The 72089-nt window shown below is 38.0% G+C and overlaps 1 protein-coding gene and 1 pseudogene across 1 annotated transcript; one reads left to right on the plus strand and one right to left on the minus strand.

Annotated features, from left to right (window-relative positions):
- The first annotated feature begins 21728 nt into the window (after positions 1 to 21728).
- Positions 21729 to 31384, plus strand: LOC126068522 (putative olfactory receptor 14L1). The gene is made up of 4 exons (XM_049871193.1): positions 21729 to 22157; positions 30450 to 30555; positions 30794 to 30889; positions 31017 to 31384. The coding sequence occupies exons 1-4, from the start codon at positions 21729 to 21731 to the stop codon at positions 31382 to 31384; spliced, it is 999 nt and encodes a 332-aa protein (XP_049727150.1).
- Positions 31385 to 34204: 2820 nt separating this feature from the next.
- Positions 34205 to 35614, minus strand: LOC126070716 (cyclin-I-like; annotated as a pseudogene).
- Between the last annotated feature and the right edge of the window lie 36475 nt (positions 35615 to 72089).

A 72089-nucleotide genomic window follows, 5' to 3' on the forward strand; every position in this document is an offset into this window, starting at 1 on the left:
TAAGGTTTAATTTGTATTGAATACGCATGTCCGTATTTGTGTGTTTTGTTAAGTCTAACAAATGTTACTGTGAAATAAATTTCTGATTCTTCTTTCCTGTAGTTGTTTAATTCAAAAGATAAATGAAATTTGCTGAAGGATAGCTGCTTTTGTATTCTAACAACTGAATTGCAGTGATAGCACTCACCACATTTTATTTCTCCATTCTTAAATCCACAAACACTTAAGCTCTTCCAAAACCCAATTTACTATGTGATTTTGTTTCAAAAATATTTTTGCCTGCTAATATTCCCATCAGCCCGCAACCAACAACACACAAGCTCCAGAGGATAAGCTAGATAACTGGGATCTTCTAAAAATTAAACACTTATGCTCATCAAAAGACTTCACCAAACGAGTAAAAAGAGGACCTACAGACTGGGAAAAATTTTTTGGCTATTACAAATCAGACAAAGGTCTAATCTCTGAAATCTACAAGAAAAGCCAACATGTCTACCACAAAAAGACAAATAATCCAATTAAAAAATGGGCAAAGGAAATGAACACACACTTCACCAAAGAAGACATTCAGGTGGCTAACAGGCTTATGAGGAAATGCTCGGGGTCACTAGCCATTAAAAAAAGAAATGCAAATCAAAACCACAATGAGATACCATCTCACCCCAGGATTACTGGCACAAATAAAAAAAACAGGAAAAAAGAAATTTTGAAGAGGCTATGGGGAGATCAGAACTCTTATGCCCTGCTGGTTGGAATGCAAAATGATACAACCATTTTGGAAAACAATATGGCACTTCCTTAGTAGTAAGCTAAAAATAGAAATACTGTATGATCCACCAATCCCACTCCTAGGAATATATCCTAGAGAAAGAAGAGTTGTCACATGAATAGACATGTTCATTGCAGCATTTTTCACAATAGCAAAAAGATGGAAACAACCTAGATGTCCATCAACAGATGAATGGATAAACTAACTGTGGTACATGCACACAATGGAGTATTATGCAACAATAAAGAACAATGATGAATCTGTGAAGCGTCTCATAACATGTTGAGTCTGGAAGGCATTACACTGAGTGAAATAAGTCAATTGCAAAAGGACAAATACCATATGAGACCACTACTATAAAAACTCATGAAAAGGTTTGCCCACAAAAAGAAATAATCTTTGATAGTTATGAGGGAGGGAAGGGGTGAGGATGGAAAAACACTAAATAGACAATAGATAAGTGGTAACTTTGGTGAAGGGTAAGACAGCACACAATACCGGGGAAACCAGCACAACCTGTACAAGGCAAGGTCATGGAAGCTCCACAGAAACATCCTAATTCCCTGAGGGACCGAATTGCTGGGCCGAGGGCTGTGGGGACAATGGTTTTGGGGAACATCTAGTTCAATTGGTATAACATGGTTTATAAAGAATATGTTCTACATTATACTTTGGTAAGTAGCATCTGGGATCTTAAAAGTCTGTGAGTGGTCATCTAGGATATTCCATTGGTCTCACCTCTTCAGGAGCAAGGAAGAGTAAAGAAAATTAAAGATACAAGGGAAAGATAGTGCAAATGACTAATGGACCAGAAATACCACAGACTGAGTCCGGTACAACTAGACAGTGCCCAGCTACCACCACTGACTGCTCTGACAGGGATCACTCTAGAAGGTCCCAGACAGAGCTAGAGCAAAACGCAGAACAAAATTCTAACTCACAAAGACAGACCAGACTTACTGGCCTGAAGGTGCCTGGAGAAACCCTAAGAGTATGGCCCTGGACATCCTTTTAGCCCAGTAATGAATTCATTGCTGAGGCTCACCCTTCAGCTAAAGTTTAGACAGGCCCATAAAACAAAATGAGACTAAAGGGGCCCACAAGCCCAGAGGCAAAGACTAGAAGGCAGGAGGGAACAGGAAAGCTGGTAATAGGGAACCCAAGGTTGAGATGGGAGAGTGTTGACATGTCGTGGGGTTGTTAACCAAAATCACAAAACAATATGTATACTAACTGTTTAATGAGATGCCAGTTTGTTCTGTAAACCTCCATCCAAAGTACAATAAAAAAAAGAAAAAAGTGATAAATAGATCAGTGGATTTAAATCTAACAGAATATGGAAAGAATATTAATGTGGTTTTAGATTCCAAATTGCAATGTCTCCTCACCAAAAAATAAATAAATAAAAATAATCTGAAAGTAATCTATTAAAATACTCCTTCCCTTTTCAAAACATGTGTCTGTGTGAGATCACATTTTCTTCATATATTTGAATCAAAACAAAACACCTATTGTAACTGAACAAATGAAGAAGCAGTTAGGATGATCAAGCTCTCTTCTGTTAAGGCAGACATTAGAGAGATTTGTAATATTGTAGAACAATGTCTCTCACCTCAATAATTTTATTTTGGCTTGTGGAAATAACATGCTTTCATAAAAAATGTGTCATTGTATTAATATATAAAGAGTTTATTATTATTGACAAGTTAAATTATTTTTATGATCAGGCATGGAATTGAAAATTCATGAATTTCCAACCACGTAGAAAACATTTTTGAATACTTCTTTTTTGTTAAGTGTAACAACAAAAAATCTGGTCATTTCATTGATAAGAAACATTATACAGATCTAACTAATATCAAGGTTATAGCCAAAGAATCCTTAGCAGTCAGGAGTTAAGGTCAGTTGGCCTCTCAGGAGACCCAAACCATCAGTTGCCCAGGGCTCATCAGAGGTATGAACTATATGTGTACAAGGAATTCAGAAGCTGACATGTTGATATGACTAAAAAAAAAATTGTGAATCTCCCAGAGAGGTGACTTCTTCAATTTTACTTTGTGAAGAAAGAGGCAGGATCCTGAATTTTTCAAGTCTGTCTGAATTGTGGAAAATAAATATTCTCGTTAACAACAACAACAAAAAAACCTGTTGCCCTGGAGACAATTCCGACTCATAGTGACCCTATAGGACAGAGTAGAACTGCCATGTAGAGTTTCCAAGGAACACCTGGTGGATTCAAACTGCCGACTTTTTGGTTAGCAGCTGTAGCTCTTAACCACTAAGTCACCAGGATAAATGTGTTACCTCATTCTCAGGTATCCTTTTTTTTTTTTTTTAAATAATTTTTATTGTGTCTTAAATGAAAGTTTACAAATCAAGTCAGTCTCTCACACAAAAACTTACATACACCTTGCTACATACTCCCAATTACTCAGTCTGCTCCCTCCCTTCACTCTCTCTTTTCATATCCATTTCACCAGCTTCTAACCCCCTCCACCCTCTCATCTCCTCTAAGCAGGAGATATCAACATAGTCTCAAGTGTCCACCTGATCCAAGAAGCTCACTTCTCACCAGCATCCCTCTCCAACCCACTGACTAAAAACTGACTAAAAAAAAACATGCTTTAAAATGTTTCACTGTTCCCCTAGTTGTCTTAGTATATTGAAGTCATTTAAAAATATTTGCTTATCTTTTTTAATTTTCATTTAAATTCTGATTTCTTTTTCTAATGCTGAGTCGTCCTGAGGTCAACTGGCATAACAAAGTTTATTAAGAAAACGTGCTGCATCCCACTTTGGTGAGTGGCGTCTGAGGTCTTAAAAGCTAGCAAGTGGCCATCTAAGATGCATCAGTTGGTACCAACCCACCTGGAGCAAAGGAGAATAAAGAACACCAAAGACATGAGGAAAATATGAGCTGAAGAGACAGAAAAGGCCACATAAACCAGAGACTCCATCAGCCTGAAACCAGGAGAACCAGATGGTGCCCAGCTACCACCAATGACTGCCCTGACAGGGAACACAACAGAGAGTCCCTGACAGAGCAGGAGAAAAGTGGGGTGCAGAACTCAAATTCTAGGAAAAAGACCATACTTAATGGTCTGACTGAGACTGCAGGAACCCTGGAAGACATGGCCCCTGCATTCCCTGTTAGCCCAAAACTAAAACCATCCCCAAAGCCAACTCTTCAGACAAAGATCAGACTGGACTATAAGACATAAAATCATACTCGTGAGGAGCGTGCGTCTTAGCTCAAGTAGGTACTTGAGACTAAATTGGCAGCTCCTGTCTGGAAGCAAGATGAGAAGGCAGAAAGGGACAGGAGCTGGTTGAATGGACATGGGAAATCTGGGGTGGAAATGAGAAGCGTGCTGTTACATTATAGAGAGAGCAACTAGGGCCACATACAATGTGTGTGTAAATTTTTGTATGAGAAAATAACTTGAGCTGTAAACTTTCACTTAAAGCACAATAAAAAAAGGAAAAAAAGAATACAATGAAGTGTTTTATTCATTCATTTATCAATACAATATTTATTCATTTTGACTAGGGGTTGGTATAAAAGCAAGTTCTTTTTAAAATTTCACTAGCTATTTAGCTTAACTAGTAAAGAATGCCCACCTTGAGCGTTGTGCTCTTTTAAGATCTATCTATATGAGATCGAACTGACAACAGCAACTCTAAGAATTAGATAGGAAACTTAAGGAGCAATGAGTTTATGTTAATGGGGGAGGAACAACTCAGAAAAAGAGGGTTAGAATGGTTGCACAACTAGAAGAATATAGTCAGTGTCACTGAGCTGTACGTGTAGAAATTGTTGAATTGGTGTGTGTTCTGCTGTGTATATTCTCAACAGCAATAACAAAAACAAAATAAATTATAAAAAAAAATTTTGTTTTTCTTTACAATTCTTTTGATGATGTCTTGATAAGATAAAAATGTGTACATTTTAATCTTATCACATATATATTATATATTTGTTACCAACATAATTTTTATCTTGGACTACAAGTCAATTGAAGATTTTAAGCTGGTATACATGAAGATGCTTGCATTTTAAATTAAAAAATAAATTCTTCTTGAACAGATGAGCACATGGTCAGAACGCGATGTAATATCAGTCATCTGATCGCCAGAGAAGCTCAGTTCCTACTGCTGAAATCTCTAGCAAATTTAAAACATAATTTCTCTGATAATCAATATTTTTATTATCAAGTATTGGGAATAATATTGCAGAAGGTGATCCAAAGCAAATAGACACTTATGAAGTTTACATGGTGAGGTGGTCATAAGTGATATTGGGATTTTATTCCCACTTACATGGATTTTTTTTTTTTGTTAGATGGATTAGTATCAGCTTGGTTGGAAAGAATTTTCTTCTTCTGCTCGTCCACCACATTCAGGACTGGATTCATGTAATATGTTATCCTATCACAAATAAATGAGAATAAAACAAATGTACTTCCTGTCTTGAGTTAGATTAACCACTTAAGATAGAGGTGACATACCCTACCATACAGGAATTTGCAAAATTGAGAGGAGCAGAAACAAGCACTCTTAGAGAAAAGCATACATGTTAAGAAGAAAGATAATAAAGGGTAGAAAATGGAAATTTCCACATGCTGACCCTTTGAAAAATATGGATATTATGGTGCTTCTGACTCAAGTAGGTGAAAGATTATATTTAGCAGGAAGTTTTTAATTCCCCATGTCCTACTTGTAATTCCCTTTAAATATTATAATTCTTTAATAAAACTTGATATATCCCATCGTCCTTCATCCTCTACACAGAGGCGATGCTTAATAAGAAGGGAAATTTATTCCTTGGGCAGGTAAATGTATATTTTCCATTCTATGACTCATGTCTTAACTTCAAAGGTAATACAATCAATCCTGATCATGAAGGCAAAATAAATAACAAAAATATTATTGAAGCATTCTTATTTTTAGAAATCAGCTCTGTAAAAAATGTGAATTTAAGGGGTCAGATATGAGAGAAAATTGTACCAATTAAGTATGTACACATATGTTCATATATATGTATTTTAAAAGCAATTCAATGGAAATGATTACATAAAATTCTGTAGGTAAAAATTAAAAAAAATTTAACTCATGGTTATTTAGTTCATTAAGTGTGCCTTTAATGTAATATTATGAAGTACAGAATATAGAAATTAAATTTAACCATGCTACATTTTTTATTCTCAAAATCTTAAGTGCCGCCGTGTTGGTTCTGATTCATAGCAACACTATGTACAACACAATGAAACAGTGCCCAGTCCTGTGCCGTCTAACTATCACTGTTATGTTTGAGCCCGTTGTTGCAGCCACTGTGTCAATCCATCCTGGTGAGGGTCTTCCTTTTTTTTTTTTTTTTACTGTCCCCCTACTTCACCAAGCATGCTGTCCTTCTCCAGGGACTCTTACATGTCCAAAGTACATGAGGCAGAGTTCACCATCCTGATTTCTAAGAACCATTCTGGCTGTACTTCTTCCAAGACAGATTTGTTCATCCTTCTGGCAGTCCGTGGTATATTCAGTATTCTCCACCAACACCACAATTCAAAGGCATCAGTTCTTCCTCAATCGGAATTCCTTATTCATTGTTCACCTTCAGCATGAATATGAGGTGACTGAAATTACCATGGCTTGCGTCAGACACACCTTAGTCCTCAAAGTGACATCTTTGCTCTTCAACACTTCAAAGAGGTCTTTTGAAGCAGATTTGTCCAATGCAACACTTTGTTTGATTTCTTTTTTTTTCAAATAATTTTTATTGTGCCTTAAATGAAAGTTTACGAATCAAGTCAATCTCTCACACAAAAACCCATATACACCTTGCTACACACTCCCAATTACTCTCCCCCTAATGAGACACCTCGCTCTCTCCCTCCACTCTCTCTTTTCGTGTCCTTTTTGCCAGCTTCTAACCCCCTCCACCCTCTGACCTCCCCTCCAGGCAGAAGATGCCAACATAGTCTCAAGTGTCCACCTGATCCAAGAAGCTCATTCCTCACCAGCATCCCTCTCCAACCCATTGTCCAGTCCAATCCATGCCTGAAGAGTTGGCTTCGGGTTCCTGTCCCGGGCCAACAGAAGGCCTGGGGGTCATGACCACCAGGGGTCCCTCTAGTCTCAGTCAGACCATTAAGTCTGGTCTTACAAGAATTTGGGGTCTGCATCCCACTGCTCTCCTGCTCCCTCAGGGGTTCCCTGTTGTGTTCCCTGTCAGGGCCTTCATCAGTTGTAGCCGGGCACCATCTAGTTCTTCTGGTCTCAGGATGATATAGTCTCTGGTTCATGTAGCCCTTACTGTCTCTTGGGCTCGTAATTACCTTGTGTCCTTGGTGTTCCTCATTCTCCTTTGCTCCAGGTGGGTTGAGACTCATTGATGCATCTTAGATGGCTGCTTGTTAGCGTTTAAGACCCCAGACACCACTCTTCAAATTGGGATGCAGAATATTTTCTTAATAGATTTTATTATGCCACTTGACTTAGATGGCCCCTGAAACCATGGCCCCCAGGCCCCTGCCCCTGCTACACTGGCCTTTGAAGCATTCAATTTATTCAGGAAACTTCTTTGCTTTTGCCTTAGTCCAATTGTACTGACCTCCCTTGTATTGTGTGCTGTCTTTCCCTTCACCGAAAGTAGTTCTTATTTTATCTCATTAGTGGATACCCCTCTCTCACCCTCCCTCCCTCCCCCCTTTCATAACCACAAAAGAATGTTTTCTTCTCAGTTTAAACTATTTCTCAAGTTCTTAAAATAGTGGTCTTATACAATATTTGTCCTTTTGCAACTGACTAATTTCAGTCAGCATAATGCCTCCCAGGTTCCTCCATGTTATGAAATGTTTCACAGATTCCTCACTGTTCATTATCGATGCGTAGTATTCTATTGTGTGAAAATACCACAATTTATTTAACCATTCATCCATTGACAGGCACCTTGGTTGCTTTCATCTTTTTGCTGTTGTAAACAGTGCTGCAGTAAACATGGGTGTGCATATATCTGTTCGTGTAAAGGCTCTTATTTCTCTAGGGTATATTCTAAGGAGTAGGATTGCTGGATCCTATGGTAGTTCTATTTCTAGCTTTTCAAGGAAGTGCCAAATCGATTTCCAAAGTGGTTGTACCATTTGACATTCCCACCAGCAGCGTGTGAGTGTTCCAGTCTCTCCACAGCCTCCCCAACATTTATTCTTTTGTGTTTTTTGGATTAATGCCAGCCTTGTTGGAGTGAGAAGAAATCTCATTGTAGTTTTGATCTGCATTTCTCTAATGGCTAATGATTGTGAACATCTTCTCATATCTTTGTTAGCTACCTGAATGTCTTCTTTAGTGAGGTGTCTATTCATATCTTTTGCCCATTTTTTAATTGGGTTATTTGTCTTTTTGCAGTTGAGTTTTTGCACTATTATCTAGATTTTAGAGATCAGGCGCTGATCAGAAATGTCATAGCTAAAAACTTTTTCCCAGTCTGTAGGTAGTCTTTTTACTCTCTTGGTGAAGTCTTTGGATGAGCATAAGTGTTTGATTTTTAGGAGCTCCCAGTTATCTAGTTTTTCTTCTACATCCTTTATAATGTTTTCTATACTGTTTATGCCATGTATTAGGGCTCCTAACGTTGTCCCTATTTTTTCTTCCATGATCTTTATCATTTTAGATTTTATATTCAGGTCTTTGATCCATTTTGAGCTCGTTTTTGTACATGGAGTGAGGTATGGGTCTTGTTTCATTTTTTTGCAGATGGATATCAAGTTATGCCAGCACCATTTGTTAAGAAGACTATCTTTTCCCCGTTTAACTGTTTCGGGGCCTTTGTCAAATATCAGCTGCTCATATGTGGATGGATTTATGTCTGGATTCTCAATTCTGTTCCATTGGTCCATGTATCTGTTGTTGTACCAGTACCAGGCTGTTTTGACTACTGTGGCAGTATAATAGGTTCTAAAATCAGATAAAGTAAGGCCTCCCACTTTGTTCTTCTTTCTCAGTAATGCCTTATTTATCCGGGGCCTCTTTCCCTTCCGTATGAAATTGGTGATTTGTTTCTCCATCTCGTTAAAGAATGTCGTTAGGATTTGAATCGGAATTGCATTAAATGTATAGATCGCTTTTAGTAGAGTAGACATTTTTAAAATGTTAAGTCAGCCTATCCATGAGCAAGGTATGTTCTTCCATCTATGTAAGTCTCTTTTGGTTTCTTGCAGAAGTGTACTGCAGTTTTCTTTGTATAAGTCTTTTACATCCCTGGTAAGATTTATTTGTAAGTATTTTATCTTCTTGGGGGCTACAGTAAATGGCATTGATTTGGTGATTTCCTCTTCAATGTTCTTTTTGTTGGTGTAGAGGAATCCACCTGATTTTTGTATGTTTATCTTGTATCCCGATACTCTGCTGAGCTCTTCTATTAGTTTCAGTAGTTTTCTCATTTCTTCAGTTGCTTTATCTGTGTGTTCCTTGGCTTGTTCTGCATATTGCCTCATTTCCTTCCCGATGTCTTGAATGGTTCTGTATATTAAATTTTTGTATTCCGCATCTGGTAATTCCAGAAATGCACTTTAATCTAGAAGATCCCTGGATTCTTTCTTTTGAGAGCTTGATGAGGTGATCCTGGTCTGTTTCTTTATGTGACTTGATATTGACTGTTTTCTCCAAGCCATCTATAAGTTATTGTATTAGTTTATGCTTGCTTACTGTGTCATAGCTGCTTGCTTTGTTTTGTTTTGGTATACCCCAATGTGTTGCTTGAGTGCGCTAGCTTGATTATTTTCACCTTTGGAGCTCTGGAGTCCTGTCCCAAGCTGGGTAGAGCTGTTATATCAGTCTAGGAGTCCATTCAGTTTTCTTGTATGAATTCAGCTCAGGCTTCCAGGTAGCTGATCATCAAGTGTGTGGTACAGGCTCTGTCCTACAGTCTTAGAGGGGCAGGGGTGATTGGCGTATATACCCGTATCTGATTGCAGCTGGGCATCTCGCTCTGAACAAGGCAGGGGGCTGAGAACCAACCCCCAAGTGTCTCTGAGGAAAACTTGTCTCTGTTCCCTACAGCATGCTGGTGGGTGGGCTCTGCACAGGGACCATGGGCACCCAAAGATTTTTTTGTAAGGACTGGCAGGTACCAGTTATCCTTGGGCCCCTGTCACAGGTAGCTGGGCAACCCGAGTGGAGCCACCAGTGCTTAGGTCCCTGTTGTGGGTAGGTGAGGACCTTGTTTAATAGGCAAAGCACTATGAAACGTCAAACACCCACCTCTCCACTGTACCACTGAAATGGATGGAGTTTGCGAACAAGGGCCTATTCTCCCTAAATAGGCCCACACAGGTCCATGCAGAAGGGAAAGGTGCTCAAGGTCCATGGACGGTTTATGCCTGGATAGAAGCTGCTTCTGTTCTGAGCTCCCCCAGTTAATGGAGCTAGCAAATTATCTTTTCCCCCCAGTTGCAAATTTTTTCCTTCCCCAAGGCCGGGAGGACGGCTCCAGCTGCTCATCAGGGTTTATCTCAGGCCCAGGGATTCAGCCGCTGAAGCCGGCTTGGGGGTGGGGGGGCCTGGTAAAATACACGCAAGCACTTAGCTTTTGCCGAGAGCGCCCTTCTGCTCAGGTTCCGGGGATGTGAGAGGGTTGTGTTGCTGCTGCTTCTCCCTGAGGAAACTGAGGCCGATCGCTGGGACCAGCCCGTTGCTGCAGCTCCGGGAATGGTGCCTGAGGGCTCCCTGCGATTCAGGTCCAGCAAGTCCTCTCCGCTTCTGAGCGGTCTCTTCCTTCCCCTGCCCTCAGTTCATTGTCTAAGCTTTCCTTTGATGCTCAGGGCTCCCAGCTTGTCACAAATACACTCGTTTCACTTGTTTTTTTCGGGTCTTTGTTGTAAAGAGGGCTTGCCTGAAGCGTCTGTCTATTCTGCCATCTTGGCTCCGCCCTCTTTGTTTGATTTCTTGACCCCTGCTGCCAGGGGCTTTGCTTGTGGATCCAAGTAAAATGAATTTCTTGACAATTTTAATCTTTTCTCCATTTATCGTGATGCTGCTTAATGGTTCATTTGTGAAAACTTCTGTTTTCTTTACGTTGAAATTCAATCCATACTGAAGGCTATAGTCTTTGATCTTCATTATAGTGTTTCAGGTCCTCTTCACTTTCTGCAAGCCAGGTTGTGTCATCTGCAAATCACATGTTCTTAATGAGTCTTCCTGTCATCCTGATGTTGCATTTTTCTTCATAAAGTCCAGCTTCTCAGATTACTTGCTGAGCATACAGATTAAATAAGTATGATGAGAGGATACAGCCCTGATGCACACCTTTTCTGACTTCAAACCATACAGTATCCCCTTCTTTTATTCAAACCATTGCTTCTTGGACTATGTACAGGTTCCTCATGAGCACAATTAAGTGTCCTGAGTTTCCCACTTTTTGCAATGTTATCCATAATTTGTCATGATCCACAAAGTCAAATGCCTTTGCACAGGCAATATAACACAGGTAAACATCTTTCTGGCATTCTCTGCTTTCAGCCGAGACCCATCTGACATCAGCAATTACATCCCTCATTCCATTTCCTCATCTCAATCCAGCTTGAACTTCTGGCAGCTCCCTGTAGATATACTGCTGTAACCATTTTTGATTGATCTTCATCAAAATTTTACTTGTGTGTGATAGTAATGATGTTGCTCGATAATTTCCACATTCTGTTGGGCCACCTTTCTTTGGAATGGGCATAAATATGGTTCCTTTCCAGTCGATTGGCCAGGAAGCTTTCTTCCAAATTTTTTGACATTGAAGAGTGAGCACTTCCAGCGCTGCATCTGTTTATTGAAATATCTCAATTGGTATTCCGTGAATTCCTGGAGCCTTGTTTTTTGCCAGTCCCTTCAGCGCACCTTGAACTTCTTCCTTCAGTACCATCGGTTCTTGATCATATGCTACCTTCTGAAATGGTTGAACATCAACCATTTCTTTTTGATACAGTAACTCTGTGTATTCCTTCCATCTTCTTTTGATGCTTCCTGCATCATTCAATATTTTGCCAATAGAATTCTTCAATATTGCAACTTGAGGCTTCTGTTTCTGATATCACATATAATATATTCTAATATAATTTCAAAAACAGAATTAGTTTAAAGATACACATTTATTGATGAAGTTTAATGAGTTGTTTTGCTACAATGACATCACAGAAGAAGATCAAGCCTCATGAATCAGTCACAGAAATATATCAACCACCAGAATTTCTCAACTCCTGGGAGGATATGACTTTTACCAAGGAGAGTGTCAGAATTTACAACTTACTTTGAAGAACTTCTTATTTTAAAATAATAATAGTTCAAAAACAAGTCAAAGAATTAAAATTATTGTCCAAAAAACTCCATTCCTTCTCCACTATTTCAAGTAATATGCTCAAATCTGAAGAAGAATTCGTAACTCCTTATTTAAACAAGACTCTGGAGGTTGTTGTCATTGTTGTTTTTAGGTGCCATCAGGTCATTTCCAGCTCATAGTGACCCTATGTACAACATAACAAAACACTGTCTAGTCCTGCTCCACTCTCACGATTGTTGCTATGTTTGAGCCCATTGTTGCAGCCACTTTGTCAATCCATCTCATTGAGGGTCTTCTTTTTCACTGACCCTCTACCAAGCATGATATCTTTCTCCAGAGATTAGTCCCTGGAGACAACACGTCCAAAATATGTGAGACCAAGTCTTGTAATCTTCCTTTCTAAGAAGAACTCTGGCTGCACGTCTTCCAAGCCAGACTTGTCCATTCTTCCGGCAGTCCGGGAGTCTTCACCAGCACCGTAATTCAAAGGCATGAATTCTCCTTCCAAGCCAGACTTGTCCATTCTTCCGGCAGTCCGGTAGTCTTCTCCAGCACCGTAATTCAAAGGCACGAATTCTCCTTCAGCCTTCCCGACTCACTGTGCAGCTTTTGCACGCATATGAGGTTAGTAAAAACACCATTGCTTGGGTCAGGTGAACCTTAGTCCCCAAGGTGACATCTTTGCTTTTTTAAGACTTTAAAGAGTCTTTTACAGCAGATTTGCCAAATGTAATATGCATCACTTGATTTCCTGACTACTGCTGCCATGTACTTTGATTGTGAATCCAAGTGAAATGAAATCCTTAACCTTGCAGGCCATGGTCAGGAGAAATTACTTTCTCTGACATTCAGTGAAAAGCTGACACAAGCACCTACAGGGGAAGACAAAATTTACTACAACCTAGTTAAAAGCTTAATTAGTAATTTTTTAAGAGATATGGTTCTGAATTTAGTGGGTTGTTGTCGTTAGGTGCCGTCCAGTCAGTTCTGACCCGTAGCGACCACAGAACGAAACACTGCCGGGTCCTGCACCATGCTCACAATCATTACGCTTGAGCCCACGGCCAATCCATCTCATTGAGGCTCTTCCTTTTTTCCACTGACCCTGTACTTTGCCAAGCATGATGTCCTTCTCCAGGACTGATCCCTCCTGACAACAAGTCCAAAGTATGTAAGACAAAGTCCCGCCTTTCTTGCTTTTAAGGAGCATTCTAGTTGTACTTCTTCCAAAACAGATTTGTTTATTCTTTTGGCATATTCAAGTTCCTGGTATATTTAGTGGGACAAAGACCATCTTTCATTGGATAAAGTTAGGTTCTTTACCCCCATATATCCCCTTTTTATTTCTGTAAGGTTGGTAATAACATCTACACTTTATAGTCTTAGTTATTGTGTCTATGTTTTCTTGGAAACTTGGTTGTGCAGTGGTTAAGCACTTGACTGCTGACCAAAAGGTCATGAGTTGGAACCCACCAGCCCGCTCCGTGGGAGAAAGATGTGGCAGTCTGCTTCTATAAAGATTACAGCCTTGGAAACTCTGTGGGGCAGTTATACCCTGTTCTATAGGGTCACTGAGTTGAGATCAACTTGACAGAATTTTTTTTTTTCTTAGATGTTATCTTAGTCAGCCTAGCTAATGGTTTGCCAATCTCATTGATGTTTGTTAAAGAACCAGATTTGGGGTTTATTGATTCTTTATATTGTTTTTCTATTCTTCATCTCTTTTCCAATTTTTATTAATTTCTTCCTTCTATTATCTTTGAGATCCATTTGTTCTTCTTTTAGTTCCTTAAGGCTTAAATTTAGGCTGATTTGAGACCTTCCCTCTTTTTTAATGTTATTTAAGCTATACATTTTCCTGTAAACATTGCTATCACTCCATTCTATAAGTTTTTGGTACACTGTATTTTCATTGTTTGTCTTGAAATATTTTTTAATTTCCCTTTTGATTTCTTCTTTGATGAATTAGTTGTTCAAGAAAGTGTCGTTTAATTTCTTTGTGTTTGCCAATTGGTTTTCTTTTTTAAAATTTTTTTATGTTATCAATTTCCAGCTTCATTTCCTTGTGGTTGAAGAAGATACTTTGCATGATTTTTATCCTTTTTAAATTAATTGATATTTGTTTTATGCTCTGACAAATGGTCTATCCTGAAGAAGATCAACGTGAACTTGAGAAGAATGTGTATTCTGTATACGTCTGATGGGTCTAGTTGGTTTATAGTGTTGTTCAAGTCCTCTATTTCTTTACTGATCTTCAGGCTAGATGTTTTATTAAAATTTAGTACTGAAGTCTCCAAATCTTATTGGAAAACTGGCTATTTCTCCCCCCATCTGTGCCAATGTTTGCTTCATATATTCTGAGACTTTGTTTTCTGATGCCTATATGTTTCTATCTGTTATATCTTCTTGAATTGTCCCATTTTTCAATTTAAGTCCCTTTCTTGTCACTTGTAACAGTTTTTTACTTAAATCTATTTTGTCTGATATTGATGTTGTCAATTCAGACATTTCTCATTTCTATTTGCCTTGAGTAACTTTTCCTATTTATGCACTTTCAAACTATTTGTGTTTTTGAGCCTCAGGTGAGTCAGTGAATCTCTTATAAGCAGCATAACCCAAGAAGTTGAATCTTGTTTTTTTTTTTTTTTTTTTTTTTTTAATTCTGCCAACTTCTGTCTTTTTATTGGTGAATTTAACCTCATTAAATTCCCCATAAGTGTGTCAGTTTGTTCTACTGTGGTAGCTTGTGTGTTGCTGTGATACTGTAAGCTATTATACCCATATATTAAATACCATCAGTGTCACCCATGGTGAAAAGGCTTCAGCAGAGCTTTAAGATGAAGACAAACTAGGAAAAAGGACCTGGTGGCATAATTGTCAAAAAATTGGCTAGGGAAAACCTTATGAATAACAGCAAACCACTGTCTGGTATAATGTCAGAAGATGAGCTCCTTAGAGTGGAAGGCACTCAAAATACAATGGGGGAAGAGCTACCTCCACAAGATAGAGTCAACCTTAATGACATGGATGGAGTAAAGCTTTTGGGACCTTCTTTTGCTGAGGTGGCACCTCTCAAAATGAGAAGAAACAGCTGCAAACATCCATTAATGATCAGAATGTGGAGTGTACAAGCTGTGAATCAAGGAAAATTGGAAAACTAAACCCATCACCTTCTAATTGATTCCAACTCATAGCACCTTTTTAGGATGGAGTAGAATGGCCCCATAGGGTTTCCAAGTTGCAGCTGGTGAATTCAAACTGCTGACATTTTGGTTAGAGGCAACCACTGAGCCAAATGGAATGTGTAAAGATTGATATCCTAGGCATTAGTGAACTGAAATGGCTGGTATTGGCTATTTAGAATCAGACAATCATATAGTCTACTATACCAGGAATGAAAACTTGAAGAGGAATGGTGTTGCATTCTTCATCAAAAAGAAGATTTCAGGATCTATCCTGAAGTACAACACCGTCAGTGATAGGATAATATCCATATGCCTGCAAGGAAGACTAGTTAATATGACTATTATTCAAATTTATATGCCAACTACTAAAGGCAAAAATGAAGAAATTGAAGATTTATACCAATTCAGCAGTCTGAAATTGATCAAACATAAAATCAAGAGGCATTGATAATTACTGGTGATTGGAATGTGAAAGTTGGAAACAAAGAAGAAAGATGGGTAGTTGGAAAACATGGCCTTGGTGATAGAAATGATGCTGGAGATCACATGATAGAATTTTGCAAGACCAACAACTTCTTTGTTGCAAATACCTTTTTTCACAACATAAATGAGGACTATACACCTGGATCTAGCCAGATAGAATATACAGGAATCAAGTTGACTACATCTGTGGAAAGATGTGATGGAAAATCTCAACGTCTTTAGTCCAGAAAAGGCCAGGGACCGTCTGCAGAATGGGCCATCAATTGCTCATATGCAAGTTCATGTTGAAGCTGAAGAAAATTAGAAAAAGTCCATAAGAGACAAAAGAAGACCTTGAGTATATCCCACCTGAATTTAGAGACCATCTCAAGAATAGTTTTCATGCATTAACCACTAATGACCTGAGACCAGACCGGTTGTGGAATGACATCAAGGATATCATACCTGAAGAAGGCAAAGGTCATTAAAAAGACAGGAAAGAAAGAAAAGACCAAAATGGATGTCAGAAGAGACTCTGAAAGTTGCACTTGAACATAGAGTAGCTAAAACAAAAGAAATAAATGATGAGGTAAAATTGCTGAACAGAAAATTTCAAAGAGCGGCTTGAGGAGACAAATTGAAGTATTATAATGAAATGAGCAAGCCCAGAGTTAGGAAACCAAAAGCAAAGAACATTCTCAGCGTTTCTCAAGCTGAAAGAACTGATGAAAAAATTCAAGCCTCAAGTTCCAATATTGAAGGATTCTACTGGGAAAATATTGAATAAAGCAAGGAGCATCAAAAAGAATTGGTCTATGTTCAAACATTTCACGAGGTAGCATATGGTCGAAAACCAATGGTGCTGAAGGAAGAAGTCCAAGTGGCACTGAAAATAATAGTGAAAAACAAGGCACCAGGAATTGATGGAATACCAGCTGAGAAATTTCAACAAACAGACTCAGCACTGGACATGTTCACTTGTCTATATCAAGAAATTTGAAAGACAACTACCTGGCCAACTGACCCTATCTGTGTCCATTCCAAAGAAAGGTGAACCAACAGAAGGAGGAAATTATCGAACAATGTCATTAATATCACACGCAAGTAAAAATTTTCTGAATATCAATCAAAAGTGATGGTAGCAGTAGATCAACAGGGAACTGCCAGAAGTTCAAACCAGATTCAGAGGAGGATGTAGAACAAGGGATATCATTGCTGATGTCAGACGGATCTTGCCTGAAAGAGGAGAATCCCAGAAAGTTGGTTACCTGTGTTATATTCACTATGCAAAGGTATTTGACTGTGTGGATCATGAAGAATTATGGAAGACATTGCAAAGAATGGAAATTCCAGAACACATAATTGTGCTCATGAGGAACCTGTATATTGACCAAGAGGCAGTCGTTGGAACAGAAAAGGGGATATTGTGTGGTTTGAAATCAAAAAAGGTGTGCATCAGGGCTGTATTCTTTCACCATACTTAATCTGTATGCTGAGCAAATAATTGGAGAAGCTGAACTGCATAAAGAAGAATGCAGTGTCAGGATTGGAAGAAGACTCATTAACAACCTGTGGTTTGAGATGACACTATCTTGCCTGCAGAAAGTGAAGAGGACTTGATGCACTTACTGAAGAGTATCAAAGACTATAACCTTCAGTATGGATTGAACCTCAACATAAAGAAAACAAAAATTCTCACAACTGGACCAATAAACAACATCATGACAAATGGAGAAAAGATTAAAGTTATCAAGAATTTCACTTTCCTTGGATCCACAATCAATGCCCATGGGAACAGCGGTCAGGAAATCAAATGACGTGTTGTATTGGGCAAATATGCAGCAAAAGACCTCTTTAAAGTGTTGAATAGCAAAGATGTCACTCGAGGACTAAGGTGTGTCTGACACAAGCCGTGGGATTTTTAATTGCCTCAATATGCATGTGAAAACTGGACAATGAATGAGGAAGATTGAAGAAGACTTCATGCCTTTGGATTATTGTGTTGACAAAGAGTACTGCATACACCATGGGCTGCCAGTGTTTCTCTCTGAGCACTTTAAACATATTGTTCCGCTTCCTTCTGGTCCTCATAGTTTCTGATGAGAAACTGGCTGTTAACCTCATGGAAAAGTCCTTGTATGTAACAAACCATTCTCTGTTGATGACTTCAAAGTTCCTTCTTTGTCCTGAGTTGGATTATAATGTGTCTTGATGTGGATCCCTTTGAGTTTATCCTTAGAATTTGTTTAGCTTCTCAGATATGTATATTTATTTCCTTCACCAATTTTGTGAAGTTTTGGCCATTATTTTTTTTCAATTTTTTTTTGCCCCCTTCTCTCTTCTCCTTGTGGAATACCATAATGTATATTTTGTAGGCTTGATGATGTCCCATAGGTCTCTTAGGCTCTGTTTATTTTGCTTCATTCTTTTTATTTATTTTTTATTTGTCTCTTTTTCTTTGTGTTTTTAATTGTCCAATATTAAAAATTACTGATTATTTATTATGTATTTTTACAAGTAAGGCTATAGACAAATTCTAGATTAAAAACCTAGTATTTAACATATACTTAAAAAAATTATTGTAGATAACGGTTTCGTATTAAAAAAACTTGAGCTGTTTCACCTAGTGAAATAATTAACTCGGTATCTGTGATCAATGGATTTTTATGTTTCTTGTGTATATCCTAGCTTGATCCTTAACTGCTTTGTTGTACATCCCCCCTCAACCATGAGCATCATAAACAGACAAAACAAAACAAAATTTTCCCATTAATTAATTTTATGTGGTTAATCTCTTGTCTGTATTCCCCAGACCTCCAAGTTGCAATTACTCTCTTTGTCTCTTTTGTTCCAACTCTTTGTCTCCTGGGTGTCCTTGAATCTATTTAAGGTAGGTATCTCAGCTTCTGAGTTGCAACCTTTAAGCCTTGGATTTTATCTCTTCCTTAGAGAAGCTTTGAGGTGTCGTTTCTCTCAGTGAGAGGTGACTTATGTTCTCCCAGTTCCTGTTGCTATACAAGCATGTTATTTCTATAACATTACATTGCCTGATAGAAAATACTTATCCACAAACATGATCAATGAAGATTGAATAGTTCTAGTCACAAGCAAAAGTGAAAAAGCTGCAATAAGGAAACAGACTTTTACTTATCAGCTTTTCCGAGATTCATACACAATCATCACGTAAGTACCACCTATTGGCACTTTTTGAGGGGCTCGTATACTCCTTATCTATAGAAGAAAAAAGTGTTTCTTTTTTTTTCTAACATATTATTAAATTAATTGACCAGGTATGGTCTATGGATATGTAGATACTGAATTTCAAACTTAGATTTATTTTAGGTTTGGATAATCACAAAATAAATTGATACATTATTGCAAATTCTGATTATTTTGTCTAAGATACATTCAAGAGAAGACTATCTCAGAGTGGAAAGAAACGACAGTTCGGAGCATAAAGAAACAGACCCATACACACAAACAGGTGAGTAGATGTAGGAATGTGTTCATAAAAAAAAGCTGTTTCATCCAATTGTACTCAATTCACTGAAATATAATAGAAATATTGAAACACTTTCTCTTGTACAAAGAGTACAGCTCTAAACATCTCTAATAATTTTTCAGCAAAGTTAGTTAAAATCAGAATATATTTTCTTATTTCTTAAAGGATCTTCTGATTTTTGGTAACCTTGAGTATACATGCTTAAAACACTTCTCCAAATAAATTGCTATAAATAAATTCTGGTAATATTTTGCATTTCTCTTGAGAAAATTAACATCTACATTTTAAATTAATGTTACATTTTCAAAATGTATTCTAGTAAGAGTAGCTATGTTTTGTTTAAACTGTTGTGTTAATTCTGCATAACTGGATGAGAAATAACTCTTGAGCTCTCTTCAATCTTGATATCAACAATTATTAGAGGCAGTGTTTGTCAAAAGTATTATAAAGATGAAATATTGGGGCTCTCTTGTTATTAATTTGGCCCATGTCCTGCTCCTGAACAAAGTATTTTTTGAGAATTCTGTCAGTTACACAATTTTCTTTTATAAAAGAAAATATATGCTAAATTTATTCACAGCTATTACTCTGACATTAAGGAAAATGTGAATTTTAAAGTATTATTTTAATTAGAAGGTTGTGCTTTATCCACAGCATAAAATTGAACATGCTAAGGATTTTAGCAGTGAATTATTTTGGTGATTAGGTGATTGGAATGTGGTAACCGAGATACACAGTTTTTATTTAGAGCTGCAATAGCAATTCACCTTACCACCAAGATAAGTAGCATCCAAAGACTGAAATGTGTTAAGAGCATTTTATTTCTAGCACCATCTATGTCAAGGAGGGCAAAATTCCAGTGGATTAAACATGCTGGGAGCATCTGATGCAAGAGCAGCTAGCTCACACTCCATTTTTACAAATGCTACAACATCCAGCCATTGTTTATCAAGCCTTTAGATCAGTTACAGAGTTTTCTAGGGTAAACGATAGTTAACTGTGACATGTGATAGGTTTTGAACTCATGAAACCATTCTCAGTTGGGGGAAAAAGAGATTGATTAAATCTCAGAACGCCAAGGCAGAAGTGCAGGCATAGAACAGAAACAAAATTGGGAAACGAGGCTATAAAATAAAGAATACTGGTCAAGGTCACGTTTAAGACAATAGTAAGAGCAAATGCACATTTGTTTTTAGCCCTGGACCTTTGAGTTACGATTCTTGTCATTTCTCTGGTTTAAAATGCAAACTTTGCTTTAGATTAGGATATTGGTAAAATTATAGATGTTGGTAAAGCTGTATGTGCCTGCATAATGTTATGCAGATACTGGCTGCGGTAAGCAATTTGCCTGGGAAGCAAACATCCTGAAATAATGAGATAAAAGTAACATGTACTCCATGGTTAATATTTATTAAAAAACAAAAAACACAACATTATGGTAAAAAAAAAAATTTTTTTTATGGTAATGTGTCTCTAAATTGGGAGAATGTTCCCTTGCTCTGTCCCCTCAGTCATTGTTGATTAAATGTACAAGCTGCACACAAACACAAACTTTTCTCTATTGAGAAGGGCAGTAAGCATTGCGAATCACAGATTAGCACCAGAAAATGACCTGATCATATTATTCTATTATTTAACATACAGGACACTTTGCCTACTACTTGCCAAAAACACTATGCTGTGCACTTTGGGGAGAATAGCCAGATCAATGTCATGTTAAGCACATTCTACTCCCATCTTTGACATTTATTGACATTGGCAATAATGTTGGGGTTTTCACCAATCTAGCCTATTTTCCTGAGCTCTTAAACTGGAGCTATCACAGCACCTGATGGCCTCGTTGACTATACAGATTAAAATCAAAAGTATGCACCATCTTCAACAAAATCACCCTCACTATTTGCCAACATCATCTCATTAATAAGATAATTGAGAGACTTCTAAGGTCTTAACACACATTAACTAACTAAGCCATCAGACCATTTCTCAGAAAAAGTATGAAACTTAGGTACAGAGAGGTTAGATAACTTGTCATGTACCTACAGCCATAAGTTACACTGAGGATGCACACCCAGGAATTCTGGATCCAGAAGCTTTGCCTTTAACCACTACATCTAACTTTGCCTGGTGTACAGTAAAAACTAAATATATGTTATTATTTTAATTATGTTTACTCGTTCAGTAGCTATTCACATGCCATGCATTCCTGCCTCTGACAAATATTGTGTACGATTCTGTATCTTCCCTTGATAAGGTCACAGAGGCAATATTTATACCATAGACACTATCAGGCACTATTATCAATCTCTCTCCCACCCCCCACTTTGGAGCTGATCAATTGTTAAACATTTATCAGTACATAACTATAAATCAATGTATCTCTGCCACCAGAAATGTGAAATGCTAATGTTCCTCCTTATAAGTAAATCTCCAGCAGTCTCACTTCTACATGTTTGATTACATACACGGATTGCACTTGGTGAACATGCCAAGATGGAGATGATCAGTCATACAGCCGTCACTGAGTTTCTTCTTCTGGTATTCTCCACGGACCCGGGGATGCAAAACCGACATGGTGTCCTGTTCCTAATGGCTTATTTGGCAGCTCTGACAGGAAATGGGCTCATCATCTTCCTCATTACTTGTCATCCTCAGTTTCACACTCCCATGTATTTCTTCCTGAAGAACTTGTCATTCATAGATTTCTGCTACATCTCCATCACTGCTCCTAACTTTGTTGTTAACTCTGATGCACAGGAGCTCAATATCCTTCCTTGGGTGTGTTTTGCAGATTTTTTTTTCATAGTTTTTGCCTGCTCTGAATTAGCCATTCTCACCGTGATGTCCTATGACCACTATGTGGCCATCTGCCGTCCACTGCTCTCTGAGGTCATTATGAGCAGTGGGGCCTGTGGACAAATGGTGGGGGCTTCATACATCAGTGGGGTGGTCTCTGGAGCAATGCACACTGCAGCAACATTCTCTATAACTCAGTTCTAATAAAATCCATCAGTTTTTCTGTGATAGTCCACAAATCATTTTGATTTCAGTTTCCAAACTGAATATAGGAGAAAGTAGAACCATTGCATTTATCTTCAGTGCCTCACTAGTTTGCTTTGTGTTTTTTGTTTATTCCTATGTTCACATCTTCTCCATTGTCTGAAGGACCTCCTCTTCAGAGGGTAGGAACAAAGCCCTTTCCACTTGCACCCCTCGCCTGGTTGCTGTAACCTTGTTTATTCTAACTGCTTCCTTGGACTACCTGAAGCCACCATCTAACTTGAGATCAGATCTTGATCTCATTTTGTCTGTGTTTTACACTGTGCTGCCTCCAACATTGAACCCCATGATATACAGTCTTAGAAACAAGGAAGTGAAAGCAGCTTTGGGGAATGTGTTGGGCATAAAAATTAACCATGTTTGGAAGGTTTAAGGGAAAGGTCATTTTTCTTCTGTTCCAAGACACATTTTCAAATTTTAATATTTATAAACTGTAAATGTGTTTAAAATTGATGTAGTCTTTAGAAGAATTGGCATTAGTGACATAGTTGTCTTATAAAATGGATTCCAAAGGTGTGGAAAACATAAAACCAGAGATATCATTGGACACCTCTTTAACTTCTGCTGATCACATGCTTGTGGGCAGGGCTGGATGAGCTAGTGAATGAAGCATATTTAGCAATCTTAAGACATATGGTTCAAAAGGCTAACTTTTCAAGTTGAAAAGGTTGCTTAAGAGGCTAGTAACAATATCTTTAAGAAAAATCACAAATTATTATAAAAATGTTGCCTTATCAATTCTCTTGATTTAAAAAGTACAATTAATAGCTTAACTTGGGTATCCACAATCCAGATTGATTCTGCAAAAATCACAACTAACATTAAATTAGAAATAAATTCACGAATTTCACCACTTATACTTCCTAGATGATGACTAACCTCATCACGTGACAGGCAGAGGCACCTTAAGGGGACGTGTGTTGGGAAATCCTCAGCCTTGGTACTCATACTCCCTACAATTGCACCTAGACCCAGTATACCCCTCGAATCTTTATAATGGATATATTAACTTTTCCCTTCCCCTCTTAGGCTAATACTATATAACTAGATATTGTAGGATGTGTGTGGGTGAAGGGTTTCTGTCTTCTAATGTGCTCTTCCCGACATCAACCTGCTGGCCCAACGGTACCCCTTTACAGGAGTCTGTGCTGTTACGCTGATCTCAGATAATGTTAACAATGCATTTTCTTGTAAGAACCACGTGTCACTAAAGCTGTGGATTACTATGCACTGCTGAAGAATTGTGCTTTCAAAGAAAAAATAAAACTCCATTTCAACTAGCTATGATTATGTGCTTAAGTTCTGGGCAATGTGAGTGTGGTGAAGTGTTACGAAACTTAAGGGAAGTGTACTTACAAATCATGGGCCAGGTCATGGGCAATGTTCTGCTACTTGGAAAGTGGCTGTGGTGTGGAGATATTTGGGAGCGTCTAAGTGAGTTCAACACCCCAGATATGTGCTTACTATGACCCACCATCCACAGGTCTCCAACACAAATCTATATCTACATTCATCAATAAAAAAGTATATACATGGGTGGCACAAATGTTTAAGTGCTTCACTATGACCCAAAAAGATGGAGGTTCAAATCCACTCAAAGACACATTGGAAAACAGGTCTGGTGATCTGCTTCTGAAAGGTGACAGCCTTGAAAACTCTATGTAGCAGTTCTATTCTTTGCTCATGGGATCACTGTGAGGCAAAATTGACTCAACAGCAATTAACAGCATTTTATATTGCACATACTCTAACACAAGATTATTAAAAGCAACTAACAATGAGATAAATTGTGAATTTTTTTATGCATTGAACTAGTATGTATCAGTGAGGTTGACCAAAATACTGATGCACACAATCTTAATAATTACCAATAACAGGACATAGACAAAAGGTTATAGCATGATTCTATTTGTACAAAATATAAAAGCGGGCATCCAAACTGATAATTTGAAGTTATTATATGTGTTACCCATGTAGGATTAGCCACTGGAAAAGACCAAAAGGATATTCTTAGAATGCTGGTAGCATTTTTTCTTCATTTGAGTGCTGGTTACATAGGTGTGCTTGTTGTTGTTAGGTGCTCACCAATCTGTTCCAACTCAGAGCGACCTTCTGTACAACAGAAGGAAACATTGCCTGGTCCTGAGCCATCCTCACAATCGTTGTTATGCTTAAGCCTATTGTTGCAGTCACTGTGAAAGTCTTTCTCTTTTTTTGATGATCCTCTACTTTACCAAACATGATGTCCTACTCCGGAGACTGGGCCCTCCGGTGGTAACATGTCCAAAGTATGTGAAATGGAGTCTTGCCATCCCTATTCCAAGGAACATCCTGGTGTTTTGCTAAGCACACATAGGTGTGCTAGCTTGCCAAAAAAAAAAAAAAAAATCCAACTGAACATCAAAGACTTGTTTAAATTCCTCATATTGTTATATTCTGATACAAAGAAAAAACTGTGTGTATGACTCAGAAAATCAAATCTCAATGAAAATGAGAGCAAAAATAGAATATAATGCCAGTATTATTATATACCGTTTCTCATAAGGTTTACCTAAGTTATGATTAAAGAGAAATTTTCAGGTATAAATGAAAATATTAGAAATTATAAAAGGTTATTGTTGTTAGGTGCCATCCAGTTGGCTCTGACTCATGGTGACCCTCTGTACAACAGAATGAAACACTGACTGGTCCTACGCTATCCTCACAATCATTACTATGTTTTAGCCCATTGTTGTAGCCACTGTGTTAATCCATCTGGTCAAGGATCTTCCTATTTTTCATCACCCTCTACCTCACCAAGCATGATGTCCTTCTCCAGGGACTGGTCCCTCCTGATAACATGTTCAAAGTATGTGAAATAAGGTCTCGCCATCCTCACTTCCAAGGAGGATTCTAACTGTACTTATTTCTAAGACTGATTTGTTAGTTCTTCCAGGAGGACATATTATATTCAATATTCTTCACCAACACCGTAATTCAAAGACACCAATTCTTCTTTGGTATTCTTTATTTTTTGTCCAGCTTTCACATGAATATGAGATAATCGAAAATATCTTAGCATGGATCAAGCACACTTTATTACTCAAAGTGAGATCTTTGCTTTTTAAAACTTTAAAGAGGTCTTTTGCTCAATGCACTACATTGTCTGATTTCTTGACTGCTGCTTCCAGGGGCTTTAATTGTGGATCTAAGTAAAATGAAATCCTTTACAATGTCAATATTTTCTGTTTATCATGATGTTGCTTTTTCATCCAGTTGTGGAGATTTTTGTTTTCATTATGTTGAGGTGGAATCTGTACTGAAGGCTGTAGTCTTTGATCTTCACCAGTAAATGCTTCAAGTCCTCTGCACGTTCAGCAAGCAAGTTTGTATCATCTGCATATCACAGGTTGTTAGTGAGCCTTCCTCCAATCTTGATACGCTACTCTTCTTCACAGCGGCCAGCTTCTCCAATTATTTGCTCAGCATACAATTTGAATAAGTATGGTGAAAGAATAAAACCCTGATGAACACCTTTCCTGACTTTACACCATGCAGTATCCCCTTGTTCTGATGAATAACTGCCTCTTGGTCTACTTGAAGATTCCTCATGAGCACAACTAAGTGTTCTGGAATTCCATCCTTAGCAGTGTTATCGATAATCTGTTATGACGCACACAGCCGAATGCCTTTGCATAGTCAATAAAACACAAGTAAATGCTTTCTTTTTCTGCTTTCACCATGAGTCGGAATCGACCCAACGGCAGTGGGTTTTGGGTCTTTCTGCTTTCAGCAAGATCCATCTGAAAACAGCAATGATATCTGTTGTTCCACATGCTTTTCTGAATCTGGTTTGAATTTCTGGCAGTTCCTGTCAATGTACTGCTGTAACACATTTGAATTGTCTTCAGCAAGTGTTACCTGAGTGTGGTATGAATGGAAACCCTGGTGGTGTAATGGTTAAGAGCTTGGATGCTAACCAAAAGGTTGGCAGATAGAATCTACCAGGTGCTCCTTGGAAACTCTTTGGGGCAGTTCTACTCTGTCCTATAGGGTCACTATGAGACAGAATCGACTCAACAGCAACGAGTTTTGGTGGTATGAATGTTATTGTTCAATAATTTCCACATTCTATTAGATCACCTTCCTTTGGAATGTGCACATATGTAGATCTCTCCCAAACAGTTTGCAGGTAGCTGTCTTTCCATTTTCTTGGCATAGACAAGTGAGCACCTGAAGCGTTGGGCCCATTTGTTGAAACATCTCAATTGGTATTCTGTCAATTCCAGGAGTCTTGCTTTTTGCCAATGCATTCAGCACAGCTTGGACTTCTTCCTTCAATACCATCGATTCTTGATCATATTCTACCTCCTGAAATGGTTGAACATGGACAATCTCTTTTGGTACTGTGACTCTATGTATTCCTTCCATCTTCTTTTGAGGTTTCCTGCAATGTTCAATATTTTGCCCATAGAATCCTTCAATATTGCAACTCCAGGCTCTAAGTTTTTCTTAGAAAAGTAATGTATCAGTATGGTACAATAAGAAAAATAATTTATTCTAGGATCAAATTAATGGACCTAGCAGAAACAGTTTGGTGATCTTTCAAAATATTGCTATACTGGTTGATATATCTAAACAGAAGATCCTTCTATAAAAGGTTAACATTTTTAAGTGAAACATAAAAATAATGATTATTCATGTAATTTCCTCAGGGTAATGTTAATTTTTATAATAAAACCCAGGAAGTATGCCCTCTAAAGGCAGATATTAGTTTGATGACACTCTTTAGGTTATTCCACATATGATAAATATTCAAATATATGTATATATGATTACAAGTAAGGTTGTAGTGAAATTTTAGGTTAAAAACCTAGCATTTAACTTTTACTCATAAAAATTATTGTTCTAGAAAACAGATTATGTAGAAAACAAGTTTTGGCTACTTCATGTAGTGAAATGATTAACTAAATATCTGAGATTAATGGATTTTTATGTCTCTTGTATATATCCTAGCTTGACCCTTAACTGCTTTGTTGAAACTCCCTGTCTCTCCACTATGAGCATCATAAAAGAAAAACTTTCCCATTGACTAGTCCTGTGGGCTTGATCTCTTGCCTGTATTTCCCAGATCTCCAAATTGCAATTACCCTCTTTGTCTCACTTGTCCCAACTCTTTCTCTCTTGGGTGTCCTTGAAACTATTTAGGGTAGATTTCTCAGCATCCGAGTTGCAACCTTTAAGCCTGGGATTTTATCTCTTCCTTAGGGAAGCTTTGAGATATCATTTCTCTCAGTGAGAGGGGAATTACGCTCTCCCAGTTCCTGTTGCTATATGAGCATGTTACTTCTATTACATTGCATGATAGGAAATGCTCATGGATGAAGACAATCAATGAAGACTGGAGAGTTCTAGTCACATGTTAAAGTGAAAAAGCTGTAATAAGGAAATAGACTAACAGTCTCTATTATATTCCAGCTTTTCAGAGATTAATATAAGCCATCATGTAAGTACAACCTATTAAATTGTACTTACAAGCATGATCTATAGATACATAGATACTGAATTCCAAACCTAGGTTTGTTTTAGGTTTATATAATCTCAAAAGAAATTGATATAGTACTGAAAATCCTGATTTTTTTGTCTAAGATACAATCAAGAGTAGACAATCTCAGAGTAAAAAGAAATGACATTTTGGAGCATAAGGAAGCATATGCACACACAAAGGGACTGGTAGAATTAAGATTATGTTATAGAAAAGTTGTTTTGTCAAATTACACTGAATTCCCTGAAATAGTAATAAAATTATTGAAATACTTTTCTTGTACAAACAGTAGAGTTCTAAACATATCTAATTTTTTTTTCAGTAAAGTTATGCAAAATCAAAATATATTTTCTTATTTCTTAAAGGATCTTCTGATTTTTGGTAACATTGCATATCCACGCTTAAAACACTTCTCCAAATAAATTCTGATAATATTTTGCATTTCGCCTGAGAAAATTAACATCTACATCTACATTTTAAATTAGTGTTACATTTTCAATATGTATTCTAATAAGAGTAGCTGTTTTTTATTTAAATTGTTCTGCTAGTTCTGTATAACTGGATGAGAAATCGTTCTTGAGCTCTCTCCAATCTTGATATCAACAAATCTTTTTTTTTTTTTTCTTAGAGGCAATGTTAAAACATTACAGAGAAGACAATTTAGGGCTTTCTTTTATTATTCCTTCAGCCAATGTCCCTCTGCTGAACAAAATATTTTTTGAGAATTCTAGCATTTATAAAATCTTCTCTTATAAAGAAAATATATGCTAAATTTCTTCACAATTGTAACCATGTTATGACATTAAGAAACATGTGCATTTTAAAGCATTATCATAATTAAAAGTTTGTGCTTTATCCACAACATAAGACAGACAATGCTAAGGATTTTAGCACTGAATTACTTTGATGTTTAGGTGAATTGGAATGTGGTAGCCGAGATATGGTATTTTCATTTAGAGATGATATAGCAATTAACCCTACCACCAAGATAAATACTGTCCAAAAAACAAAATATGTCACCAGAATTTCATTCCTAGCCCCATCTATGGCAAATAGTACCAAACCCCAGTGGATTAAACACTCTGGGAATACCTGATGCAAGAAAAAATAGACCACACTCCCTTTTGGCAAATGCTACTACACTGAGCCATTGTTTATGAGCCTTTATATCAGTTACAAGATTTTCTAAGGTTAGAAATATTTGACACTGTGAAGTGTGATATAAATATATGAAGTCATTCCAGTTAGTGGAAAGAGATTCATTAAATCCCTGAATTTCAAGGCAGAAGTGCAGGCCTGAGACATGAAAAAAGTGGGAAACCGAGGCTTTAAATAAGGAATACTGGACAGGGTCAAGGTTAAGAACACAGTAAAAACAAATGTACATTGATTTTAGTCCTGAACTTTTGAGTTAGAATTTTTGTTATTCTTCTGGTTTAAGACACAAAATTTCCTTTAGGAAAGGATATTGGTAAAACTGTAGAGGCTGCCCAATGTTATACAGGTACTGGCTGAGGTGGGCAAATTGGAGAAGAAAGTTCTGAGAAAAATAGGCTAAAAATAACATGTAATCCATGGTTAATGTTTATTAAAAAAAAAAACTCACACAATTAACATTATGGCAATTTGTCTCTAAATTGGAACAATGCTCTCTTGTTCTGTCCCTGCACTCACCAAGGATTAAGTGTACATGCTGCACACAAACACATTTTTCTCTAGTGAGAATGGCAGTAACTATTGAGAATCATGTGTTAGCAACAAAAAATGACTTGATTATTTTTTTATTATTTAGCATGCATGAGGCTTTGTGTACTACTTGCCAAAAACACAATATGTTGTGTACTTTGGGGAGAAGAGCCAGGCACTGACAAATTAAAAACATTCCAGTCCCATCTTTGACATTTGTTGACATTGGCAATAATGTGTGGGGAAAACAATTAGGCGATCTCTGCCTTATTACCCTGGGCTCTTAAACTGGAGCTGTCAGAGCACCTGATGACCTCCCTGTCTGTACAGATTAAAATCAATAGTGTGCACCATCTTCAACAAATCAACATCACCATTTGCCAACATCTTCTCATTAATATAATAGGATAAGTGGGAAACTTATAAGGTCTTAGTATACATTAACTAATTAAGTCATCAGAATACTCCTCAGACAAAAGTATGAATATCAGGTACAGAGAAGTTAAACAACTAGTCAGAGAACCGTAAGCAGCCAGTTAAAATGAGGAATTCTGTATTCAGAAAACTTTACTTTAACCACTACATTTCTCTTCACCTTTTGTACAGGAAATACTAAATAAATATTAACTATTAATTTAATTCCATTTACTTATTCAGTAGCTATTGAGATACAATGAATTTGTAACTATGACAAATATTGCGTACGTGTGTCTTCTCTTCCTCTTGATGTGGTCACAGTGCCAACGCTTACGCCACAGGAATTGGCAAACACTGCTATCAGCTCCCCCCTTTCCTTTGGAGCTAGTCAATCGTTAAACATTTATGGGCTCCTAACTGTAATAAAAATCAATGATTTCTGCCGCTTGGAATGTGAAATGCTAATGCTCCTCCTTATAAGTAAATCTCCAGCAGTCTCACTTCTACATGTTTGATTACATACACAGATTGCACTTTGTGAACATGCCCAGGTGGAGATGATCAGTCACACAGCCGTCACTGAGTTTCTTCTTCTGGGATTCTCCACGGACCCAGGGATGCAAAACCTACATGGTATCCTGTTCCTAATGGCTTACTTGGCAGCTCTGATAGGAAATGGGCTCATCATCTTCCTCATTACTTGTCATCCTCAGTTTCACACTCCCATGTACTTCTTCCTGAAGAACTTGTCATTCACAGACATCTGCTACATCTCTGTCACTGTTCCTAACTTTGTTGTTAACTCTCTGATGCACAGGAGCTCAATATCCTTCCTTGGGTGTGTTTTGCAGGTGTTTTTTTTTTTTTGCAGTTTTTGTCTGTGCTGCATTAGCCATTCTCACAGTGATGTCCTATGACCGCTATGTGGCCATCTGCCGTCCACTGCACTATGAGGTCATCATGAGCAGTAGGGCCTGTGGATCAGTGGGGTGGTCTCTGCAGCAATGCACACTGAGGCAACATTCTCTATAATTTTCATTCTAATAAAATCCATCAGTTTTTCTGTGATATTCCGCAAATTATTTTGATTTCAGATTCCAAACTGAACTTGGGAGAAATTGGCATCATTGCACTTATTTTCAGTGCCTCACTAGTTTGCTTTGTGTTTATTGCTTATTCCTATGTTCACATCTTCCCCATTGTCCGAAGGATCTCCTCTTCAGAGGGTAGGAACAAAGCCCTTTCCACTTGCACCCCTCACCTGGTTGTTGTGACCCTTTTTATTCTAACCGCTTCCTTGGACCACCTGAAGCCACCCTCTAACTTGCGGTCAATTGAGTTGTCTGTGTTTTACACTGTGCTGCCTCCAACATTGAACCCCATCATCTACAGTCATAGAAACAAGGAAATGAAAGTAGCTCTGGGGAAAGTGTTGGGTATGGAAGTATTTAAATCAAATTAACCATCTTTGGAAGGTTTAGAGAGAGGTCATTTTTCTTCAGTTCCAAGACACATTTTCAAATTTTGATGTTTATAAACTGGAGAAGTGTCTTTTGATAATGCAACATTTTGTGAAATAATTTGTAATTTTTTAAAAGGTGTTATTACTAACCCCTTAAGCAACCTTTTCAATTAGGAAAGTTAGCCTTTTTTTAATCATATGTCTTAATATTGCTAAATATATTTTGTTCACTAGCCTATCAGATCCTACCCACAAGCATCTGGTTAGTAGAGATTAAACGTGTATCCGTTATCTCTGGTTTTATGTTTTCCATGCCTTTGAAATTTTGTAATGATAACTATGTCACTAAGGCCAATTCTGCTAAAAACTACACCGATTTTAAGACACATCTAAAAAAAAAAAACCAAAAAAACGCAGTGCCGTCGAGTCGATTCTGATTCATAGCGACCCTATAGGGCACTGGGGTTTTTTTGGTTTTTTTGCATGTGTCTTAAAATCGGTGTAGTTTTTAGCAGAATTGGCCTTAGTGACATAGTTATCATTACAAAATTTCAAAGGCATGGAAAACATAAGACCAGAGATATCATCGGATACCCGCTTAATCTCTACTAACCAGATGCTTGTGGGTAGGATCGGATAGGCTAGTGAACAAAATACATTTAGCAGTATTAAGACATATGATTAAAAAAGGCTAACTTTCCTAATTGAAAAGGTTGCTAAAGGGGTTAGTAATAATATCTTAAAAAAATTACAAATTATTTCACAAAATGTTGCATCATCAATTATTTTGATTAAAAAAGTACAATTAATTGTTTTAACTTGGGCATCCACAATCCAGAGAGATTCTGCAAAAAAACGCACTAAGATTAAATTAGAAATCATTTCACGAATTTCACCACTTATCCTTCCTAGGTGATGACTTACCTTATTGCATGACAGGCGGAGGCACCTTAAGGGCATGTGTGTTGTGAAATCCTCAGCCTTGCTACTCATACTCCCACAATGCCACCCAGATCCAGAGTCCCCCTTGTATCTTTATAATGGATATATTAGGTTTCCCCTTCCCCTCTTAGTCTAATACTATATAACTAGATATTGCCAGGTGTGTGTAGGTGAAGGGTTTCTGTCTTCTACCAGCTGGCCCAACTGTACCGCTTTACAGAACCACTGTAGAGTTTACCGGAGTCTGTGCTGTTATGCTGATGCCAGATGATGTTAAAAATACTTTTTCTTGTAAGAACCCTGTGTCACTAATGCTGTGGATTACTGTGCACTGTTGAAGAATTTTGTTTTCAGAGAAAACAATAAAATTCCATTTTAACTAGATATGATTATGTGATTAAGTTCTGGGCAATGTGAGTGTGGTGAAGTGTTATGAAACTTAATGGAAATGGACTTAGAAGTCATGAACCTGGTCCTGGACAATATCTACTAACTGGAAAGTGGCTGTGGTGTGGAGATATCTGGGAGCATGTAAATGAGTACAACACCCCAGATTTCTGCTTACTGTGACCCACCATCCACAGGTCTCCAACAGAAATCTATATATACATTCATCAATAGGTAAGTGCATATATTGGTGACACAAAAGTTTAAGTGCTTGACTTGACTACTATTCAAAAGTTTAAAGGTTCAAAATCACTCAAAGGCACCTTGGAAAACAGGTCTGGTAATCCGTTTCTGAAGGTTGATGGCCTTGAAAATCATATGTAGCAGTTGTATTCTACACTCATGGGGTCACTGTGAGGCCAGGTACACCCAAGAGCAACTAATAAATCAACAACATTTTACACTATACATACAAAAACTGATGCAAGATTTTAAAAAAGCAATTAAAGAGTGAGATAAATTGAGTGCTTTTTTTTTTTTTTAAGGACAACTTTTTATTGCTACCAGAGGCTTTTATTGTCAGTCAATACATGGTTGTGACGGTAATACCTTCTTCAGACTGCACAGAGAGCTTGGGATCCAGAAGTCATTAAGAGAAATATAGGTAGATTGAAGAGGCAGGGGGTGTAACTTTTATCAAGGAAACCCTAGTGATATAAAACTTGGGTACTGAAATCGGTTATTACATGTTACAGACTCAAATCACAGAACTGCCCCGACATCTAAACAGTCTTTCCCATTTATTATAAATGAGTGAAAATTCTGGTCAGTTACAAAATCTAATTTTAGTTGTTTACATAAGTCTTTCTTTGGTGAGTGTCTGGATATATTAACTTTATCACAAATTATTTTATGCAAATGTCAAAAATGTTTTCAACAAATCTGTGTTCCAATTACATGCCACTTAAAAGTTTCACTTTATGATAAACAAAAATAAAAGCAATAATTTTGTTTTTAGACTCCAGAAGTTGAAATGAGACAAACATTAAAAATCAACATGGTGAAGACTTTTCTGTTACCCTCTGATTCACACAGGGCAATTGTGAAGTAACTTTTCAGACTAATCTGAATTTGAATTGTGGATTAAACATGAGTCATTTGTTTCACTAAATTGCTAAAATAATAATAATAATAATTTGGGGTGTTTCCTATTTAGTAGAGGCCAGGGTATAGATTAACATGTGTAAAATTTATTACGTATTCAATGAAGAAGCAAGCAAAAAAAGAAAATTAACAGGATGCCAGGGACAGGGCTTGCTAATTATGAATTTTGGAACTTTAAAAAACATTCAAGTGTGGATTTTTGACATAGGGCAAGTTACACTACATTTCAGCAGAGAAAACAGAGGAACTGACAAACACTATAAAGAAATTTTTAGCTTCTTCCCCCCCCCTTAATTTTGGATCCTTTTATATAGTAAACATGTTTTTTTTTTTTTTTTTCTGGCTCACTTCAGTTCAGTCTGATAAGGTATGTATCCCTTATATATCCTCTCCTGGTTTTGCATGTTCTCATTCCCAGAGTAGTCTACCTTAGTTTTGCACCTGAAGGTAACACTTGTTCAAACTACCTGACAGAAACAGGCTGCAAAGGTGGACAAGGGGAAGAATGTCCCTCTTGCCTTGACAAATCAGTGCCACACACAGAACCCACATTTCCGAAGCATTGTCTTCATTATAGAGCCGTTTGATTCCATCGTAGAAGTCATCCACTTCCATTTCCTCTACCTTTCGTTTAGCAGAGGTATGCTTACACCCACTGGCAGCTGGGAGATGATGGCAGAAGGCTGCTGTACCTCTTACTGGCACTTCTGGTTTGCTGTTGTCCTTGGAGAAATCTTGGCCTGGGACAGAGGAGGAATGTAATCTGAACACTCTTTTGTCCCAGTTCACTAGGGTGTGCTTGAGGGGACAGTAGACATAAACAGAATTTAGAGGCAGGGAAGACTGCAAAGTAGAAAGGTGATGTGCCACAAGCTCCCGACAGTGGATCAACTGGGAGCTATCCATCTGTGCTTTCTGAAGCAGTTCAACTGTAAGAGGAAACCAATCAGAAATGAGTTTCTCCATTTCCAAACTAACCACCGGCCAGAGCAAGCATGGAGCCTTTGAAGTGCAGAAGTTGGCTACAGGCCATACAATGGAGGAGCTGCTTGAGGACTGCCAAATGCTGAGACGGGCTGAGTGTGGGCAAACTGAAGAGTAATTGAGGCCTAGCTGACACTGCAATGGCACGGAAAATGTGGAGAAAATCCAATGGCGTGGCTGTGTGAAGATCCCAATTCAATTTATCCAGAATAATTCTCTCCATTCTCAGAATTTCAGATGAAGAACAGCCACAGAAACTGTCTCTTGCCAACACCTTCAATACTGGAATTCTCTCATCCTCCTCAACAGTCTTGGCAGCTAAGAAAAAACAGCTGATTGCAATACAACTCAAATATTTTGGGTGGGCCTTTACAGTAGCTAAAAACCTGTCCAAAAGACTGCTAGCCAAAGCAAATGTTTCTGGGTAAAGGTTGAATTGGTACTTGAGTTTGACCAGCCACTGAATCACTTCATCTCTCTGGGATGGAGAAACATTCTGATTTGTAGGCATTTTGCACACATTCACCTTCCACATCTGGGCTTCCCTAGATATTGCCTTTTCCGACAGGAAAGACAATCTCTGGTTTTCCAAAGGTCCTGGAAACTTCATGATATCCTTTGGATCTGTCTGTCACCCAGTATGATGTAGCTACCTTCTCCTCTTCTTCCTCCTCCTCCTCCCGGGCAGAGCTGTAGGCCTCACAGTGGTGACGCGGGCTCATCCGCGGGCCCGTTACCACCTCATTTTCCTATGCGCGCAGCTGCGGGGCGCACGGGACGAGGGCGGTCCGACTGAGGAAGGAGAAGAGGGGGACTGGGCCTGGGGGCGCAGGCGCGGGGGCTCGAGCGGGACGGGTCGCACGGCTGCGGCTTGTGGGTCTGGTCGGTCAGCGAATTAGTTCCATGATGACCCGAAACCTGTGGCCGCCGCAGCCACCGCCTGTCCCGCTCCTCCAACCGCCGCCGCCACTTGTGCCCCGGTGGGGAGGGGGCTCCCTGTCGCCAAAGGGCGGCGGGGGCCGGGGAGAGGCGGAGGGGGAGACCGGCTCTGCCCCTGACCGGGGGATGCGCCTGCAAGGGGAAATGGTGAAAGGGGCGGAGGGGGGAAACAGAAGAAAAAGAAAAGGAAAGGGGGGAAAATAACAAAAAGCGAGACAGAGGCGCTGCCGCGTCAGCTCGAGGGAAAGGCAGGGGAGCAAGTGCGTATTTTTTTTTTTCTCACTCATTGAGACAGAGTAAAATAATACTGATGCAGACAATCTTAATAATTCCCAATTAACAGCCACACACAAAAGCTTACAGCATATTCCATTTATAGAAAATACAAAAGCAGGCATCCAAACTGATAATTTTTTTTTTTACTTTTTCTCCTTTAATATTATTTAATTCTCAGAAATGTTATTGATATAGGTTCAGAAATACTAATTATCACAATTTTGTAGCTAAAACGCAAGAAAATTTGTCAAAGTCAGTGACTCTAAAAAGAGGAGCAGCAATGAAAACAACGGCATGTGCTTCTACCACGGACAGGTGAAGCCACATAATGAGAATCATCACTGTAACTGGGTATGAGGGTTCTGGCCGAAGTGCATTAGAAGGTCAAGAAATTAAATTAGCATTGTTTTAGCCACGTAGATATATTGATACATGTAAGCTGGGCTTAAACAAAATTTTCTTGTGTGTGTTGGAAACTAACTACAGGGTATTTTTATAAAAAAAATAATTTCTGCTAAAACGGCACAAAAGTTTTATAGACAGTCATTTGATGTCGTCCTATCTGACAGTGTCACCCACGGTGGTCCATACCACACATACCCTTAGTCACAGCACTGGCCATTGTGGAAAATAGTGTGGCAGTTCCTCAAAAAACTAAAATCAGAACTACCACTTTGTTGGTTGTTAGGTGTCCTTGAATCGGTTCCCACTCGTAGTGACCCTGTGCACAACAGAACGAAATACTGCTTGGCCCTGCACAATCCTCACAACTGTTGCTGTGTTTGAGCCCATTGTTGGAGTCGCCGTGTCAATTCACCTCCCCAAGGGTTCAAACTGATAATTTGAAGTCATTATATTTGTTACTCAGGTGTGATTACTGATTGGAAAAGACAAAAAGAATATTCTTAGAATGTTGGTAATATTTTTTTCTTCATCTGAGTGCTGGTTACATAGGTGTGCTTATTGTCTTTTTGCTAGGTGCCATTGAGTTGGTTTTGACTCATAGCAATCAGAGTCAAATGTTGCTGGGTCCTGAGCTATCCTCACAATCATTGTTATGCTTGAGTTCCTTGTTGCAGCCACTGTGTGTCAATACATCTTGTTAAGGGTCTTCCTCTTTCTTGCTGACCCTCTGCCAACCATGATGTCCTTCTCCAGAGGCTGGTCCCTCCTGATAACATGTCCAAAGTATATGAAAACGAAGTCTTGCCATCCCTGCTTCCGTGGTACATTCTGCTGTGTGGCTAAAACTCATAGGTGTCTTAATTTGCAAAAAAATCCAACTGTACATTAAAGACTTGTTTAAATTCCTCATATTGTTATATTTTGATACAAAGCAAAAGCCATGTGTGTGTCAGAAAATCAAATCTCAATGAAAATGAGAACAAAATTAAATGGAATATAATGCAAATATTATATATTGTTTCTCATAAGGTTTACCTAAGTTACAATTAAAGACAAAATGTCAGGTTTAAATGGAAATATTAGAAATTAATAAAAGGTTATTGTTGCTGTAGTTAGGTGCCATCAAGTTGGTTCCGATTCACAGTGACCCTCTGTGTGACAGAACAAAGTGCTGACTGGTCCTATACTACCCTCACAATTATTGCTATGTTTGAGCCCATTGTTGCAGCCACTGTGTCAATCCATCTGGTCAGGGGTCTTCCTCTTTTTCATGACCCTCTACTTTACCAAGCATGATGTCCTTCTCTAGGGACTGGTCCCTCCTGACAACATGTCCAAAGTCCCTGAGATGAAGTCTGCCATCCTGGCTTCCGAGGGGCACTCTGACTGCACTTCTGTCAAAGACAGGTTTGTTAGTTCTTTTGGCAGGCCACAGTATATCAAATATTCTTCCCCAAATCATTATTCAAAGACACCAATTTGTCTTTGGTATTCTTTATTCATTGCCCAGGTTTCACATGGATATGAGATAATTGAAAATATCCTAGCATGATCCAACACACCTTAGTGCTCAAAGTGACATCTTTGCTTTTAAAAACTTTAAGGAGGTCTTTTGCCACAGATTTGCCCAACACACTACCTTGTCTGATTTCCTGACTGCTGCTTCCAGGAGCTTTGATTGGGGATCTAAGTAAAATGAAATCCTTTACAACTTCAATATTTTCTCTGTTTATCATGATGTTGCTTTTTCATCCAGTTGTGGGGGTTTTTGTTTTCATTATGTGGAGGTGGAATCCGTACTGAAGGCTGTAGTCTTTGATCTCCATCAGTAAATGCTTTAAGTCCACTTCACTTTCAGCAAGCAAAGTTTGAGTAGTTTACATATCGCAGGTTGTTAGTCTTCCTCCAATCTTGATGCCATATTCTTCATCATAGAGTCCAGCATCTCTGATTATTTGCTGAGTGTACAGATTGAATAAATATGGTGAAAGAATACAACCCTGATGCACACCTTTTCGATTTTAAACCATGCAGTACCCCTTCGTTCTGATGAACAAACTTACAGATTTCTCATGAGCACAATTAAGTGCTCTGAAATTCCCATTCTTTGCAGCATTATTGATAATTTGTTATGACCCACACAGTCAAATGCCTTTGCATAGTCAGTAAAACAAAGTAAACATCTTTCTGGTGTTCTCTGCTTTCAGCAAGATCCATCTGAAATCAGCAATGATATCCTTTTTTCCACATTCTTTTCAGAATCTTGCTTGATTTTCTGGCAGTTCCTGGCAGTGTAGTGCTTTAAAATTTTGAATTATCTTCAACAAAATTTTACTTGAGTGTGGTATGAATGATACTGTCTCACAGTTTAGGAATTCCATTAGATCACTTTTCTTTGGAATGGACACAAATATGGATCTCTTCCAGTCAGTTGGCCAGGAGGCTTTCTTCCAATTTTCTTGGCATAGACAGGTGTGCACCTGCAGCACTGCTTCCATTTCTGTCAAGCCCAGGAGCCTTGGTTTTTGCCAATGACTTCTACATAGCTTGAACTTCTTCCTTCAAAACCATTGGTTCTTGAACATATTCTACCTTCTGAAATGGTTGAACATCGCCAGTTTCATTTGGTATTGTGACTCTGTGTGTTCCTTCCATCTTCTTTTGAGGCTTCCTGCATTCTTCAATATTTTTCCCATAGAATCCTTCGATATTGCAATTCAAAGCTCTAAGTTTTTCCTAGTAATGTATCAGTATGGTACAATAAGAAAAAATAATTTATTCTAGGATCAAATTAATGGACCTAACAGAAACAATTTGATGATCTTTCAATATATTTGTACACCATTTGATATATCAACATCAGATCCTTCTATAAAAGGTTAGTATTTATAACTGAAACATATAATAATAATGAAGATTATTCATGTGATTTCCTCAGGGTAATGTAATTTTTATAATAAAAGCCAAGAAGCATGCCCTCTAAAGGCAGATATTAGTTTGATGACACTCTTTATTTTATTCCGCATATGAGAAATATTCAAATATATGTATGTTTGCAAGTAAGTTTGTAAAGAAATTTTAGATTAAAAATCTAGCATTTGGCTTTTACTGATAAAAATTATTGTTCTAGATAAGAGATTTTGTTCAAAACAAACCAGCTATTTCTTGTAGTGAAATGATTCACTTGGTATCTGAGATTAGTGGATTTTTGTATCTCCTCTATATATCCTAGCTTGATCCTTAACTGCTTTGTTGAAACTCCCTCCCTCTTCCTCATCAGAATCATAAAAGAAACACATTCCCATTGACTAGTCCTGTGGGGTTAATCTCTTGATTGTATTTCCCAGATCTCCAAATTGCAATTATTCTCTTTGTCTCTCTTGTCCCAGATTTTTCTCTCCTTGGTGTCCTTGAACCTGTTTAGGGTAGATAAGTCAGCATCTGAGTTGCAAGCTTTAAACCTGGGATTTTCTCTCTTCCTCAGAGAAGCTTTGAGGTGTCATTTCCCTTGGCGAGAGGGGGATTATGTTCTCTCAGTTCCCATTGCTGTACCAACGTATTACTTGTATCACATTGCATAGTAGCAAACACTCAAAGATGAAGCCAATCAATGAAGACTGGAGAGTTCTAGTCACAGGTATATTGAAAAAGCTGTAATAAGGAAATAGACTAACAGCCTCTTTTACATCTCAGAGATTAATACACAGCCATCATGTAAATATCATCTCTTGGCACTCTTTGAGGAGATATCATACTCCTTGTCTATAGAACTCCTAGTGATCCTAAAGGACAGAATATAACTGTCCCCATAGGGTTTCCAAGAGCACTTGGTGGATTTGAACTGCTGACTTTTTTGTTAGGAGCCTTAGCTCTTAACCAGTAGGCCATTGCTATGAGTCGGAATCAGCTAAATGACAACAGTTCTTCTTCTTTTTTTTTTTTAGCTATAGAAGAAAAAAGTTTTATTTTTTATTTTTTTCTAACATATTATTAAATTAATTGGCTAGGCATGATCTATAGACATATAGCTACTGGATACCAAACCTAGATTTACTTTAGGTTTGCGTAATCTCAAAATAAATTGATATGTTATAGAAAATTCTGATTATTTTGTCTAAGATACAATCAAGAGAAGACAATCACAGAGTGGAAAGAAAGAACAGTTTGGAGCATAAAGAAACACACACACACACACAAAGTCCAGTAGAATTAGGATTATGTCATAGAAAAAGTCATTTTGTGAAGTTACTCTTAATTCACTGAAATATTTATGGAATTATTGGAACAATTTTTCTTGTAAAAAGAGTAGAGTTCTAAGCATGCCTAAGGTTAAGTTTAGTCAGAATCAAAATATATTTTTGTATTTCTTAAGGGATCTGATTTTTGATAACCTTGGGTATACATGCTTAAGACACTTCTCCAAAAAAATTGCTGTAAATAAATTCTGATAATATCTTGCATTTATCTTGGAAAATTAGGATCTACATTTTAAATTAGTGTTACATTTTCAAAATGTATTCTAATAAGAGTAGCGGTTTTGTGTTTAAATTGTTCTCTTAATTCTGTGTAGCTGGATAAAACATAATTGTTGGCTCTCTCCAATCTTGATATCAACATTCTTCGGGGCAGTGTTTATAAAACATTATAGAGAAGACAAATTGGAGATCTCCTTTATTATTCCTTCAGCCCATGTCCCTCTCCTAAAGAAAATATTTGTTGAGAATTCTAACATTTATAAAATCTTTTCTTATAAAGGAAAGTAGATGCTAAATTTATTCACAGTTGTAATCACGTTATGTCATTAAGAAAAATGTGCGTTTGAAAGCATTATCTCAACTAGAAGGTTGTGCTTTATTCACAACATAAGACAGACAATGCTAAGGATTTTAGCACTGAATTACTTTGATGTTTAGGTGAACTGGAATGTGGTAACTGAGATACGGTATTGTCATTTAGAGATGATATAGCAATTAACCCTACCACCAAGACAAGTAGTGTCCAAGGACCAAAATATTGACCAGAATTTCAATCCAAATACCATCTACGGTAAAGAGTTTCAAATCCCAGTGAATTAAACACACTGGGGGCATCTGATGGAAGAAAAAACCAGACCACACTCTTTTGGCAAATGCTAAAACATTGAGCCATTGTTTATCAAGCCTTTAGATCAGTTACAAGATTTTCTAAGGTTAGCAATAGTAGACACTGTGACTTGTGATATGAATATGTGAAAACATTCCAAGTTGGGGAAGAAAGAGGTTGATTAAATCCCTAAACATGAAGGCAGAAGTGCAGGCAGGAGACACGAAAAAAGTAGGGAACTGAAGCTTTAAATACTGAATACTGGACAGGACCATAGTTAGAGCAGATGTACATTTTTTTTAGTCCTGGACTTTTGAATAGGATGTTTATCATTCCTCTGGTTTAAGACACAAAATTTCCTTTAGATCAGGATAATGGTATAAATACAGGTGTTGGTAAAACTGTAGGTGGCTGCACAATGTCATACAGACACTGGCTGAGGTGAGCAAATTATCTGGGAAGGAAAATCATGAAAAAAATCACATGTAATCCATGGTTAATGTTTATTTAAAAAATGCATATCAACATTATGGCAATGTGTCTCTAAATAGGGACAATGCCCTCTTATTCTGTCCCCTCACTTACCAATGATTAAATGTACTTGCACACAAACACAAACACAAATTTTTCCTCTAGTGAGAATGGCAGTAAGCATTGAGAATCATATGTTATCACCAAAAAATTACGAGATCATATAATTCTATTATTTAACATACAGTATGCCTTGCCGACTACTTGCCGAAAACACTCTATGTTGTGCACTTTGGGAAGACTAGCCAGGCCAGTGTCAAATTAAACACATTCTAGTCCCATCTTTGACATTTACTGACATTGGCAATAATGTTGGGCTGAAACAATTAGCCAGTCTTTGCCTTATTTTCCTGAGCTCTTAAACTGGAGCTACCACAGCACCTGATGGCCTCGTTGACTGTACAGATTAAAATCGATAGTATACACCATCTTCAACAAAATCAGCCTCACCGTTTGCCAACATCTTGTCATTAATAAGTGAGAGACTTCTCAGGTCTTAATATACATCAACAGAACACTTCTCAGACAACAGTATGAAACTTAGGTACAGAGAGGTTAGGTAACTTGTCACGTACCTACAGCCATAAGTTACACTGAGGATGCACACCCAGGAATTCCGGATCCAGAAGCTTTGCCTTTAACCACTACATCTACCTTTGCCTGGCGTACAGTAAAAACTAAACATAGGCTGTTATTTTAACTACATTTACTCATTAGTAGCTATTGACAGGCCATGAATTCATACCTCTGGCAATACTGTGTACACATTCTATGCCTTACTCTTGGTCACAGTGGCAATTTTTACTCCACAGAAACTGGCAAGCACTACTAGCAGTCCCCGCCCCCTCTTTGGAGCTAGTCAGTTGTTAAACATTAATCAGCATCTACCTGTAATATAAATCAATGTATCTCTGCCGCCTGAAATGTGAAATCCTAATACTCCTCCTTATAAGTAAATCTCCAGCAGTCTCACTTCTACGTGTTTGATTACATACACAGATTGCACTTGGTGAACATGCCAACAAGGAGATGAAAAATCACACAGCTGTCACTGAGTTTCTTCTTCTGGGATTCTCCACGGACCCAGGGATACAAAACCTACTTGGTATCCTATTCCTAATGGCTTACATGGCAGCCCTGATAGGAAATGGGCTCATCATCTTCCTCATTACTTGTCATCCTCGGTTTCACACTCCCATGTATTTCTTCCTGAAGAACTTGTCATTCAGAGACATCTGCTACATCTCTGTCACTGTTCCTAACTTTGTTGTTAACTCTCTGATGCACAGGAGCTCAATATCCTTCCTTGGGTGTGTTTTGCAGGTGTTTTTTTTTTTTGCAGTTTTTGTCTGTGCTGCATTAGCCATTCTCACCGTGATGTCCTATGACCACTATGTGGCCATCTGCCGTCCACTGCACTATGAGGTCATCACGAGCAGTAGGGCCTGTGGATCAGTGGGGTGGTCTCTGCAGCAATGCACACTGCAGCAACATTCTCTCTAACTTTTCGTTCTAATAAAATCCATCAGTTTTTCTGTGATATTCCACAAATCATTTTGATTTCAGATTCCAAGCTGAATATAGGAGAAATTGGCATTATTGCACTTTTTTTCAGTGCCTCACTAGCTTGCTTTGTGTTTATGGTTTATTCCTATGTCCATATCTTCTCCGTTGTCCGAAGGACCTCCTCTTTAGACGGTAGGAACAAAGCCCTTTCCACTTGTATTCCTCACCTGGTTGTTGTGACCCTGTTTATTCTAACTGCTTCCTTGGACTACCTGAAGCCAGCATCTAATTTGGGGTCAGTTCTTGATCTCATCTTGTCTGTGTTTTACACTGTGCTGCCTCCAACATTGAACCCCATCATATACAGTCTTAGAAACAAGGAAATGAAAGCCGCTTTGGGGAATGTGTTGGGCATGGTAGTATTTAAATCAAATTAACCATGTTTGGAAGGTTTCAAGAGAAGTTATTTTTCCTCAGTTTCAAGACACATTTACTTTCCAATTTTAATATTTATAAAATGTAGAGTCATCTTAAAATTGGTGTAATCTTCAGGTGAATTTCATAAGTGACATAGTTATCATTACAGAATGGCTTTTAGAGGCATGAAAGAAATAAAACCAGAGATATCATTGGTCACCTTTCTACCTCTGCTAAACACATGATTCTGGGTAGGATTATATAATCTGGTGAACAAAACATATTTAGCAATAATAAGACATACAGTTCAAAAAGACTGGCTTTCCTAATTGAAAAGGTTGCTTGAGAGGCTAAAAATATATATTTTTTGATCAGACTTCATGATTCAACTGAGAATGGAGGGACCCCAGAAGACATGGCCACGGACTCTCTGTTAGCCCAAAACTAAAACCATTCCCAAAGCCGGCTCTTCGGACAAAGATTAGACCGGAGTATAAGACATAAAATGATACTTGGGAAGAGTGCTTCTTAGCTCAAGTAGAACATGAGACTAAATGGGCAGCTTGTCCAGAGGTGAGATGCGAAAGCAGAAAGGAACAGGAGCTGGTTGAATGGACATGGGAAATACAAGGTGGAAAGAAGGAGTGCGCTGTCACATTATAGGGAGAGCAATTAGGGTTATATAACAATGTACGTATAAATTTTTGTGTGAGAAACTAACTTGAACTATAAACTTTCACTTAAAGCACAATAAATATATATATTTTCTTAAACATAAATTTTATTTTAAAAAATACCACTTTATCAATTATCTTGATTAAAAAAGCACAATTAATTGGTTTAACTTGGGCATCCACAATCCAGAGAGATTCTGCACAAATCACACTGAGATTAAATTAGAAGTAAATTCATAAATTTAACCACTTGTATTTCCTGGATGGTGAGTAATCTTATCGCCTGGCAGGCAGAGGCACCTTAATATGACGTATGGTGTGAAATCCTCATCCTTGGTATTCATACTCCGAACAATTGTTCCCAGACCTAGAGTTCCCCTTGTAACTTTACAATGGATAAATTAAGTTTTCCCTCCCCCTCTTAGGCTAATGCTATATAAATAGACATTGAAGGGTGTGTGTGGATGAAGGGTTTCTGTCTTCTAATGTGTTCTTCCTGACATCAGCTTGCTGGGTTAACTATAACCTTCTACAGAATGACTGTAGAATCTATGCTGTTCCACTGATAACATATGATATTGTCAAAGCATTTTCTTATAAGAACCCTGTGTCCCTCAAAGTGTTTGGTTGTGTTCAGGAAACTTCTTAGCTTTTGGTTTAGTCCAGTTGTGTGAACAAAACACTTTGAGAGACAGAGTAGAAGGGGCTGGGGTCTGGGGACCATGGTTTCTGGGGACATCTAGATCAATTGGCATAACAAAGTTGATTAAGAAAATGTTATGTATCCCACTTTGGTGAGAGGTGTCTGAGGCCTTATAAGCTTTCAAGCGTCCATCTAAGATGCATCAATTTGTCCCAATCCACCTGGAGCAATGGTAGAAGAAAAATGCCCGGCTACCACCAGTGACTGCCCTAACAGGAAGCACAACAGAGAATAGGAGAAAAGCGTGGAGTGGAAATTGAATTCATGTAAAAAGACCAGACTTAATGGTCTGACCGAGACTGGAGGAACCCTCAAAGCCATGGCCTCCTGACACTCTGTTAACCCAGAACTAAAACCAGTCCCAAAGCTCACTCTTCAGACAAAGATTAGACTGGGTGAAAAAACATTAAATAATACTCCTGAAGAATGTGCTTCTTAGTTTAAGCAGAGGCACGATGAGAAGGCAAAAAGAGACAGGAGCTGGTTGGATGGAAATGGGAAACCTGGAATGGAAAGAGAGAATATGCTGTCACATTATAGGGATTGCAACTAGTGTCACCTAACAATATGTGTATAAATTATTTGCCTGAGAATTTAACTTGAGGTTAAATTTCACCTAAAGCACAATAAAATAAAATAAATATAAATAAATAAAAGAAGAACCCTGTGTCACTAATGCCGTGGATTACTATGCAGTGTTGAAAATTTTTTTTTTCACACACACACAACCCCATTTCAACTAAATATGACAATGTAATTAAGTTCTAGACAATATGAGTGTGGTGAAGTGGTGAAGTGTTATGAAACTTACGGAAAACGTACTTACAGGTCGTGGGCTTGGTTGTGGGCAATGATCCACTAATTGGAATGTGGCTGTGGTATGAAGATATTTGGGAACACGAAAATGAGTTCAACACCCTGGACATCTTCTTAATATGACCCACCATCCACAGGTCTCCAACACAAATCTATATCTATGTTAATCAATAAATATATACACATATGGGTGACAAAAAAGTTTAAGTGCTTGACTACTATCCAAAAGGTTGGAGGTTCATACCCACTCAAAGACACCTTGCAAAACAGGGTAGGTGATCTGCTTCTAAAATGTGACAGCCTTGAAAATCCTATGTAGCAGGTGTATTCCATACTCATGAGATCACTGTGAGGCAGAACTGACTCGACAGCAACTAACAAAACAACAGCATTTAAAACTGCACAAACTCAAACTAACATAAGATTTTTAAAAAACAAATAAACAGTAAAATAAATAGTGGTGTATTTTTTTTAAAAAAAATACATTGGACTATATGGCAGTGAGTTTGGGCAAAATAATATTGATGCAGACAATCTTAATAATTACTAATAAAGGCAGAGCCAAGATTGCAAAATTGATGCTTCCTGTTGTCACGCTTACAACAAAGACCTGGAAAAAAAAAGTGAATCAAATGTTTATGATAATCTAGGATTCCTAATCATCAAAGATAAAACAGAAGAATCCAAGCGCATGTGGAAGGAGAGACAATTCAAAAACAGCAGAAATGGGGAATTATGGATCAAAGACTCGCAGGCATCCTGCTAGCTGAATCTGCACAGTGCACACAGGCTGAGTGAAGTAGCAATATCCCATACTAAAACCCACCCCACCCCAGCACATTTGCAGGCACCTCCAGAACACACAAGAGTAACACAAAACCTGCTAGACTTAAGGGCAAGCTCCCAAACCACAGCATGCCCTAGTACCATAACTCTTCCCCACACCAGAGTTCCACAGTGGAGGAAGACTCCCTTCCCGTCACCCATTCCCCAGCTGCTCCCACACCAGTCCTGTGGCATTCAACCAGGCCACACCCCCTAAGCCGGGAACTCGTGGCAGGTCTGACAGCACCTGCCCCTTCACAGCCACTGGCATAGGGGGTCCACAGACTTGCAGCGTTCTTCACCCACACCCTTCACCCTCACCTCAGTGCCTTGCAGGCCAGTCCAACACCAAATGCCCTTATTAGGACAAAACAGGCAGGGCATCCACCTGAAGCCCATTTTCACCCACAGCAGCCAAGTGGGAACTGTAAATTTCTTATATTCAGCACTGCCTTGTCCCCTGAAAAGGGGCCTCAATCACCTACGCTGGGGGCCTGAGGTCCAGAGGCATCATCCACTGAATCTAGCCACCCACAACAAGGACCTGAGAATTAGGGGTGTTTCCCAACCCCTCCACCCAATGGAACCAGGCACCCGAGGACCAGCTGCACTCTCCCCTCCCCCCTACTATGCACTATAGCAGACAGGGACATGCCCTCCATCCAGTAAGCCTGAGGTAACCGACAGCCTCCTACCTTGCCCCACATATCACCCCCCACTGCACCAGAGACCTGTCCCTGATCCAAACATCCCCACACAGCCCTGCCCACCTAGGACTAGAGATGAAAGTCTCTGCACCACACACTTGGTGACTGATGACCCTGGACACCTGCATTCCTAACAACCACACCCCAGTGAACAGACTCCTGGGCTCACATACCTAATAGCTGCTCTGACCCCCTGGAAATAGGACTTGAGAGTTTCGACGATGCCGACAACTAGAGTTGCACACACAGCTAGCCTATTTGGACATATTAAAACAAAAATGTAGCACACAGTAAAGAAAAATACAATGAATAAATATAATAACTTATTGATACTTTGGAGACAACAGTCGGTATCAAATTATGTAAAGAAGCAGGACAAGATGGCTCCAGCAAGAGACTAAAATAAAGAACCAGAAAACCTTCCAGAGGAAGATAAGGCATCAGAACTTCTCAATAAAGAATTCAAAAGGCTAATATACAGAGCTCTCCAAGACATCAGAAAGATCAGGCAAAACATAGACCAAACCAAGAAACACACAAAGAAGTAGAAGAATTCATGAAAACAATATAAGAACAAAATGAAAGAATAAATAGGATGCTAGAAACCATACAGAAACAGCAAGTAGAAATCCAAAATATTAACAATAAAATTTCTGAATTAGATGAATCAGTAGACGGTCATAGGATCAGAATTGAGACAACGGAAGTCAGAACTAGTGAGATTGAAGGTAAACTCATTGACAACAATTTGAGGAAAAATCAGAAAAAAAATAATAAAATGAATAAAGACTAAGAATTATTTGGGATACTATCAAGAGAAAAAAACGTATGGGTGATCAGAGAACCAGAATTGGTGGGGAGGTGGTGGATAACAGAAAACAGAATTGTTGAAGACTTACTGGAGGTGGGGGGGAACTCCCCTGGTATCATGGAAGACCAGAAGACATACTTCCAATATGTTCAAAGAACCCCGTACAGGATAGACCCTAAAAGAAAGTCACCAAAGCATATCATAATCAAACTTGCCAAAACCAAAGATGAAGAAAGAATCCTGAGAGCGGTTACAAAGAAACAAAAAGTCATCTACAAAGGAGAATCAATAAGACTTCAGATTACTTAGCAGAAACCATGTAGGCAAGAAGGCAATGGGATGACATATATAAAACCTTGATGAAAAAGAAAATTGCCACCCAAGAGTTACATATCCAGCAAAACTGTCTCTCAAATATGATGGCAAAATTATATCATTTCCAGATCAACAGAAATTAAGGGAATTTGTAAAAACCAGACCAAAATTAAAAGAAATACTAAAGGGAGCCCTCCGGTTAGAGAACCAACAACATCAGACAACAATTTAAGACTAGGGTGAAGGACAGATCAACTAGTTATCAACCCAGATAGGAAACTCACAAAAACAAAGCTAAAAACAGGAAAACAGAGACATCAATATGTAAACAATGACTACATCAAAACAGAAAGGGGGAATAAGTGATGTAGTCATTGAATCTTTATATGGAGAGTAAGTCAAGATGATATCAAGAAATAAAAGACTGGTTTAATAAAATAATTCTTAGTTCAAGCAGATACGCAAGACTAAACGGGCAACTCCTGTCCAGAGGCAGGATGAGAAGGCAGAAAGGGCCAGAAGCTCGTTGGATGGAAATGGGAAACCCAGGGTGGAAAGGGGGAGTGTGCTGTCACGTTACAGGGGCTGTGACTAGAGTCACATAATAACATGAGCATAAATTTTTGTATGAGAATTAACTTGAGCTGTACACTTTTACCTAAAGCACAATTAAAAAAGAAAGAAAGAAAAGCCTGGTTTAAACATAGAAAAATAAAAGTAAATTTAAAAGTAACCACAAAGGAAGCTAATAAACCTACCCAACAGAATAAAAAAAGAAGAAAAACATAAAGGCTCAGCAAACACAAAATCATTGCTAATGAAAGAGACGAAAAGAAAATACATAAATAAAAAGAACTCAGCACAGAAAGTTAAGTGGAATAAAGAAATATCAACATCATCAAAAAAAAAAAAAAAAAGAGAGCAGTAAGCTCATACCTATCAATAACCACGCTGAATGTAAATGACTTCTGCTTCTTCTCTTAGGTGCTATCAAGTCGGTTCCAACTCATAGCGACCCTACACACAACAGGATGAAATACTGCCCAGTCCTGAGCCATCCTTACAATCCTCGCTCTGCTTAAATTCATCGTGGTAGCCGCTGTGTCAATCCACCTCGTTGAGGGTCTTCCTCTTTTCTGCTGACCCGGTACTCTGCCAAGCGTGATGTCCTTCTCCAGGGATTGATCCCTCCTGACAACATGTCCAAAGTATGTAAGACGCAGTCTCGCCATCTTTGCTTCTAAGGAGCATTCTGGACGTACTTTTTCTAAGACAAATTTGTTCATTCTTTGGCAGTCAATGGTATAGTCAATATTCTTCACCAACAGCACAATTCAAAGGCGTCAATTCTTCTTCGATCTTCCTTATTCATTGTCCAGCTTTCACATGCATATGATGCGATTGAAAATACCATGGCTTGGCTCAGACGCACCTAGTTTTCAAGGTGACATCTTTGCTCTTCAACTTTTTAAAGAGGTCCTTTGCAGCAGATTTGCCCAATGCAATGCTTCTTTTGATTTCTTGACTGCTGCTTGCATGGCTGTTGATTGTGGATCCAAGTAAAATGAAATCCTTGACAACTTCAATCTTTTCTCCGTTTATCATGATGTTGCTCATTGGTACATTTGAGAGGGTTTATGTTTTCTTTATGTTGAGGTGCAATCCATACTGAAGGCTGTGGTCTTTGATTTTCGTTAGTAAGGGCTTCAAGTCCTCTTCACTTTCAGCAAGCAAGTTTGTGTCATCTGCATAACTCAGGTTGTTAATGAGTCTTCCTCCAATCCTGATGCCCTGTTCTTCTTCATATAGTCCACTTTCTTGGATTATTTGCTCAGCATACAGATTGAATACATACGGTGAAAGAATACAACCCTGACGCACACTTTTCCTGACTTTAAACCAATCAGTATCCCCTTGTTCTGTCTGAACAACTGCCTCTTGATCTATGTACAAGTTCCTCATGAGCACAATTAAGTGTCCTGGAATTCCCATTCTTTGCAATGTTATCCATAATTTGTTAAGAGCCACACAGTTGAATGCCTTTGCATAGTCAACAAAACATAGGTAAACATCCTTCTGGTATTCTCTGCTTTCAGCCAGGATCCATCTGACATCAGCAATGATATCCCTGGTTCCACGTCCTCTTCTGAAACCAGACTGAATTTCTGACAGTTCCCTGTCAGTATAATGCTGCAGCAGTTTTTGAATAATCTTCTGCAAAATTTTGCTTGTGTGCAGTATTAATGATATTGTTCTATAATTTCCACATTCAGGTAGATCACCTTTCTTGGGAATAGGCATAAATACGGATCTCTTCCAGTCAGTTGGCCAGGAAGCTGTCTTCCATATTTCTTGGCATAGACGAGTGAGCACCTCCAGTGTTGCAACTGTTTGTTGAAATATCTCAGTTGATATTCCATCAATTCCTGGAGCCTTGTTTTTCGCCAATGCCTTCAGAGCAGCTTGGACTTCTTCCTTCAGTACCATCGGTTCCTGATCATATGCCACTTCTTGAAATGGTTGAACATCGACTAATTCTTTTTCGTGTACTGACTCTGTGTTTTCCTTCCATCTTCTTTTGATGCTTCCTGCGTCATTTAATATTTTTCCCATAGAATGCTTCACTATTGCAACTCAAGGCTTGAATTTTTTCTTCAGTTCTTTCAGCTTTAGAAACGCCAAGCGTGTTCTTCCCATTTGGTTTTCCATCTCCAGGTCTTTGCAGGTGTCTTATAATACTTTACTTTGTCTTCTCAAGATGCTCTTTGAAATCTTCCATTCAGTTCTTTTACTTCATCAATTCTTCCTTTTGCTTTAGCTGCTCGACGTTTGAGAGCATCCACGTCATTAGGGTCGACTCTACTTTGAGGCAACTCTTCCCCAGTCTTCTTTTTTTTTTTATACTTATTGACTGTGCTTTAAGTGAAAGTTTACAAATCAAGTCACTCTCTCACACAAAAAACCATATACACCTTGCTACACACGCCCAATTACTCTCCCCCTAATGAGACAGCCCGCTCTCTCCCTCCACTCTCTCTTTTCGTGCCCTTTTCACCAGCTTCTAACCCCCTCTATCCTCTCATCTCCCCTCCAGGCAGGAGATGCCAACATAGTCTCAAGTGTCCACCTGATCCAAGAAGCTCACTCCTCACCAGCATCCCTCTCCAACCCATTGTCCAGTCCAATCCATGTCTGAAGAGTTGGCTTTGGGAATGCTTTCTGTCCTGGGGCAACAGAAGGTCTGGGGGCCATGACCACTGGGGTCCCTCTAGTTTCAGTCAGACCATTAAGTCTGATCTTTTTATGAGAATTTGGTGTCTGCATCCCACTGCACTCCTGTTCCCTCAGGGGTTCTCTGTTGTGTTCCCTGTCAGGGCAATCATTGGTTGTAGCCAGGCACCATCTAGTTCTTCTGGTCTCAGGATGATGTACTCTCTGGTTCATGTGGCTATTTCTGTCTCCTGGGCTTGTAATCACCTTGTGTCCTTGGTGTTCTTCATTCTCCTTTGCTCCAGGTGGGAGCAATTGATGCATTTTTTTTTTTTTTTAGATGGCTGCTTGCTAGCGTTTAAGACCCCAGGCGTCACTCTTCAAAGTGGGATGCAGAAGGTTTTTTTAATAGATTTTATTACGCCAATTGATGTAGATGTCTCCTGAAACCATGGTCCCTAGGCCCCTGCCCCTGCTACGCTGGCCTTCGAAACATTCAATTTATTCAGGAAACTTCTTTGCTTTTGGTTTAGTCCAGTTGTGCTGACCTCCCCTGTATTGTGTGTTGTCTTTCCCTTCACCTGAAATAGTTCTTATCTACTATCTAATTAGAGAGTGCCCCTCTCTCACCCTCCCTCCCTCCCCCCTCTCGTAACCACAAATGAATATTTTCTTATCCTATTAAACTATTTCTCAAGTTCTTATAATAGTGGTCTTATACAATATTTGTCCTTTTGCAACTGACTAATTTCACTCAGCATAATGCCTTCCAGATTCCTCTATGTTATGAAATGTTTCACAGACTCCTCACTGTTCTTTATCGATGGTAGTAGCCCATTGTGTGAATATACCATAATTTATCCATTCATCTGTTGATGGGCACCTTGGTTGCTTCCATCTTTTTGCTATTGTAAACACTGCTGCAATAAACATGGGTGTGCATATATCTGTTTGTGTAAAGGCTCTTATTTCTCTAGGATATATTTCAAGGAGTAGGATTGCTGGATCGTATGGTAGTTCTATTTCTAGCTTTTTAAGGAAGCGCCAAATCGATTTCCAAAGCGGTTGTACCATTTGACATTCCCACCAGCAGTGTATAAGTGTTCCAATCTCTCCACAGCCTCTCCAACATTTATTCTTTTGTGTTTTTTGAATTAATGCCAGCCTTGTTGGAGTGAGATGAAATCTCATTGCAGCTTTGATCTGCATTTCTCTAATGGCTAATGATCGTGAACATTTCCTCATGTATCTGTTAGCTACCTGAATGTCTTCTTTAGTGAAGTGTCTATTCATATCTTTTGCCCATTTTTTAATTGGGTTATTTGTCTTTTTGCAGATGAGTTTTTGCAGTATCATGTAGATTTTAGAGATCACATGTTGATCAGAAATATCATAGCTAAAACCTTTTTCCCAGTCTGTAGGTAGTCTTTTTACTCTTTTGGTGAAGTCTTTGGATGCGCATACGTGTTTGATTTTTAGGAACTCCCAGTTATCTAGTTTGTCTTCTGCATTCTTTATACTGTTTTGTATAAGGTTTATGTCATGTATTAGGGCTTCTAACATTGTCCCTATTGTTTCTTCCATGATCTTTATCATTTTAGATTTTATATTTAGGTCTTTGATCCATTTTGAGCTCATTTTTGTGCATGGAGTGAGGTGTGGTTCTTGTTTCATTTCTTTGCAGATGGATATCCAGTTATGACAGCACTGTTTGTTAAAAAGACTGTCTTTTCCCCATTTAACTGTTTTGGGGCCTTTGTCAAATATCAACCGCTCATACGTGGATGGATTTATGTCTGGATTCTCAATTCTGTTCCATTGGTCCATGTATCTGTTGTTGTACCAGTACCAGGCTCTTTTGTTTACTGTGGCGGTATAGTAGGTCCTAAAATCAGGTAGAGTAAGCCCTCCTACTTTGTTCTTCTTTTTCAGTAATGCCTTATTTATCCAGGACCTCTTTGCCTTCCAAATCAAGTTAGTGATTTTTTTCTCCATCTCATTAAAGAATGTTGTTGTGATTTGGATTGGAATTGCATTAAATGTATAGATCGCTTTTGGTAGCATAGACTTTTTTATAATGTTAAGTCTTCCTATCCATGAGCAAGGTATGTTTTTCCACTTACGTAAGTCTCTCTTGGTTTTTTGCAGAAGTGCACTGTAGTTTTCTTTGTATAAGTCTTTTACAACTCTGGTAAGTTTCATTTCTAGATATTTTATCTTCTTGGGGGCTACTGTAAATGGCATTGATTAGGTGATTTCCTCTTTGATGTTCTTTTTGTTGGTGGAGAGGAATCCAACTGATTTTTGTATGTTTATCTTGTATCCCGAAACTCTGCTGAACTCTTCTATTAGTTTCATTAGTTTTCTGGAGGATTCCGTAGGGTTTTCTATGTATAAGATCATTTCATTTGCAAATAGAAACACTTTTGCTTCTTCCTTGCCAATCTGGATGCCCTTTATTTCTTTATCTAGCCTAATTGCTCTGGCAGTGGGAATGCTTTCGGGCTCTCTCCATTTAGGGTGATGTTGGCTGTTGGCTTAAATGCCCTTTATTATGTTGAGCAATTTTCCTTCTATTCCTATTTTGCTGAGAGTTTTTATCATGAATGAGTGTTGAACTTTGTCAAACGCTTTTTCTGCATTGATTGATAAAATCATGTGAATCTTGTCTTTTGTTTTATTTATGTGGTGGATTACATTAATTATTTTTCTAATGTTGAACCATCCCTGCATCCCAGAAAAAAAAAAAAAATCCCTGAATACCTGGTATGAATGCCACTTGGTCATGGTGAATTATTCTTTTGATATGTTATTGAATTCTATTGGCTAGAATTTTGTTGAGGATTTTTGTATCTACATTCACGAGGGATATAGGTGTATAATTTTCTTTTCTTGTGGTGTCTTTACCTGGTTTTGGTATCAGGGATATGCTGGCGTCATTGAATGAGTTTGGTAGTATTCCGTCCTTTTCTATGATCTGAAATGCCTTTAGTGGTAGTGGTGTTAACTCTTCTCTGAAAGTTTGGTAGAACTCTGAGGTGAAGCTGTCCGGACCAGGGCTTTTTTTTTTCTTGGGAGTTTTTTGATTACCTTTTCAATCTCTTCTTTTATGGGTCTGTTTAGTTGTTCTACCTCTGTTTGTGTTAGTTTGGGTAGTGTGTTTCTAGGAATTCATCCAATTTCTAGGTTTTCAAATTTGTTAGAGTACAATTTTTCATAGTAATATGATTCTTTTAATTTCAGTTGGGTCTGTTGTAATACCGCCCCTCTCATTTCTTGTTCAGGTTACTTGCTTCCTCTCCTGTTTTTCTTTTGTCAGTTTGGCCAGTGGTTTATCAATTTTGTTGATTTTTTCAAAGAACCAGCTTTTGGTCTTGTTCATTCTTTCAATTGTTTTTCTATTTTATTTTAGTTCAGCTCTAATTTTTATTATTTGTTTTTTCGGTGCCTCTGGGTTTCTTTTGTTGCTCTCTTTCTATTTGTTCAAGTTGTAGGGATAATTCTTTGATTTTGGCCCCTTCTTCTTTTGAGATGTGTGCATTTATTGATATAAATTGGCCTCTGAGCACCGCTTTTGGTGTGTCCAAAGGTTCTGATAGGAAGTGTTTTCATTCTCATTGGATTCTCTGAATTTCTTTATTAATGTCTTCTATAATCCAGTCTTTTTTAAGCAGGGTATTGTTCAGTTTCCAAGTGTTTGATTTCTTTTCCCTGCCTTTCCTGTTATTGATTTCCACTTTTATGGCCTCATGTTCACAGAAGATGCTTTGTAATATTTTAGTGTTTTGGATTCTGCTTATGCTTGGTTTATGACCTAATATGTAGTCTGTTCTAGAGAATGTTCCATGTGCACTAGAAAGGAAAGTATACTTGGTTGCTGTTGGGTGGAGTGTTCTGTACGTGTCTACGAGGTCAAGTTGCTTGATTGTGGCATTTAGATCTTCCGTGTCTTTATTGAGCTTCTTTCTGGATGTCCTGTCCTTCACCGAAAGTGGTGTGTTTAAGTCTCCTACTATTATTGTGGAGCTGTCTATTTCACTTTTCAATGCTGATAGAGTTTCTTTTATATATCTTGCAGCCTGTCATCGGGTGCATAAATTTTTAATATGGTTATATCTTCTTGCTGTATTGTCCCTTTAATCATTATATAGTGTCCTTCCTTATCCTTTCTGATGGATTTAACTTTAAAGTCTATTTTGTCAGAAATTAATATTGCCACTCCTGCTCTTTTTTGATTATTCTTTGCTTGGTATTTTTTTTCATCCTTTGAGTTTTAGTTTGTTTGTGTCTCTAAGTCTAAGATGTGTCTCTTGTAGGCAGCATATAGACAGATCTTGTTTTTTAATCCATTTTGTGCCACTCTCTGTCTCTTTATCAGTGCATTTAGTCCATTTACATTCAGGGTAATTATGGATAGGTATGAATTTTGTGTTATCATTTTGATGTCTCTTTTTATGTGTTGACAGTTTCTTTTTCCCTCTTCATTTTATGTGCTGAGCAGATTTTCTTTATATATTGTCCTTTCCTCATATTTTTTGTGTTGATGTTGTTTCTGCTGAGTCTCTATCTTTCCCTTGTGTTTTATTTTGATGAGTACGATAGTTTGTCTCCTTTGTGATTACCTTATTATTTACCCCTATTTTTCTAATTTTAAAACTAACTTATTTGTTTGTATTGCTGTATCTTCCTCTCCATATGGAAGACGTATAAGTACATTGCTTAGTCCCTCTTTATTATTTTAATGTTGTCTTCTTTTATTTAATAACATCGCTGTTACCCTGTTTTTGGCCTTTTTTTTTTTTTTATAATCTTGCCTTGTTTTTTTGGATTTCCCTCTCTGGGTTCACTTCTGGTTACTCTGCCCAGTGTTCTAGTCTTGGGTTGATACCTGATATTATTGATTTTCTAACCAAAGAACTCCCTTTAGTATTTCTTGTAGTTTTGGTTTGGTTTTTATGAATTTCCTCAACTTGTGTTTATCTGGAAGTTGTCTTAGCTTCACCTTCATATTTAAGAGACAGCTGTGATGGATATATGATTCTTGGCAGGCAATTTTTTTCTTCAGTTTTTTAAATATGCTATACCATTGCCTTCTTGCCTGCATGGTTTCTGCTGTGTAGTCCTAGCTTATTCTTATTGGCTCTCCTTTGTAGGTGACTTTTCATTTATCCCTTGCTGCTCTTAAAATTCTCTCTTTTTCTTTGGTTTTGGCAAGTTTGATTATAATATGTCTTGGTGACTTTCTTTTAAGATTTACCTTATGTGGAGTTCGATTAGCATCTTGGATAGATATCTTCTCATCTTTCACAATATCAGGGAAGTTTTCTGCCCACAAAACTTCAACAATTTTCTCTGTATTTTCTGTTATCCCTCCCTGTTCTGGTACTCTAATCACTCGTAGGTTATTTCTCTTGATAGAGCCCCACATGATTCCTAAGGTTTCTTCATTTTTTTAAATTCTTTTATCTGATTTTTCTCCAAATATATTAGTGCCAAGTGATTTATCTTTGAGTTCAGAAATTCTAGCTTCTACTTGCTCAATTCTGCTCCTCCTACTTTTTATTGAGTTGTCTAATTCTGTACTTTTATTGTTAATCTTCTGAATTTCTGATTGCTGTCTGTCTATGGATTTTTCCAGGTTATTCAACTTTTCATTATGTTCCTGAATGATCTTTCTGATTTCTTCAGTTGCTTTATCTGTGTGTTCCTTGGCTTGTTCTGTGTATTGCCTCATTTCCTTCCTGATGTCTTGAAGGGTTCTGTATATTCAACTTTTGTGTTCTGGATCTGGTAATTCCAGGAATGCGCTTTCATCTACAAGATCCCTGGATTCTTTGTTTTGAGAGCTTGTTGAGGTGATCGTGGTCTGTTTCTTTATGTGACTTGATATTGACTGTTGTCTCCGAGCCATCTGTAAGTTTATGCTTGCTTACTGTGTTGTAGCTGCTTGCTTTGTTTTGTTTTGGTATACCCCTTTGGGTTGCTTGAGTGAGCTAGCTTGGATATTTTCACCTTTAGAGCACTGGTGTCCTGTCCCCAGCTGGCTAGAGCTATTATCAGGTATATCAATCCAGGAGTCAGTCCATTCAGTTTTCTTGTATGAATTCAGCTCAGGTTTCCAGGTAGCTGATATCAAGTGTGTGGTACAGGCTCTGCCCTACAGCCTTAGAGGGGAAGGGGAGGTTGACGTATATACTGGTATCTGATTGCAGCAGGGAGTCACCCTCTGAAGAAGGCAGGGGGCTGAGAACTGACCCCCAAGTACGTCTGAGGAAAGCACATCTCCTTTCCCCAGACTCTGCTGGTGGGTGGGTTCTGCAGAGGGACCACGGGCACCCAAATCTTTTGGTTGTAAGGACTGGGAGGTACCAGTTATCTTTGGGCCCCTGTCACGGGTGGCTGTGTTACCTGAGTGGAGCTACCAGTCCTTAGGTCCCTGATGTGGGTAGGTGAGGATCTTGTTTAACAGGCAAAGCAATGTCAAATGTCAAACACCCACCTCTCCACCACACAGCTGAAATGGTTGGAGTTTGCCAACAAGGTCCTATTCTCCCAAAATAGGCCCACACAGGTCCATGAACAAGGGAAAAGTGCTCAAGATTCATGGACGGGTTATGCCTGGACATGAACCACTTCTGTCCTGAGCGTCCTGGTTAATGGAGCTAGCAAATTATCTTTTCCCTCCAATTGTAAATTTTTTCCTTCCCCAAGGCTTTATTTTTTTTCCCAAGGCCCAGAGGATGGCTCTAGGTGCTCAACAGGGCCTTTCTCAATACCAGGGATTCCTCCGCTGAAGCCAGCTTCGTGGTGGTGGGGTGCATAGCTTATGTCGAGAGTGCCGTTCTTCTCAGGTTTTGGAGGTGTGAGTAGGGTGTGTGGCTGGCTGCTTCTCCCTGAGGAAACTGCAGCTGAACGCTAATACCAGCCCTCCACCATTGCCACCTCTGCTCCAGGAATAGTGCCTGTGGGCTCCCCGTAATTCAGGTCCTGTAACTCCTCTCCACTGCTGAATGGTCTCTTCCTCTCCCTGCCCCTCAGTTCGTTGTCTAAGCTTGCCCTTGATGCTCAGGGCTCCCAGGTTGTCACAAATATACACATTTCACTTGTTTTTTCAGGTCTTGGTTGTAAAGAGGGCTCGCCAGAAGTGTCTGTCTATTCCACCATCTTGGCTTCACCTCAATCCCCAGTCATCTTTTGAGTTCCTTCCAACCTGGGGAGCTCATTTTCCAGCACTATATCTGACAGTGTTCCAGTGCTCTTCATAAGGTTTTCACTGGCTAATGCTTTTCAAAAATAGACTGCTGGGTCCTTCTTCCTAACCTGTCTTAGTGTGGAAGCTCAGCTGAAACCTGTCCTCCGTGGATGACCCTGCTGGTATCTGAACACCGGTGGCATGGCTTCCAGCATCACAGCAACACACAAGCCCTCATAGTATGATAAACGGACCAACACTTGGGGGGTAAATGACTTAAATGCACCAATAAAGAGACAGAGAGTAGCAGAATGAATTAAAAAAAAAAAAAAAAGAAAACAGCCATCTATTTGCTGTGTACAAGAGACACACCTTAGACACAAAGACATAAACAAACTAAAACTCAAAGGATGGAAAATATATAAAGCAATCAGTAACCGAAAAGAGCAACACTGGCAATATTAACCTGCGATAAAATAGATTTTAAAGCAAAATTCACCCTTATGAATAAGGAAAGACCCTATGTAATGATTAAAGGGTCAATACACCAGGAGGACATAACCATAATAAATATATAGGCACACAAAGGCAGGACTCAAAAATTCATAAAACAAACTCTGACAGTATTTAAAAGAGGAATAAACAGTTCCATAGTAATAGCAGGAGACCAACACACCATTTTCGGTGAAGGACAGAACCACGATCAACCAATTTCTCCTCATAGACATATACAGAAGACTCCACCCAACAGCAGCAAATATACATTCTTTTCCAATGCACATGGAACAGTCTCCAGAATAGACCATATTTTAGGCCATAAAGCAAACCTTAACAAACCAAAAACGTTGAAATAATACAAAGCATCTTCTCTGATCATAATGTTATAGCAGTATAAATCGATAACAGAAATAGCAAGGAAAAAAAAAATTAAAGACATGGAAACTGAATAGCACCTTGCTGAAAAACTACTGGCTAATAGGAGAAGTCAAGGATGGAATAAAAAAATTCATAGACTCAAATGAGAATGAAAACACATCTTACCAAAACCTTTTAGGACACAGTGCTTTTTTTCTGACAGCAATAAAAGGTCACATCAGAAAAAAAAAAAAGTCAAAGTCAAAAGATTAATCCTACACCACGAACAAATAGAAAGAGAGCATCAAAAGAAAACCTCAGGCATGAAGAGAAAGGAAATAAGATTATAGCACATAAAAATGACATAGAGAATAGGGAAACAATTTGAAGAATCAACAAGACCAAAAGTTGGTACTTTGAAAAGTTGGTACTTTGAAAAGATCAACAAAGTTGAGAAACCTTTGACCGAACTGACAAAAGAAAAGCAGGAGAGGCAGAAAATAAACGGAATAAGAAATGAGACGGGTGATATCACAACAGATCCAACTGAAATAAAAAGAATCATAACAGAATACCATGAAAAATTGTACTCCAAGAAATTTAAAAACCTAGAAGAAATGTAAACATTTCTATAAACGTGAGCATAGAAAAGGAAGGAATACTCCAAAACTCATTTTATGAAGCCAGCATAACCCTGATACCAAAACCTGGCAAAGACACCACGAAAAAAGAAAACTACACCGGTATCCCTTATGCACATAGATGCAAGAATTCTCAACAATATTCTAGCCAAGAGAATTCAACAGCATATCAAAAAAAAAAAAAAAAAATTCATTCCAGGTATGCTGGGATAGCTCAACATTAGAAAATCAATCTACGTAGTCCACCACATAAATCAAACAAACAACAAGAGTCACACGATCTTATCAATTCATGGAGAGAAGGCATGTGATAAAGACCAACACCTGTTCCTGATAACAACTCTCAGCAAAACTGGAATAGAAGGGAAATTCCTTGACACAATAACGAGCATTTGTACAAAGCCAACTGCCAGCATCATTCTAAACGGAGTTAGACTGAAAACATTCCCCTTGAGAACAGGAACCAAAAAAGGATGCCCTTTTGTAAGGTCCCATCCAGTTTGTTCCAACTCATAGCGACCCTATGTACAAGAGAATGAAACACTGCCCCATCCTGCACCATCCTTACAATCATTGTTATGCTTGAGCCCATTGTTGCAGCCACTGCGTCAATCCACCTCATTGAGAGTCTTCCTTTTTTCTTTCTGGCCCTCCACTTTACCAAGCATTATGCCCTTCTCCAGGGACTGGTCCCTCCTGGCAACAAGTTCAAAATATGTGAGACAAAGTCTCACATTTCTTGCTTCTAAGGGGCATTCTGGCTGTGCTTCTTCCAAGACGATTTGTTTGTTCTTTTGACAGTCCATGGTGTATTCAATATTCTTCACCAACACCGTAATTTAAAGACATCAATTCTTCTTAGATCTTCCCTACTCATTGTCCAGCTTTTACATGCATATGAGTCTATTGAAAACTCCACGGGTTGGGCAGGAGCACCTTAGTCCTTAGAGTGACTTCTTTGCTTTTGAACAATTTTAAGAGGTCTTTTGCAGTTAATTAGCCAAATAATGTAAAAAGTGAAGTTGTTATTTATTAGGAAGAAACGAAAAAAAGCTTCTATAGTATAGATGTCTCTTGTTGTTTGACTTGGATGGCAAAAAAATGTATATATTTATTTGGTGATATTTTATTGATTTATATACTTATTTATATACTTTATGCACTTCTTACATAAAGATACATCAGGAAGATATAATTAGAAATTTTAGGCCAAAAATGACATATTCCTCCAAAATAAAACTTTAGTATAACTGACAAAAGAAAACAATAAAGAGATGGTTCAACATTTATTAAATAGATTCTGCAATTTAAAATATTTCAAATATGAAAACTTGAGGTGTAATTATTGAATTCTACCAAACATAAGGTAAGAAAAAGGAGATAAAGCATCTTTATAGAATAAAAAAAAATTGATGAACTTTGACATTCATTCCTAGTTTTAAAATTTTCTGATTTATATTGTAATGGTAGGACTGATTTTATTTTGACAAAGGTTATCTATAACAAAATACACCAAACGTCATACATAATAATATTAATTGTTTTTGTTTTGAATTCAAGAACAAAACATGGAAGCTGCAATGTTACCTTGTTCTGGATGTCCTCAGTATTTCGCTAAAACATAATAACAAGCACTGGAAAGGAGAAAAACAAAGCAAAACAAAAATTTAAATATATATATATAATTTGTTCACAAATGACAATTATTAAAAAAAATTATTTTGGCCCTTATAATAGAAAACATCTATTAGAATTTTTAAAATATCATTTGCTATAGCGTCAAAATATAAACAAAAAATGTTGTTGTTGTTAGGTGCTGTCGAGCCGGTTCCAACTCATAGCGACCCCATACACAACAGAACGAAATGCTGCTCACATCCTTACAACCCTTGTTATGCTTGAGCTCATTGTTACAGCCACTGCGTCAATCCACCTCATTGAGGGTGTTCCTCTTTTCTGCTGACCCTATACTCTGCCAAGCATGATGTCCTTCTCCAGGGACTGATCCCTCCTGACAACATGTCCAAAGTATGTAAGACACAGTCTTGTCATCCCTGCTTCTAAGGAGCATTCTGGCCGCACTTCTCCCAAGACAGATTTGTTTGTTCTGGCAGTCCATGGTATAGTCAATATTCTTCGCCAACACCGCAATTCAAAGGCATCAATTCTTCAATCTTCCTTATTCATTGTCCAGCTTTTACATGCATATGATGGGATTGAAAATACCATGGCTTGAGTCAGGTGCACCTTAGTCTTCAGGGTGACAACTTTGCTCTTCAACACTTTAAAGAGGTCCTTTGCAGCAGATTTACCCAGTGCAATGCCTCTTTTGATTTCTTGACTGCTGCTTCCATGGCTGTTGATTGTAGATCCAAATAAAAAGAAATCCTTGACAGCTTCAATCTTTTCTCCGTTTATTGTGATGTTGCTCGTTGGTCCAATTGTGAAGATTTTTGTTTTCTTTACGTTCAAGTGCAATCCGTACTAAAGTCTGTGGCCTTTGATCTTCATTGGTAAGTGCTTCAAGTCTTTTTCACTTTAAGCAAGCAAGGTTGTGTCATCTGCATAACACAGGTTGTTAATGAGTCTTCCTCCAATCCTGATGCCCCGGTCTTCTTCATATAGTCCAGCTTCTCTGGTTATTTGCTCAGCATACAGATTGAATAGGTATCGTGAAAGAATACAACCCTGAAGCACACCTTTCCTGACTTTAACCAATCAGTATCCCCCTGTTCTGTCCGAACAACTGCCTTTTGATCTATGTAAAGGTTCCTCATGAGCACAATTAAGGGTTCTGGAATTCCCATTCTTCACAATGTTATCCATAATAGTTATGAGCCACACAGTCAAATGCCTTTCCATAGTCAATAAAGCATAGGTAAACATCCTTCTAGTGTTCTCTGCTTTCAGCCAGGATCCATCTGACATCAGCAATGATATCCCTCGTTCCATGTCCTTTCCTGAAACCAGCCTGAATTTCTGGCAGTACCCTGCTGATATACTGCTGCAGCCATTTTTGAATGATCTTCAGCAAAATTTTGCTTGCTTGTGATATTAATGATATTGTTCTAAAATTTCCTCATTCGGTTGGATCACCTTTCTTGGGAAGAGGCACAAGTATGGATCTCTTCCAGTCAGTTGGCCAGGAAGCTGTCTTCCATATTTCTTGGCATAAACAAGTAAGTACCTCCAGAACAGCATCCATTTGTTAAAACATCTCAATTGATATTTCATCAATTCCTGGAGCCTCGTTTTTCACCAATGCCTTCAGAGCAGCTTGGACTTCTTCCTTCAGTACCATCGGTTCCTGATCATATGCTACCTCTTGAAATGGTTGAACATTGACTAATTCTTTTTTGTATAATGACTCTTTGTGTTCCTTCCATCTTCTTTTGATGCTTCCTGCATCATTTAATATTTTCCCCAAAGAATCCTTCACTATTGCAACTCGAGGCTTGAATTTTTTCTTCAGTTCTTTCAGCTTGAGAAATGCTGAGCGTGTTCTACCCTTTCGGTTTTCTATCTCCAGCTCTTTGCACATGTCATTATAGACTTTACTTTGTCTTCCCAAGCCGCCCTTTGAAATCTTCTGTTCAGTTCTTTTCCTTCATCATTTCTTCCTTTTGCTTTAGCTGCTTGACATTTGTGAGCAAGTTTCAGCATCTCCTCTGACATCCATCTTGGTCTTTTCTTTCTTTCCTGTCTTTTCAATGACCTGTTGCATTCTTCATGTATTATGTCCTTGATGTCATTTCACAACTTACCTGGTCTTCAGTCACTAGTGTTCAATGCGTCAAATCTATTCTTGAGATGGTCTCTAAATTCAGGTGAGATATACTCAAGATCATATTTTAACTTTCATGGATAGCTCTGATTTTCTTCAGTTTCAGCTTGAACTTGCCTATGAGCAGTTGATGGTCTGTTCCACAGTCAGCCCCTGGCCTTGTTCTGACTGATGATATTGAGCTTTTCCATCTTCTCTTTCCACAGATGTAGTCAATTTAATTCCTGTGCGTTCCACCTGCGAGGTCCATGTGTATAGGCACCAGTTACATTGGTCAAAGAAGGTATTTGCAAAGAAGAAGTCGTTGGTCTTGCAAAATTCTATCATTCGATCTCCAGCATTGTTTCTATCATAAAAGCCGTATTTTCCAACAACCGATCCTTCTTCTTTGTCTCCAACTTTTCCATTCCAATCACCAGTAATTATCAATGCATCCTGATTACATGTTCAATCAATTTCAGAGTGCACCAGCTAAAAAAAATCTATTTCTTCATCTTTGGCCTTAGTGGTTGGTGGGTAAATTTTAATAATAGTTGTATTAACTGGTCTTCTTTGTAGGCATATGGATATTATCCTATCAATGACAGCGTAGATCTTAAAATGTTCTTTTTGACGATGAATGTAACGCAATTGCTTTTCAAGCTGTCATTCCCATCGTAGTAGACTAAATGATTGTCCGATTCAAAATGGCCAGTACCAGTCCATTTCAGCTCACAAATGCCTAGGATATCTATATTTATGGGTTCCATTTCATTTTTGAGGATTTCCAATTATCCTAGATTAATACTTCGTACAGTCCATGTTCTGATTATCAATGGATGTTTGCAGCTGTATCTTTTCATTTTGAGTCGTGCCACATCAGCAAATGAAGGTCCTGAAAACTTTGCTCCATCCACGTCATTAAGGTAGACTTTACTCTGAGGAGGCAGCACTTTCCCAGAAAAATAATCTGCTGAAAATTTGTAAGTTCTTTTCCCAGAAACTTTACAAATAAAGGTAATCTAATTAAATGAAGAATATAGTGTGTTTATGAATTCAAAGCTCAAAATTTTAAAGAAGTCATGTAGCTCCAAATCAATCAAGAGATTTAATGTTCATTCAGAAATTTATGTTAAAAGAACAAAGAATAGTTGAGAAATTCTTGAAAAATAAGAAAAAAATTTGGAAGACATACAATTAGCTGTCAGTACGTTGATTTACAGTTGTTTTGGCATTGGCTCAGAGATAGCATAATTGGGCAAAATACCGAGCTGCTAAAGTAACTATTACAAATATGGACATATTTTATGAGAAGAGTGGTACCTTAGAGACACAAGGAAAGGTCTTGTTTTTAAAAATTTTTTTTAAATAAATGATGTTGGAAAAATCTGGTATTCATAGGAAAGCAATTAATCTTGGCCTCTACCTCATGTCATGTCCCAAAACAAGCCCTCGCCAATGTAGTGTTTAATTATGAAGTACAAAAACGTAAAGTGTCTAGAAGATAACATAGTAGTCTATCTTCATAACTTTGTGATTTGAAATATTTCTTAAATTAAACAAAGTAGCACTAAAAATAAACCTAAAATATAACGTCAAACTGTATTAAATTTGACTAAACATGATTAATTTGGAACATACCACAAATATAGAAAAATAAAAAACCACCAACAAGGAGAAATTAATTGAAACACAGGTATCCTTCCTCCACAAACACAGAAAACAACTCGTGAAAATATGTATCATATATAACTTAGATATAGAAAAATTATATATAACTTAGATATATCAGCCAATAAAAGGCACTGTTTTTTTTTTTAAAAGACAAGCAACCTGGTAACCACTATAACACCTGTTTTCTATATATTGGTTTATTTCATTTAAGTGAAATCATACAGCATTTATCCTTTTGTGACTGACTTTTTCACTCAGCATAATATTTTCAAGTTTCATTCATGATGTGGCATGCATCAGGATTTCATTTCTCTTTATGGCTGATCAGTATTCCTTTGTTTGTGTATACCACATTTTGTTTATCCATTCATCTGTTGATGGACGTTTCCATTGTTTTCTTCCTTTGACTCTTGTAAAAATGCAGCAGTGAACATTAGTGTACAGGTTTCTGTTTGTGTTCCTGCTTTCATTTCTCCTGGGTATAGACCTAGTATTTGGATTTCTGTATCTTGATAGTCCTAGTTCCAGTTTTTTGAGGAACTGCAAAACTGTTTTACTCAATGGCTGTACCATTTTGCATTCTCACAAGAAATGGATGATGGTTCCAGTTTCTCCACATCCTCATAAACACCTTTTTTTTTTTTTTTTTTTAATCATTGCCACTCTAATGGGGGTGAGATGGTGTCTCATTGTATTTTTTTTTTTTTTTTTTGCATCTCCCTAATAGCTAATGGGAAGCCCTAGTGGTGCCAGTAGTTAAGTGTTCTACTGCTAACCGAAAAGTTGGCAGTTTGAATCACCAGCTGCTCCTTGGAAACCCTATGGGGCAGTTCTACTCTGTCCTACAAGATCACTATGAGTTGGAATCCACTTGACCACAACGGGTTTTTTTTGTTGTTGTTGTTATTTTTTAATAGCTAATAACATTGAGCATATTCTCACATGCTTTTTGGCCATTTGAAAATTCTCTTTCGTAAAATGTTCTTTTTTAAATTTCTTTGCCCATTATTTGATTAGGTTATTTGTCTTTTTTCATTAAGTTATAGATATATATATGTAGGATATTAATGTATGATGTTAGATGTAGGCTTTCCATAAATGCCCTTTATTATATTGAGGAATTTACCTTCTATTTCTATCTTTTGAAGGTTTTTATCATGATGTGATACTGAATTTCGTAAAACACTTTTTCTGCCTCAGTAGAGAAAATCATGTGGTTCTTTCCCTTTGTCCTACTAATGTGGTGTATTACATTGACTGATTGTCTAATATTGAATCACCCTTGCATTCCTGGGGTAAATCCCACTTGATCATGGTGGATAATTCTTTTAATATGTTTTTGGATTATGTTTGTTATTGTTTTGTTAAGTATTTTTGTGTCTATATTCATTAGGGATATAGGTCTGTAGTTTTCTTCTTGTGTCTTTCCTGGGTTTGGTGTCAGGGCAATGTTTATCTCACAGAATGAGTTAGGAAGTGTTCCCTCTTCTATATTTTTGGGAAAGTTTAAGTACATTGGAGTCACTTCTATAAATATTTGGTAAAATCCCCTGTGATGTCATCTGGTCCAATACTTTTCTTTGTTGGGAGGTTTATTATTACTGATTCAATCTCTTCAGTTGTTATAGGTCTGTTAAGATCCACTAATTCTTTTTCAGTCAGTGTAGCAGTTTATGTGTTTAAAGGAATTTGACCATTTCCTCTTAGTTATCTTTTTTTTTATTTTCGTAATACATAGTATTCCCTTGCAATCATTTTTATTTCTGTAGAGTAAGTTGTCATATCTCCACTTTTGTTTTAATTTTAGATATTTGAATCTTCTCTTTTTGTTTTTCAGTCTAGCCAGTGATTTTTTTATTTTGTTGATCTTTTCAAAGATTCAAACTCTGATTTCATTGATTCCCTCCCTTGTTTTTCTATTCTCTATTTCAATTATTTCTACTCGGATTTTTTTGTTTTCTTCTGGTAGTTTTAGGCTTAGTTTTCTCTTCATTTTCTAGATCTCCAAGTTGTAGATTTAAGCTATTGATTTTGGATCTTTCTTCATTTTTAATGTAGGGATTTATTTCTATAATTTTCCTTCTGAGGATTACCTTTGCTGCATCCCATAGGTTTTGGTATGCTGTGGTTTCATTCTGGTTTGATTCTAAGTTTTTAAAAAATTTTTTTTCTACTCATTTCTCCTTTGATTCATTGATTTCTTAAAACAAACAAAAACCCAAACCAAACCTGTTGCTGTTGAGTTGATTCCAGCTCATAGTGACCCTATATTTATTGCTTAGTAGTGTTATTTATTTTCCACATATTCATATACTTTCAATTTTCTTTCTGTTATTTATTTTTAGCTTCATTCCATTATGATAAGAAAAGATACTTTGTATGATTTCAATCTTTTCTAATTTATTGAGAATTGCTTTGTTTCCTGAGAGATGGTCTATCCTGGAGAATGATCTATGCGTGCTGGAGAAAAATGGATATTGTGCTAAGGTTGGGCATGGCATTTCATGTATGCCTGTTAGGAATAGTTGGTTAATAATATTGTTAAAGTCTTCCGTTTTGCTGTGAGGGTGGTCTGCCTTTATGATTCCCATCCAGCCTGCCTAAGCTGAGGACTTAAGTCTCTGAGCATTCTCTAATAGGGAGACTGGGAATTGGGTCTCTCTCTGTCCTGAACCCCTCTGTCAGAGAAAGCTTCCTCCCTTTTCTGAATCCACAGTAACTTTCTCTGTATCTATGACTACCTATGACTACAAATTGTACTAAAGTAGTTAACCTTGTAGCTAGTGGGGGAAGAAATGTTCTTTTTGATCATGCGCCCATGGTCACAGGAGGTCATGCTGTTTGAATTTGAACAAAGCTTGGTAAGAAGATGGTCAGACCAAGTGCAGCTGAACAAAGGCTCCTTTCTTTTACCCCTTTTCCCTGTTCCCACGCACACTGAGGTACAAAACCTCTAGACTCCTTTGCCTCAAGGCCTTTTACCTACAATACACGCTTGAACCTTGAGTGTACAGATGAGATTTCCTGTGTCAACTCTCCTTGGGATGGGAGTCTGAGGGAGGCCAACCACACGATAAACCTTACCCCATTCATCTGTATCCTAACTGCTATGTAAGTAAATAAAAGCTTGTAAAATGCCTTTGGGTAACGTCAATTAATTACTGAGAGCTACAGCCCTCTACGAGCCCATTTTTCATAGAGGCTTATCACATATTTCTTTATTGATCTTTCTAGTTGTCCTATCCATTATCGAGTTTGATCTTCAACTGCTTTAATGAACCTGCCACTTTCTTTACACCCTCGGCAGCACACACACACACACAAAAACATCTTTCCCATGAAATACACCTATAGGATTTGTCTGTAGTATGTATTCCCCAGATTCCTTTATTGAAACCACACTCCTGGTCTCTCTGGTTCCATCTCTTCCTCTCCTGGGTCTTCTTGAAACAATTTATCACAGATACCTCAGCCTCTGGCTTGCAGCTATTAAACCCTGAATTTCATTTCTTTGTTCAAGCAGCCTTGAAGTGGTGATTTTCTCAGTGAGAGGACAGTTGTGTTCTCCCAGCCCTGTTGGTATACAAGCATGATACGTCTACCACATGTATAAGAGAATACTCATGGATATAGAGAATCCATGAAGATTGGAGAGTTCAAGACCTACGTAAAGGTAAATTAGCTGTGATAGGAAATAGAACTACAGTGTCTTTTATATCTCAAGTGTTTTCAGACATTAATACACAGTCATCATATAAGTACTCTCTATTTTCCCATTTGAGGGAGAATATACTCTTGTTTTAATAGAAGAACAAAACTTTAGCCCACCCTGTTATTCAATAAAGTAGCTAAGCCTGAACCTTTCATCTTAAACAAACATTTTAAGTTCCAACTGAATGTTTAAGAGTTTTACATTATCCCAAAATAATCTGGAATATGATTGCAAATATCAGTTATTTTGTCTCATATACTAATAACAGAAAAAAAACCCAGAGTGGAAAGAAAACCCAGCTAGGTGCTTAAAGGAAGATGTACGTGTACACACACACACAAAAGAGTAGAACAAGGACTGTTTTATAAATGAAGTTACTTTGCCAAATTACAGTCAATTCAATGAAATTACATTTTTCTGTCCAAGTGAAAGGCACATAAATATATCTAATATTTTTCACTAAAGGTAATTTTATGTCTAGTTAGTTTTAGATGGTATTGTGTGGAATGCCATGTAGATTTATTAAATGTCACAGATCTAATATATACACAACAATTATATATATATATGGAGCTCTGGTGGTGCACTGGCTAAGTGATTGGCTAATAACTGAAAGGTCAGTGGTTCAAACCCACCAGCTGCTCTGTGGGAGAAAGATGTGGCACTCAGCTCCCATTACGATTACAGCCTTGGAAACCCTAAGGAGAGGTTCTATTCTGTTATATAGGATGGCTATGAGTTGGAATTGATTTGACAGCAATGGGTTTTGTTTTGGTTTTACATATGATATATAATTCCAATCCCATCCTCAGATCCATCCTCAGACAAAATGATAAAACTTAGGCATAAATTAGTTTGGTAACTTGTCACATGTCTATAGCCGTTAAGTGACAAACAGGAGGCACATTCTCAAGAACTGTGGCTTGAGAAGCCTTGTTTTCTACCACTGCATTTAACTTAACCTGATGTACCAGGAATTCTAAATAAATGTTAACCATTATTTTATTTGCATTTACTCATTCAGTGGCAATTGTTATACATTGAATTATTACCTTGTGCCAAATGTTGTGTATATGTTTGTGACGTTCAATAAATCTCCACGGTACTGCACATGATATCATCTAAAAATAACTAAACATAAAATTGAGTCACAGAAGCTTTAGGCAGATTACACAAGGGAATTAAACCACTACGTGGCAGGCTTGCATTAAAGTCAGTTTTTTGTTTTTTTTTTTTTCCTCAGATCCATTTTCTTTCTCTTTTATGTATATTACATTGAATCTCAGGGTCTTCCTTGTAAAGATTAAAATTTTCCCCTTTCTTTCCCCAAATGAGCTTGCTAAAATTTTTTTAATTAAAGTATTTGAATATCCTCTGCAAAATTCAAGAAGTGTTCTAAAAAAAAAAAAAAAAAACCTACAGATATCTGATAAAACTGAAATAGTTTTCCTGATTGTGACTTTCAAATATGCCCTATCGTATCAATCATTCATTTCAGAGGACAAGATGTTAAAATATGTTTCCAGAAATCTCTTGTTTTTTGCTTCCTGGTTTAGCTTTACCTATAGAGCTAACTTGCAGCCTGGAGAGAAATTGTGCACAACTCTTGCCAATTGTGTGATTGCTGATGGCACATTGGCAACTTGACATGTTCATGGTTGGAGTATTTACACCACAGAAACTGTCCAGCACTAAAAATCAGCTCCTTGGCCCCTCCTCTGAGCCGATTGTCAAACATTTATCAAAATACTACTATAATATGAATCAATGCATATTTGATGCTTGGAATTGGAAATGTTAATTCTCCTGCTTAGAAATATTCTTTAGTAGGCTTACTTCTGTGTGTTTGATTACAGTGCACTGGTTGTACTTGAAGAAGGCATCAAGAAGATGATCAATCATGCAGAAGTCACTGAGTTTCTTACGGGTTTTTCCAATGACCCAGAGGTGCAAGCCCTATATGGCATCCTGTTCCTAATGGCTTACTTGGCAGCCCTGTTAGGAAATGGGCTCATCATCATCCTCATTACATGTGATAGATGGCTAGGTACTCCCATGTATTTCTTCCTGAAGAACGTGTCATTCATAGATTTCTTCTACGTCTCCGTCACTGTTCCTAAATTTGTTCTTAACTCTCTGATGCACAGGAGCTCAATATCCTTCCTTGAGTGTGT

The sequence above is a fragment of the Elephas maximus genome, chromosome 2 (genome assembly GCF_024166365.1).
Source record: "Elephas maximus indicus isolate mEleMax1 chromosome 2, mEleMax1 primary haplotype, whole genome shotgun sequence".
In the NCBI taxonomy this organism is placed as follows: domain Eukaryota; kingdom Metazoa; phylum Chordata; class Mammalia; order Proboscidea; family Elephantidae; genus Elephas; species Elephas maximus.

What these genes read in the sequence shown, in the direction of transcription:
- LOC126068522 (XM_049871193.1), top strand. Translation starts at nt 21,729, where the DNA reads ATGGAGATGATCAGTCATACAGCCGTCACTGAGTTTCTTCTTCTGGTA. An exon ending in GTGGGGCCTGTGGACAAATG is followed by an intron (nt 22,158 to 30,449) that starts GTGGGGGCTTCA and finishes TTACATACACAG; the next exon opens with ATTGCACTTTGTGAACATGC. An exon ending in AGGGATGCAAAACCTACATG is followed by an intron (nt 30,556 to 30,793) that starts GTATCCTGTTCC and finishes TTTTTTTTGCAG; the next exon opens with TTTTTGTCTGTGCTGCATTA.